This window comes from Salmo trutta, chromosome 21 (genome assembly GCF_901001165.1).
Source record: "Salmo trutta chromosome 21, fSalTru1.1, whole genome shotgun sequence".
In the NCBI taxonomy this organism is placed as follows: Eukaryota; Metazoa; Chordata; class Actinopteri; order Salmoniformes; family Salmonidae; genus Salmo; species Salmo trutta.
In genome coordinates, this window is record NC_042977.1 from 15966957 (window position 1) to 16039045 (window position 72089).

General features: G+C 41.2%; 1 protein-coding gene and 1 long non-coding RNA gene across 2 annotated transcripts in view; both read left to right on the forward strand.

The window, feature by feature from the left end:
- The first annotated feature begins 22953 nt into the window (after positions 1-22953).
- LOC115156803 (uncharacterized) lies at positions 22954-27860 on the forward strand. The gene is made up of 3 exons (XR_003868324.1): positions 22954-23189; positions 25691-25805; positions 25976-27860. It is a non-coding gene; the product is annotated as an uncharacterized LOC115156803 (long non-coding RNA).
- Positions 27861-59493: 31633 nt separating this feature from the next.
- Positions 59494-72089, forward strand: part of dpydb (dihydropyrimidine dehydrogenase b) — a 134337-nt gene continuing 121741 nt past the window's right edge. Inside the window, exon 1 of the mRNA XM_029704503.1 lies at positions 59494-59837. Within this exon, the coding sequence (XP_029560363.1) occupies positions 59808-59837 (30 nt within the window). The 5' untranslated portion in view covers positions 59494-59807. The remainder of the gene's footprint in view (positions 59838-72089) is intronic.

The following is a 72089-nucleotide window of genomic DNA, read 5'->3' on the forward strand; positions in this document are numbered from 1 at the left end:
AAAACAACAATGTACACCACTGACAACCGTTAACATAAAGACAGAAGACCAACAAACATAGAATTTATGTCAAACGTGTTCTGTGTCAATTCTAGTTACTATAGAAACATGCTTCTGTAATTACAACTGGACCCAACGAGGTGAATAATAAACCTGAAGATAAATCGTTACTGTAAGCATGTCGATACTGCTGGGCGTTCGGCACTCAGTGGGCCAATGTGGACCAGACAATAAAAGGAGATTACGTGTTGACCTTTGCTGCTCTGACATTCGTCTATTTTACTTAACTCCAAAGCAGCCACTCGCACGACCTTTGGTTATGCATGCTGTCATTGTGAAGGAAAATGGATAAAGAAATCTTCAAAGGGGGTTGTGGGAGAAGATCATTGGTTAGAAGACACCTAGCCAGTTACACAACTGAATACATTAAACTTAAATCTTTCTTCTGCATTTAACCCAACCCTCCATTGGGGGTTAAATGCCTTGCTCAATGGCAGAACAGCAGATTCTTCCACCTTGCCAGCTCGGGGAATCGAACCAGCAACCTTTCAGTTGCTGGTCCAACACTCGTTAACCGCTAGGCTACCTGCCACCCTATAATCGGGCAGCATCATGTTTCCTAGTAATGGTAGAAGGTTGTGGCTGAACCTTAGATGAATATCACTCAATGGCCTTGCCAGAAATAAGAAAATGTACTATATTGTCAATTTCCTATAAGAACAAAAGGCTTAGTGGTTAATAAAAACATATTTGTGGTCAGGAAATGTACGTCTTTACATTTTATCACTGTCAGATAATGACAATCAAATCTGAACTGCAGTTTATTAAGGTTCGGAGGCTTGAAGTTTTCTAATGTTCTACAGTTCCTTGTGATTGATCCTGGGATCATTTTGATTGGTTCTGAGGTATTGATTGGTTCTGAAGTATTTAGTACTTGGAGCGATGATGACAGGTGGTTGGTCAGTCTTTGGTTCCATGGAGGGAAATGCTCAATAATGTAAATAGTGATGTGCAGTGTTGGCCTTGAATGTTGACATCTCCTGGACATCTTGGTGTGTAGTCTCATTAGGGTGCGCAGCGTGCCGGCCTCTATACCGCCGTCTACTCCTTCTTCGAATTTCGGGGATTTAGGCCTGGTCCGGAAAAATCAATATGTCTTTCGCCTCCGACTCATTGAAGTAAAAGCCCTTGTCCAAATTGAGGTTAGTGAAAGCTGTTCTGATGTCCAGAAGCTCTTTTGGAAACTTTATGCAAAAAAAGTTCAGATCAGTGCCAAAAAATACACAACATTGGTCAGGAACCCGTAAAACCCATAAAGCCCGTAAAGCAGCTGCTTTCCAGTGCAGCGGCATTGTTGTTGCACCACAAACCGATGCTGGCACTAAGACAGCACTCAACAAGCTGTGTAGAGTCATAATCAAACAAGAAAATGCTCATCCAGAGGCAGCGCTCCTAGTGGCCTGTGATTTTAATGCAGGAAAACTGAATTTCTACCAGCATGTCACATGTTGTCACGATTCCCACCGACGGTGGCGCCCCCTCCTGCTCGGGTGGCGCTCGGCGGTCGTCGTCACCGGCCTATTAGCTGCCACCGATTCCCTTTGCTTTTCCCTTTTTTTTTATTTTAGACACCTGTGGTCATTTTGCCATTAGAGGGGCTATTTAGGTTAGCTGGCCCGCTCCTTTTCGTGCGGGATTAATTGTTGTTTCCGACTGTCTTGTTCATGTTCGGCTTGGCATTGTCACACCTTATTTATTCCCCTGTGTTTGGGAACTTTGGTTTTGTTTCTCAAAGTGTTAATAAAAAACAACACTCCCTGTGCTCGTTGCTTCCTGCGCCTCATTCCTAAACCACAACTACCAACGCCGTTGCACATGTGCAGCGAGGAAATCAACTCTAGATCACCTTTACTCCACACATAGAGGCGCATACAAAGCTCTCCATTTGGCAAATCGGACCATAACTCTATCGGACCAAAACTCAAACAGAAAGTACCAGTGACACACTCAATTCGGAAGTTGTCTGATGAAGCGGATGCTAAGCTACAGGACTGTGTCACTAGCACAGACTGGAATATATTCTGAGATTCATTTGATGGCATTGAGGAGTTTGCCACATCAGTCACTGGCTTCATTAATAAAAGCATCGACGACGTCATCCCCACAGTGAACTTATATACATTTCCCAATCAATTATAGGCAACATCTGTACTGAGCTAAAGGCTAGAGCTGCTGCTTTCGAGGGGACATTAATTAGGACGCTTATAAGAATTCCCGCTATGCCCTCAGACGAACCATCAAACAGGCAAAGCGTCAATACAGGTCTAAAATTGAATCCTACTACACAGGCTCTGACGCTCATCGGATGTGTCAGAGCTTGCAGATTATTATGGATTACAAAGGTAAACCCAGCCGAGAGCTGCCCAATGACATTAGCCTACCAGATGAGCTAAAGGCGTTCTATGCTCCCTTCAAGGCAAGCAACACTGAACCATGCATGAGAGCACCAGGTGTTCCGGAGGAAAGTATGATCACACTCTCCGCAGCCGATGTGAGTAAGACATTTAAACAGGTCAACATTCAGGGCCAGCCGCAGGGCCAGACGGATTACCAGAGATTATACTCAGACCATGTGCTGACCAGCTGGCAAGTGTCTTCACTGACTTTTTCAACCTCTCCCTGACCGAGTCTGTAATACCTACATGTTTCAAGCAAACCACCATAATCCCTGTACCCAAGAATGCCAAGGTAACTTGTCTAAATGACTACCACCCAGTAGCACTCACCTCTGTAGCCATGAAATGCTTTGAAAGGCTGGTCATGGCTCACATCAACACCATCATCCCAGAAACTGTGAACCCACTTCAATTCGCATACTGCCCCAACAGATCCACAGATGACGCACTCTCTATTGCACTCCACCCTGCCCTTTCCCAACAGGACAAAAATGAACAACTACGTGAGAATGCTGTTCACTGACTACAGCTCAGCGTTCAAAACCATAGTGCCCTCCAAGCTCATCACTTAGCTAAGAAGTCTGTGATTGAACACCTCATTCTGCAACTGGGTCCTGGACTTCCGGACGGGCTGCCCGCAGGTGGTGAGGGTAGGTAACAACACACCCGCCACACTGACCCTAAACACGGGGGCCCCTCAGGGGTTCATGGTCAGTCCCCTCCTGTACTCCCTGTTCACCCAGGACTCCTGCCACCCAAGTCATTGACTGTTCTCTGCTAACGCACCGCAAGCAGTACCTGAGAACCAAGTCTGGGACCAAAAGTCTCCTGAACCGCTTCTACCCCCAAGCCATGGTGAATAGTTAATCAAATGGCTACCCTGACTATTTACGTTGACCCCCTTTATTATTGTATATTGTTTTGCACTGACACTAGACTCTACCCACACACTCACACATACTACAATGACACTCCTACACACACACATACAGGTAGCCTAGTGGTTAGAGCGTTGGGCAGTAACCTAAAGGTTGCTGTATCGAATCCCCGAGCAAACAAGATAAACATCTGTCGTCCTGCCCCTGAGCAAGGCAGTTAACCCACTGTTCCCCGGGTGCCGAAGATGTGGATATTGATTATGGCAGCCCCCCGCACTTCTCTTATTCAGAGGGTTTGGGTTAAATGCGGAAGACACATTTCAGTTGAATGCATTCAGTTGTACAACTGACTAGGTATCCCTCTTTCTCTTACGTATGCTCACACACACATATCAGAACTCAGGATAAGACCCAGATGCAGACAGCTAGAGTAACAGATGTTTATTGACCCAAACAGGGGGAAGGCCAAAGTCAGGTCAAAGGCAGGCAGAGGTCCGTAATCCAGGGCAGAGTCAATAAGGTACAGAACAGCAGGCAGGCTCGGGATCAGGACAGGCAGAGGTTCGTTAACGGGTCAAAGTCAGGCAGGTACAGAATGACAGGCAGGCTCGGGGTCAGGGCAGGCAGAACGGTCAGAACTGGGGAAACTAGGGAACAGAACTTGAGAAAGCAGGGAGATGGGAAAACACGCTTGTAAGACCTGACAAGACAAGACGAACTGGCAACAGACAAACAGAGAACACAGGTATAAATACACTGGGGATAATGAGGAAGATGGGCGTCCCCTGGAGGGGGTGGAGACAAGCACAAAGACAGGTGAAACAGATCAGGGAGTGACACACACATGCATATTGACGCCACACACACACACACACACTCACACACTTTCACACTCTTCACATATGCTGCTGGTACTCTGTTTATTATACACTGAGTATACAAAACATGTATACTCAGTGTATAACATGTATACTCAGCTGTTTCCCTGACATAGACTGACCAGGTGAATCCAGGTGAAAACTATGATTCTTATTCATATCTTTTGTTATAAGCCACTTCTGTCAGTGTAGCTGAAGTGGAGGAGACAGGTCAAATAATCATTTTTAAGCTTTGAGACAATTGAGACATGGACTGTACGTCCGCCATTCAGAGGGTGAATGGGCAAGACAAAAGACATAAACGCCTTTGGATGGGTAGTAGAATTGCATCGGTTTGTGTCAAGTACTGCAACGCCGCCTGGTTTTTCACGCTTAACAGTTTCCTGTGTGTATCAAGAATGGCCCACCACCCAAAGGACATCCAGCCAACCTGACACAACTGTGGGAAGCATTGGCGTCAACATGGGCCAGCATCCCTGTGGATCACTTTCGACACCTTGTAGAGTCCATGCACCGTTGAATTGAGCCTGTTCTGAGAGCAAAAGGGAGAGGGTGGGGTGGGGGGGTGCAACTTAATATTGGGACGGTGTTCCTAATATTTGGTATACTCTGTGTATATCCTGATTACCAAGTGACTTTTATCCCTACCTACATCTAAATGTTGTATTACCTCAATCACCTCAACTACCTCGTACCCCTGCACATTGACTCGGTACTTGTATTCCTTGTATATAGCCTCGTTATTGTTGTTTTATTGTTTAACTATTTCCTTTTTTATTTAGCAAATATTTTTATTTTATCTCTGCATTGTTGGGAATAGGCTTGTAAGTAAGCTTTTCAAGGTAAAGTGTACACCTGTTGTATTAAGCGCATGTAACCAATAAAATACTAGTCTACTGCCAGTGTCACACCCCTGCTTAGTGAAGAAAAGTTATGAAAGGACATTAATAGTTGATCAGTTTTAGCTTGACATATAGTAATAGTATTACAAATGTAATAATACATGTATATAGCATATAGTCCCTCATCTATGTAATATTACACTTTCTAATCGATATCATAATTACAACAAAACTTGTCTAGTCAATCTATCCCTATTCATTTAGATATGGACAGGAAATACATGTCGCAGGCAAGTGTTTTTACCCTGGAATCAGCATAACAGACAGACAAGTTGAACGAGCAGTCTCCACTCCAATCTATTTGACTTATAACATCCATTTATTAATAATTATATATTGGCCTTGGGTTGAAAAGCTGCCTTGCCTCCATTGGATGCATGGTGTTTGTAGAATATCATGCTTGACAATGAGTAATGGAAGCGGGGAGAGACCTGTAGGAAAATCAAATGAGACCTTGTCCGCTATTGATTTCAATTACACTATACAAGCTGCTGGCATTCTCTTTGATATATTTTAAGATATATTTAACCCTGGTAATCTACATTAAAGATTAAAGAGGCTAAAAAGACCGAACTCTGAGGCAGCATAGCAGTCAATACAACAAAGGCATGAGTAGGTGATAATAGATGCCAACAGTGCCAAGCAAGTACAGCAGTGTACTGTACGTGGAATATTAATGTTATTAGTGTCCCTATGAAGTGTATGAGGTGGGTTGCCCTGCTGTTAGTCTTTTTATTTTGTATTTTATTAGGATCTCCATTAGCTGTTGCTGAAGCAGTAGCTACTCCTCCTGGGGTCCACTGATAACATAAAACATGACATAATACAGAACATCAATAGATAAGAACAGCTCAAGGACAGAACTTCACACGTTTAAAATAATAGCTATAGAACCAAAAAAAGGTCCTACCGACATTCACACACACGTACATTAGTACAGATTGCGGAGAGTCGTTGTGCTGTTTGTTGTTTGAGTAATATGAGATGGAAGAATGTTCATGTGATTATGGCTCTATGTAATACTGTGCATTGCCTTGAATTCATTCTGGATTTGAGGACTGTGAAGAGACCCCTGGTGGGGTATGTCTGTCAGTGCTATATGCTGATTATACAGGCAATTTAGAAGTTTCAAGATAATATTTCTCACAAAAAAAGAATTGATGCAGTCAATCTCTCCTCTACTTTGAGCCAAGAGAAACTGACATGCATACTGTTGACATTTGCCCTTTGTATACATTGAAATACAAGACGTGCTGCTCTGTTCTGGGCCAGCTGCAGCTTTTCTGGGCCCTTCTTTGCAGCACTCGACCATATCATTTACGTCATTTAGCAGACGCTGTCACTGTGCAATAGTCAAGATTAGATAAAAATAGAGGCTGCAGGACTTGTTTGGTCGACTGTGGTGTTAAAAAAGCTGAGCATTTCTTTATCACAGACAGACCTCTCCCCATCTTCACAACAATTGAATCAAAATTCCTTGACCATGACGATTTGCAGTCTAAGGTGACACCAAGAAGTTTAGTCTCCTCAACTTTCTCAACGGCCACATCATTCATTACCAGATTCAGCTGATGTCTAGAACTTACCCAGCAAACCGGGAACATTCCCAAAACATTTGCTAAGAATCCCATTAAGTACCAGCTAGGGTTTTATCTAACATTAGGATAGCATCCAAAAAATATTAAAATAATGTTTTGGATAACAAACTACAGTACATATACATTACCAGTCAAAACTTTGGACATACCTACTCATTCAATGGTTTTTCTTTATTTGTTATTATTTTCTACATTGTAGAATAATTGCGAAGACATCAAGACTCTGAAATAACATATGGAATCATGTAGTAACCAAAAAAGTGTTAAACAAATTACAAGATTTTAGATTCTTCAAAGATGCCACCCTTTGCCTTGATGACAGCTTTGCACACTTTTGGCATTCTGTCAACCAGCTTCACCTGGAATGCTTTTCCAACAGTCTTGAAGGAGTTCCCACATATGCTGAGCACTTGTTGGCTGCTTTTCCTTCACTCTGCAGTCCAACTCATCCCAAACCATCTCAATTGGGTTGAGGTCAGGTGATTGTGGAGGCCAGGTCATCTGATGCAACACTCCATCCCTCTCCTTCTTGGTCAAATAGCCCTTACACAGCCTGGAGGTGTGTTGGGTTGTTTTCCTGTTGAAATACAAATGATAGTCCCACTAAGTGCAAACAAGATGGGATGGCATATCGCTGCAGAATGCTGTGGTAGCCATGCTGGTTAAGTGTGCCTTGACTTCTAAATAAATCCCTGACAGTGTCACCAGCAAAGCACCCCCACACCATCACACCTCTTCCTCCATGCTTCATAGTGGGAACCACACATGTGGAGATCATCTTTTCACCTACTCTGCGTCTCACAAAGACACGGCGGTTGGAACCAAAAATCTCAAATTTGGACTCATCAGACCAAAGGACGGATTTCCCCCGGTCTAATGTCCATTACTTGTGTTTCTTGGCCCAAGCAAGTCTTCTTATTATTGGTGTCCTTTAGTTGTGTTTTTTTGCAGCAATTCAGCCATGAAGGCCTGATTCACGCAGTCTCCTCTGAACAGTTGGTGTTGAGATGTGTCTGTTACTTGAACTCTGTGAAGCATTTATTTGGGCTGCAATTTCTGAGGCTGGTAACACTAATGAACTTATCCTCTGCACCAGAGGTAACTGAGTTTTCCTTTTCTGTGGCGGTCCTCATGAGAGACAGTTTAATCATAGCGCTTGATGGTTTTTGTGACTGCACTTGAAGAAACTTTCAAAGTTCGTATTGACTGACCTTCATGTCTTAAAGTAATGATGGACGGCCATTTCTCTTTTCTTATTTGAACTGTTCTTGCCATAATATGGACTTGGTCTTTTACCAAATAGGGCTATATTCTGTATCCCAACCCTACCTTTTCACAACACAACTAATTGGCTCAAATGCATTAACCTGTTAGGGCTAGGGGGCAGAATTTACACGGCCGGATAAAAACGTACCCGATTTAATCTGGTTACTACTCCTGCCCAGTAACTAGAATATGCATATAATTATTGGCTTTGGATAGAAAACACCCTAAAGTTTCTAAAACTGTTTGAATGGTGTCTGTGAGTATAACAGAACTCATATGACAGGCAAAAACCTGAGAAGATTCCTTACAGGAAGTGGCCTGTCTGACCATTTCTTGCCCTCCTTGATCATCTCTATCCAAAACAGGGGATCTCTGCTGTTACGTGACACTTCCTACGGCTCCCATGGGCTCTCAGAAGGCGGGAAAAAGCTGAATGATGTAATTCCATCCCCAGGCTGAAACACACTAGCGCTTTTGGCAAGTGCTCTATCAGAGGACAATGGGCTTAGGCGCGTGCACGAGTCGACCCCTTTGTTTTATTTTCTTTCGTATTTTATCCTAAACACAGATTCCCGGTCGGAATATTATCGCTTTTTTACGAGAAAAATTGCGTAAAAATTGATTTTAAACAGCGGTTGACATGCTTCGAAGTACGGTAATGGAATATTTAGAAATGTTTTGTCACGAAATGCGTCGTGCTCGTCACCCTTCTTTACCATTCGGATAGTGTCTTGAACGCACGAACAAAACAGAGGATATTTGGATATAACAATGGATTATTTGGGACCAAACCAACATTTGTTATTGAAGTAGAAGTCCTGGGAGTGCATTCTGACGAAGAACACCAAAGGTAATAACTTTTTTCTTATAGTAAATCTGACTTTGGTGAGTGCTAAACTTGCTGGGTGTCTAAATAGCTAGCCCTGTGATGCCGGGCTATCTACTCAGAATATTGCAAAATGTGCTTTCACCGAAAAGCTATTTTAAAATCGGACATATTGAGTGCATAGAGGAGTTCTGTATCTATAATTATTAAAATAATTGTTATGCTTTTTGTAAACGTTTATCGTGAGTAATTTAGTACATTTTTTGTAAATTCACCGGAAGTTTGCGGGGGGTATGCTAGTTCTGAACGTCACATGCTAATGTAAAAAGCTGGGTTTTGATATAAATATGAACTTGATTGAACAAAACATGCATGCATTGTATAACATAATGTCCTAGGTGTGTCATCTGATGAAGATCATCAAAGGTTAGTGCTGCATTTAGCTGTGGTTTGGGTTTTTGTGACATTATATGCTAGCTTGAAAAATGGGTGTCTGATTATTTCTGGCTGGGTACTCTGCTGACATAATCTAATGTTTTGCTTTCGTTGTAAAGCCTTTTTGAAATCGGACAGTGTGGTTAGATTAATGAGAGTCTTGTCTTTAAAATGCTGTAAAATAGTCATATGTTTGAGAAATTGAAGTAATAGCATTTCTAAGGTATTTGAATAACGCGCCACAGGATTCCACTGGCTGTTACGTAGGTGGGACGATTTCGTCCCGCCGACCCTAGAGAGGTTAATAAGGAAAGAAATTCCACAAATTAAATTTTAACAAGGCTCACCTGTTAATTGAAATGCATGTGACTACCTCATGAAGCTGGTTGAGAGAATGCCAAGAGTGTGCAACGCTGTCATCAAGGCAAGGGGTGGTTACTTTGAAGAATCTTTGAATAAACACTTTTTTGGTTACTGCATGATTCCATATGTTTTATTTCATAGTTTTGATGTCTTCACTATTATTCTACAATGTAGAAAATAGTAAAAAATAAAGAAAAAACCTTGAATGAGTAGGTGTGTTCAAACTTTTGACTTGTACTGTATATATGTATTTTGTGTTTTAAATTAAATATCCTTGGAATGTTCTTTTAACATTCACTAAAATGTTATACACAATATCTGTAACAACCATCACAGAATATTCCCCAAAAGTTGTTCTTAGTTTTCCAGATGTTTTCCCAGCAAACCAAAATTGGTTCTGTGAAAGTTCCCACAACATTTGTTAGTTTACGGAAAATGTTCCCATAACACAAAAAACTATCCAGTCGTGCTGATGATTATACAATGCTTGTATAAAACATTTGCCTGTTGTTGCATGAACGTTCCTAGAACACATTCTGTCTGTTCTTTCAAGGTTCCCAGAATTTTTCATTAGGTTCTGGAAACAGTCTGGCAGGAACATTGTGGGGACATCACAAAATATATTTTCCCAAAACCCCAAAACTGTCCAGTTGTGCGCATGATTATACAATGTTTATTTTATGGTGCATTAAACATTCATCTGATTTTACAAGAACGTTCCCAGAACACATTTAATCTGTTCTTTAAAGGTTTCCAGAATGTTTCATTAGGTTCTGGGACATTGTGGGAACATCACAAAAGATGTGTTCCCAAAACACAAAAACTGTCCAGTTGTGAGGATTATTCTACAATGCTTATTTTCAGGTGCAAAAAAAACCATTCACACAGCATATGAATGTCATGTTCTGACCAGTAAGGGGTTATTTGTTATTGTAGTTTGGTCAGGATGTGGCAGGGAGGTATTTGTTTTATGTAGTTCGGGGTGTGTTAGACTATGTGTTTATGTAGAGGGGTGTTTCATTAAATTAGTCTGGGGTTTTTGGTTAGGTTCTATGTTGTATATTTCTATGTCTGATCTAGGGTGTTTAGTTCTATGTTTAGTTAATTGGGATTGGGGGCCTTCAATTGGAGGCAGCTGTTTCTCGATTGCCTCTGATTGAAGGTCCTATAATTAGGGGTGTGTTTGTTATGGGAATTGTGGGAGGTTGTTTTTGCATAGCTGTGTATAGCCTGCATTACTGTTTGTTGTCCGGTCGGTTTTCTTGTTTTGTTTAGTAAGTGTTCTAATAAAGTTATAATGAGCACTCAACCCGCTGCGCCTTGGTCCACTTCCTATGACAACCATTACAATGAAGAGTATGGGACCATTTTATTAACTCCGAAAATTGTCTTCTATGTCCTTAATGACAATATTAGACTGAGAGAAAAAAAAATCACAGTTATCCCCTGGTGGTGCAGAGGGTTAATGATCTGAATGCAGAGCTGAATATTGCAGGTTCAATCCCACATTTTCATTAATCATGTTGACCGTTAACCATGTTGACCATGTTGATTTTTTTTTTCAGGCTCAGATATAATCTGCTATATAAGAGGATGTCTTTATTTCGTTCAGATGTATAAATCCAGGCAGACTTGCAGAAGTTAGACTAACTAAAATATTAAACATTGTGTAAAAATGTACTGTTCAACTTTAAAAAGTGTACGCGATATAGTACCTACTTTGAGCTGCTTGATATGTTCATCATTTTTCATGATCTGAAAAGCAAAATTGACCCTGGTTTAGGAACCAAACATTGCAGGTTCAAATGCCATATGTGCAGATTGTCAACATATGAAGTGTAAAGAATATTGTTGTGTTTGTATGATTAAATGCTGTTCAAATTTCCTATGCATTAAATTAATGCGTCTCTTTAATTTCCATTAAATCTGGAGATAAACACAATGGAGATGTATTCTAATCTGCTTTCTTGTGATTTAAGGAGCAATACATTTGTATGCTGAGAATGTTGTGGTAATATTAGGTCAAACTTAAATACACTGCTCAAAAAAATAAAGGGAACACTAAAATAACACATCTGAATGAATGAAATAATCTTATTAAATACTTTTTTCTTTACATTGTTGAAGGTGCTGACAACAAAATCACACAAAAATAATCAATGGAAATCCAATTTATCAACCCATGGAGGTCTGGATTTGGAGTCACACTCAAAATTAAAGTGGAAAACCACACTACAGGCTGATCCAACTTTGATGTAATGTCCTTAAAACAAGTCAAAATAAGGCTCAGTAGTGTGTGTGTGGCCTCCACGTGCCTGTATGACCTCCCTACAATGCCTGGGCATGCTCCTGATGAGGTGGCAGATGGTCTCCTGAGGGATCTCCTCCCAGACCTGGACTAAAGCATCCGCCAACTCCTGGACAGTCTGTGGTGCAACGTGGCGTTGGTGGATGGAGCGAGACATGATGTCCCAGATGTGCTCAATTGGATTCAGGTCTGGGGAACGGGCGGGCCAGTCCATAGTATCAATACCTTCCTCTTGCAGGAACTGCTGACACACTCCAGCCACATGAGATCTAGCATTGTCTTGCATTAGGAGGAACCCAGGGCCAACCGCACCAGCATATGGTCTCACAAGGGGTCTGAGGATCTCATCTCGGTACATAATGGCAGTCAGGCTACCTCTGGCGAGCACATGGAGGGCTGTGCGGCCCCCCAAAGAAATGCCACCCCACACCATGACTAACCCACTGCCAAACCGGTCATGCTGGAGGATGTTGCAGGCAGCAGAACATTCTCGACGGCGTCTCCAGACTCTGTCACGTCTGTCACATGTGCTCAGTGTGAACCTGCTTTCATCTGTGAAGAGCACAGGGCGCCAGTGGCGAATTTGCCAATCTTGGTCTTCTCTGGCAAATGCCAACCGTCCTGCACGGTGTTGGGCTGTAAGCACAACCCCCACCTGTGGACGTCGGGCCCTCATACCACCCTCATGGAGTCTGTTTCTCACCGTTTGAGCAGACACATGCACATTTGTGGCCTGCTGGAGGTCATTTTGCAGGGCTCTGGCAGTGCTCCTCCTGCTCCTCCTTGCACAAAGGTGGAGGTAGCGGTCCTGCTGCTGGGTTGTTGCCCTCCTACGGCCTCCTCCACGTCTCCTGATGTACTGGCCTGTCTCCTGGTAGCGCCTCCATGCTCTGGACACTACGCTGATAGACATAGCAAACCTTTTTGCCACAGCTCGCATTGATGTGCCATCCTGGATGAGCTGCACTACCTGAGCCACTTGTGTGGGTTGTAGACTCCGTCTCATGGTACCACTAGAGTGAAAGCACCGCCAGCATTCAAAAGTGACCAAAACATCAGCCAGGAAGCATAGGAACTGAGAAGTGGTCTGTGGTCACCACCTGCAGAACCACTCCTCTATTGGGGGTGTCTTGCTAATTGCCTATAATTTCCACCTGTTGTCTATTCCATTTGCACAACAGCATGTGAAATGTATTGTCAATCAGTGTTGCTTCCTAAGTGGACAGTTTGATTTCACAAAGTGTGATTGACTTGGAGTTACATTGTGTTGTTTAAGTGTTCCCTTTATTTTTTTGAGCAGTGTATAACATTTTCACATGTTCTTGACATGTTCTGAGGCCCTCCAAGACAAGGTCAAATATGTATTGCGTGAACATCAATTTAATATTATGCTTAACCTAAAACAAGTATGCTATGAACATCATAAAAACAGACTTATTTGGAAATTGTGGAACATTGCGCCACATTGCGGGAATGTTCTGTGCAACTTACGTGAATGTCACAAGAATATTCTTGCAACATCCCAGACAACACCCATAAATTAATTAAATGTTCTGGGAATCTTTAAATAACTTAAACCAGGGGTTCTGCCAACATTCTTACATCATTATAGGAATGTCCTGTGCAACTTAACTTAAACATTATATGAATGTCATTACAACTGATCATATTTTGTGTTTTGGGAACCTATCTCTTGTAATGTATCCACACTGTTCCCAAAACCTAATCATCACCGATCATCACTGATCCTCCACCAAATTTCACAGTGGGTGCGAGACACTGTGGCTTGTAGGCCTCTCCAGGTCTCGCACCCGCTGTGAAATTTGGTGGAGGATTGGTGATGATCTGGGGGTGCTTCAGCAAGGCTGGAATCGGGCAGATTTGTCTTTGTGAAGGACGCATGAATCAAGCCACGCACAAGGTTGTCCTGGAAGAAAACTTGCTTTCTTCTGCTTTGACAATGTTCCCCAACTCTGAGGATTGGTTTCTCCAGCAGGACAATGCTCCATGCCACACAGCCAGGTCAATCAAGGTGTGGATGGAGGACCACCAGATCAAGACCCTGTCATGGCCAGCCCAATCTCCAGACCTGAACCCCATTGAAAACCTCTGGAATGTGATCAAGGGGAAGATGAATGGTGACAAGTAATCAAACAAAGCCGAGCTGCTTGAATTTTTGCGCCAGGAGTGGCATAAAGTTACCCAACATCAATGTGAAAGACTGGTGGAGAGCATGCCAAGACATATGAAAGCTGGGATTGAAAATCAGGGTTATTCCACCAAATATTGACTTCTGAACTCTTCCTAAGTTAAAACATTAGTAGTGTGTTGTTTGCTGCCAGCTTAACCAGGAAGCCAGCCACACCAATGTGTCGGAGGAAACACTGTACACCTGGCGACCATCTCAGCACGCATGCCTGCCACAGGAGTTGCTAGAGCCCGATAGGACAAGGACATTCCTGCCGGTCAAACCTTCCCCTAACCGGGACGACGCTGGGCCGATTGTGCACCGCCCCATGGGTTTCCTGGTTGCAGCTGGCTGTGGCAGAGTCTGGACTTGAACCAGGCTCTCTAGTGGCACAGCTAGCACTGCCTTAGACCACTGCGCCACTTAGGAGCACCAGTTTTTGTGTTTTGGGAGCATATCTTTTGTGATGTCCCCACAATGTTCTCACGAGACTGTTCCCACAAGTTAATGAAACATTCTGGGAACCTTGAAAGAACAGACTAAATGGGTTCTGGGAATATTCCTATAACATCAGATTAATATTTTATTGCACCCTTAAAGATACATTGTAGAATCATCTGTACAAGTGGACAGTTTTTGTGTTTTCGGGAACATATCTTTTCTGATGTGCCCACAATGTTCTCACCAGACTGTTCCCACAACTTAATGAGTCATTCAGGGAACTTTTAAAGAGCAGATTAAATGTGTTCTAGGAATGTTCTTGCAACATCAGGCGAATGTTTTAAACAAACATTCTATCATCATCATCACAACTGAACAGTTTTTGTGTTATGAGAACATTTGCCACAACCTAATGAATGTTGTGGGAACTTTCACAGAACCAATAGTTTTGCTGGGTAAGGAATCATTTGTACCAAATACAATGCTTTTAGTTTTAAATATGTTCAGGACTAGTTTATTCCTAGCCACCTATTCCAAAACAGACTACAACTAGTGATTTCTAGTGATTTCACTAGCTGTGGTTGCTGATGTGTATAATGTTAAATCTTCAGTGTACATAGATACACAGGCTTTGTTTAATGCTAGTGGTAGATCATTGGTACAAATAGAGAACAGTAAAGGGCCAAAAGAGCTGCCTTGCAGGATACCACACTTTACATGTTTTACATTAGAGAAGCTTCCATTAAAGAAAACCCTCTGTGTTCTATTGGATAGATAGCTCTCAACTCATGATATGGCAGATTATGTAAAGCCGTAACACAAGTTTTTCCAAAAACAGATTATGGTCAATAATATCAAAGGCTGCACTGAAGTCTAACAATACAGCTCCCACAATCTTATTATTATAAATGTATTTCAGCCATTCATCAGTAATTTGTGTCAGTGGTGAGTGTCCTTCTCTATAAGTATGCTGAAAGATTGTTCACAGAGAAATATCATTGCCTCTGGTCAAACACCATTTTTTTCTAAAGTTTGCTAAGAGACGGCAGCAAGCTGATTGGTCGGCTGTTAGAACCAGTAAAGGGCGCTTTACCATTCTTAGGTAGCGGAATGACTTTAGCTGTATCAGTGTGCACAGTGTTTCACTTGCCCTTCTTTCGTTTCACTCACCCCCTTTTCTCTCAATAAGCTCACCAATACAAATGATCAAGTCAGCCTTGATATGGTAAATGAGCCGTTTTATCCTATTTACTCATTACACTGCTCTGTTTATTGCTACTAACAGAGATTTCTCAGCGTTTGGGACTGAGATTGTGAGGAAATTGGATTTGGCGATGGAGAGAAGCCTGTGGGTGTGAATGTTTAATTAGAGATGATAAAACAAAGTGGATCAATCACCACCTGGCACACGATCTGGCTCTGGTGAGGAGACCTATATGGTCCTGCTGAATAGGCAATGCACTGGCACAGTCTGGCAGCCATGGTGGTGTCCTTCTTCGATCCAGGCCATTCATCTTTAGTACAGGTTTAGTAACATTAACATTAATAATAAGGTATCATGAAAATTGCCATGAAAAATATCATGGCAATTTTCATAATACCTTATTATTAATATTCCAAAAGCCAACCTTTGTACCCCAAGTATACCCTTTGTTGAGAACTGCTTAGACAAATCAACATTCAAAAGACCTCCTTCTTTATCATTGTGCTCTCTTTTTCATCTTTGTCTTAACTCTTTCTATTTCTATTTCCCTAATTCGGTCTGTCTGCAAATGTATCTATCCATTTCCCTCTACCTCCCTCCCCTCTCTCCCTTCTTCCCCCCCTCTCCCAACTGTAACAAAAGCTACCACCAGCCGCTACCTCGTCAATAATTTCTATTCAGGTCTAAAATAGGCCTCCTTTTGTTCAAACGTATTGGTAATTTTGCTCAATGACCCTTGCTTTCTCGGGGTTGATAGAGAAGTCAATCTGGAAATTGGAAATAATAGTGTAATGGCGGGTTATGTAGCGGTTTACACGGACAGTCCAAATAAAGCATTATTTGATTTTGGTCCAAGGGAAATCTCTCCAAATGCCAGCGGGTTGAGGGGGCAATATTACGGAGATGTACCCACACTATTGAACTCTAGCCTGGTTGGAGTCCATTCCAACACACTGCCTCTTGGTCATTACGGTTCTTACTGACAAAACGTCTCGCCGAAGCCATTTTAGGTTCACTGGACTAGGCTAAAGGAAATGGAAGACTGAATAGGATGACATATAGACACTAGAATCAGTTCAGGATAATCTGTATTTCTATGGGTTTTCCAATTTATTAATGGCATTATGTGGGATCAAGCTTTTGGGATGTTCTGTTTTATTTAAAAAATCTGTTTGCATGGCTATGTGTCTGTCTGTCTGTCTGTCTGTCTGTCTGTCTGTCTGTCTGTCTGTCTGTCTGTCTGTCTGTCTGTCTGTCTGTCTGTCTGTCTGTCTGTCTGTCTAATTAGAAACCCCTTTTTCTGCTGTACTCTAGCAAACACATTGACTAAAATACCATTACATTGAGGGGACTAGTTTAACAGCCACTTCTTATCTTAAGGCACCGTTGGGTTTCATCCACCATCCACCAATCATCACAACACAAATCTCCAAAACCATACATTTCATTCCTTTATATCATTCAGAATCTGAAACAGCATAATTCGCACATAGCTAAGGAACAACAACCCAAATAAAACACATTTTAAAGACATTTAAAACAGATCTGATAATGACACGGGTGAGGATGTTTAAAAATAACCACAGCTGGGGCCAGGCTGCCTAGGGTCAGAAAGCGACGTGGGCTTGATATAATGAGAATGTGTCAACAGCCCATCAGCTACTGTCTGCTAGCGCACCGCCGCCGTGCTGCTGGGGAGCTCATGCTGAAGTGGACGCCCAATCAAGAGCTCATATGTTTGACATGATTTGGTACACCACCCATTGGCACACACTCTTTCAGCTTGACTAGGCCTGTGTGTGCTGCAATGCAATGCAGATTAACTGCACCTGTTGATTTTAAATTGGGTATGTGGGGAGTGCTATTGTAGTCTTTTATCAATTTCTTTACTTATTGGTAAGGAGGTTTGTTCATGGGATGTTATCTAAGAGAAAAACTTGCTTAAGCCACATTTTAGACATAATACAACACTGACAGATTGATAAAATAAACTCCACACTAAATTAAGAGTATATGATAGTGTTTACAGTGTGTTTGTATGTGTATGCATACATGCGTGTGTGTGTTGTGATAGGAATTAGTAATGACTGTATGTTTTGATCCACAGTGCATGGCCCCATTTACAGTCTTTGAGGTCTGCGTCTTGCCATCTACCAGAGGATTTGATCAGAGGTCTGATTAAAGGCTTGGGTACCTCCCGCATACATGATATTAAACATCAGATCTCTGCTCCACCACAGTGAACGGGGCCAAGATATAATGTAAGGGTTGGCCCATACAAGTTAAGTAAGGCCCAACATATACCGATACAGTGCAACACATGTGACCTAAACCCCCAAGGAAAACCATTCATATGATGAATTACGCTGAAAATAATTTTTCTTTGGTGTATTTCTTTGGTGTATTGGCAAAAAACAGCTAACAGCAAAGAGCTGGAGACTCCTGACGAAAAGAGCTGCGTTATAGATAGAGAACAGCATTGGGGACAGAGGCATTGGCACTTTGTTCGGAGAATTGGTGAATCGTTAATTTGAGAATGTTTCTACTTTTTCCACCTGGTTTCTCTTAGCATGATATCAAACAGAAAATTCTGTTATTTACAAAAAAAAATCACTGTTTGTTTTGTGTGTGTGTGTCGGCACTTGCGTGTGCATGTGTGTGCATGCGTATGGGTGTGTGTGTGTGTGTGTGTGTGTGTTAACGATTCTACTCATGTGTGTTTCATTTGCTCCCTCATGTCGACCACTTCCCATGGCCCTATTAGGCTATACAAAAACAGAGCTGTCCCAGCGGCAGCAGCAACATGCACCTCTCCAAACTAGCTGGTGATTTGCATAAAAGAGAGCATCATTAGCATGTATAGCTGGGTAATGAAAAGGGAAAAGGGGGAGAGATGGGGAAAAAGCTTCCCGTTCCCCTCCAATTCTCTTTAATCTGACAGGATGGGCCGTTTCCAGGACCTCCTCCAACCGACTGTGTCAGCTCAGCTAGAGATAGAGAGGGGGGAGAGAGAGTGAGAAGGGGGGAGGAGAGAGAGGGGGAGAGAGAAAGAGGAGGTTGAGAGAATAGGGGGAGAGAAGAGAGATCCATGTGATATAGTGTTTCTTCTATAGCTCAGCCATATTTCCTGTAATTCTGTCATACATCTTTATATACTAGTAGTACATTAACTATTTTGCTTTAGTCAGCTGGTATTATTTCTGTTATTATGGCAATGCCATAGAGAGACTTCAAACCACTACTAGGTAATCACTGAATATTCTTCATTCATGATGGAGTAGAGATGGCTATACAGTGCTATATACAGTGCATGATAGGATAGAAATATTATGTAACTCTACTGGGGTAAAAACTCTATCGATATTACATTGTAATGAGGACCACATGAAAGACAATGTGATACTTCCCCAATCAATTATATTGTAATGAGGAGGAAGTACCAATCGAATTGACCAATAGGGGTCAGTAGATTTCCACCCATCAGGAAACAAACTAAATTCCTCTTTGTCTTCTCTGAACTCCACCACTCTACATTTGTTTTATTATTTACTATTTACCATGGAAATTGTCAGAGCTGAAACATTGCTTTTGTGCAGCGATCTGCCTCTATCGGATTAAAATAAATGTATTTTTTTGATACATTTTTTTACCAAAAAGTTGAATGATTATTCCATATGAAGTGAAAGCACCGGCCTTTGACATGCATTTGCGCATGTCGACTCCCACCTCCCCTGAGATATGGGTTTAGTAAAGCTTTATTAAATATCTCAATGACGTATTCAAACAATAGCTCTTTTAAGTGTAAAGATGTCATTCTTGAAATATCACTATGGGAGGACATGGAAATATTGCAGCAGAAGAACTGGAGCTATAACAATACAATGCTTTGTAATATGATCAGGTGCCACATTAGTCAAGATAATGTATCTCCTTTGGGCCTCAAGGTGCACCTTTCTGGTGTTTGAATCATTTTTGTTTGCTTTGTGGTGGATATTGCGAGTTCAACTGTGTGTCAGCCGTGAAATGAAGAGTCACTTGCATGTCAAATCAAGACAAATGCAAGACATTATTGCATTTAATATAGAGTCATTGTAAAGGTAAAAGGTTATGTTTCAGACATGTATGCAAATGCTTTGTAGGCTATAGGTATATTTGATACAGGGAGACACTTCTTCGCATTACCACTCTTAAATTAAACAATTAACCTACTACAGCTTTCAATCGTTTCAAACTGGAGTGTTTAAAAATGTCAGCCTTTGAAAGTCACTCTCACCGAATAGAGTTCAAAGTTCTTTTGAAATTACAATGTCTTCACGGCCACCCAACATACAGTGCCTTGCAAAAGTTTTCAGAACCCTTGGATTTCTTCACATTTTATTGTGTTACAACGTGGGATTAAAATTGATTTAACTGTCAGTTTTTGGCAACAGTCTACACAAAATACACTGTAATGTCAAAGAGGAAGAACATTTAGTTAAAAGCAAGAAAAGATGAATAGAAATGAAATAACTAGAGTATAGTCGTTGCATAAGTATTCTGCTCCCTGAGCTAATACATGTTAGAAACACCTTTGGCATCGATTACAGCTGTGAGTCTTCTTGGACAAGTCTATAAGAGCTTTGCACACTTGGTTTGTGCAATATTTGTCCATTATTCTTTTAAATATTCTTCAAGCTCTGTCAAGATGTTGGGGTTCACGGCAAGACAGCCATTTTCAAGTCTTGCCGTAGATTTTCAAGCAGATTTAAGTCAAAACTGTAACTGCCACTCAGGAACTTTCACTGACTTCTTGGTAAGCAACTCCAGTGAAGCTTTGGCCTTGTGCTGTAGGTAAGTGTCCTGCTGAAAGGTGAATTCCTCTCTCAGTGTCTGGTGTAAAGCAGACTGACGAAGGTTTTCATCTAGGATTTTGCCTGCCCTTAGCTCCATAACGTTTTGTTTATGCTGAAAAAATCCACAGTATTTGCCGATGACAAGCATACCCATACCATGATGCAGCCACCACCATGCTTGAAAATAAGGAGGCACTTACTCAGTGATGTGTTGTGTTGGATTTGCCCCAAACATAAGAATTTGCATTTAGGTAATTTTTTGGGAGGTATTACATTAGTACCTTTTTGCATACAAGATGTGTGTACACTTTGTATACTTAGTTTTCTACCCTCACAGACATTGAACTCTGTAGCTGTTTTACAATCACCAGTGGCCTCATGGTGACATCCCTGAGCAGGTTCCTTCCTGTCCTGCAGCTCAGTTCAGAAGGAGGATTGTATCTTTAATGTGTCTGGGTGGTTTAATATATAATCCACAGCATAATTATTAACTTGACCATGCTTAAAGAGATATTCAATGTCTAATTTGTTATTGTTAGGCAACTTACAGATGTTGTAAGAATGGGGGACAGAGGAAGGGTTAGTCATTCAAAAATCATGTCAACCCCTATTATTTCACACAGAGTGAGTAACTTATTATATGATTTGTTAAGACAAATTTTACTCCTGAACTAATTTAGTCTTGCCTAAACAAAGGGGCTGAATAAATTAAATCACGTTTTCACCTAGTAATTATTTGTACCCTTTAAACCCCCTTGAGTCTATTGGTGCAACGATTAGTCAATAAAGTAAAATAAAAATCCCCATCCAAAATCTGTCAGTTTAGTCTAGAGATATCTTTTCTTTTTTGTTGTTGAGATATCTTTTTTTTTTCAATCCCCGCATCCGCCTATGGCGGCATTCCACATCTGCGGTGGAAGGTGGCCGAGCTACAGCGGTGTTTGTCAGACCATGAGACATCCCAGAAATCGTTCTTCTCAAGAAACATCTGTAGTGTCTGAACGGTTTGGCCTATGGAAAGGTGAGATTCTCCCAAAGACTATGGTGTTCTCCATTTTGCTCTACGTCTACCACAAGTGTCACGAAACTTGTCTCATGGTAACCAGTACCGGTTAAAAAAATGAATGGAAGTATGGAGGTAGTTTTGTGTGTACCCTAAAAAAGGGGTTAAATGTATAAAACATTTATATATATATATATATATATATATATTTCCTGAGCTTTCTTATATATCCTACATATAGGACAGACACTTAAAAACCTTATTCCATAGGATTCATTTTTTTTACTGTCTTTTTGGCCATTTATGAATGTGTTATTCAATGTATTTCTATGGGCTATAGTAGTAAAGTTAAAATTCTATATTTTATGAAATCATATGTTTTTTTGAGACCTAAAGGGGTCCTAAAATTCCAAATCAAATAGCTGAATGGTCCATGGAATGACCATTCAACAGCTTAGACTTTTAAGAATTAAAATATCCCTTAACGCTGAGGTAAATTTTCCACTTGTCTTTAATGAGTTTCTCTCTATGTGATGATGGATATATTCAACATCATAGACACTTACAACATTTAACTGCAAAGATGGGTTACTCTCAGTTGCTGGTTAATGCTATTTTACATCTAGCTATTTGAATAACGTTTCTTGTATAGCAGCTAGCTGGGTTGTGTATTAGCCCTGGTCTCCAGAGAGCATTGGTCTCCCTGATGGGATGTCACCAATGCGAGACTGCAAGGCGGATCTCCCTCAATTAATCCACCATTAGATGCCACCGATTCACGACTCACTGCTTTTGGTAACTGTGTTGCTGCTCAAATCTAATTACTCTCTTCTCCACTCCTCCTCCCTCCCTCCCTCCCTCCCTCCCTCCCTCCCTCGCTCTCTCTCTCTCGCTCTCTTCTACTCAGAACAAATGACGGTCCTCTGCTCCTAGAAGCCCTGTGGTTGGACGTTTTATTGCTCCCTTTCTCTTTCTCTCCTCCTCTCTCTCTCCCTCTCTTTCTCCTCCTCTATCGCTGTCTCTCCCTCAGTCTCTCAGTCCCTCTTTATCCTTCCATGAGTTTGTTTGCCTTGGCGAGTGCAACAACTGGCTCCAATCCGTGACTTTCCTATCTTCTTGTTTTTATTTGTATTTTTTTCCCCCTTTAATGAGTGAGCTGTGCCTACATTCTCCACCACCTGCGTACACTGGAAGAGTGCATCTCCGGGACTAGAAAGACTGGCTGGCTGGCTGGCTGGTTGGCTGGTTGCCTTACTGACTGTTTGACTGACAGACTCGGTGGGTCTTGGGTGCTTTGGGGCTGTGGCGTCCAGCATAGAGGCTGAAGATATACGGGGGGGGGGGGGGTGTAACGCCTGTTTCACTGCACCGGCGGCAGCAGTAGGAGCACATACTTCCCTGTGCTCTTTCCTCTGTGCTCCCTGCTCTCACTAGCATAGTAACCCACATGAATCAAGCATGGAACGGGGCCACACGGCGCCGTCGGCAGCAACTGCAGCCTTAACGATCCCAGTCTTCTCCTCGCAGGCGAGGCGGCGTCAGATGACTGACTCTCCGGCTTTGTGCACAGTGGAAGGGAAGCTCTCTCTCAGGAGGAACAGGAATTTACGGGTAAGCCTACGACAGCGGATGAGGGATTCATGCAGGTTCACCACAACTTTCCCTTTCAATTCTATGATCATTTCTTTTGAGGGGGATTTTTTTTTCTTTATTATTATTATTATTGTTTTACATTTTGTGTCAGAGTGAAGCATGATGAGTGTGCAATCTTGTCATTGTCAGTGTCCGGTTCAGTGGATTGCTATGGATTTGTAAAGTGTGTGGTTAACCGTTAACATATTCATGGGATTCTCCATTCTGCAATTAAATGACAATCATTGCTTGACGGTGAGGTGACCTGTCAAGGAGCTACTGTCATGGTGTGTGTGTGTGTGTGTGTGTGTGTGTGTGTGTGTGTGTGTGTGTGTGTGTGTGTGTGTGTGTGTGTGTGTGTGTGTGTGTGTGTGTGTGTGTGTGTGTGTGTGTGTGTAAAAGAGAGGCGGAAATTACCGACCAAAGACAGATCTGGAGAAAGACAACTCTCCTTTCTCCCCTCTCTCTATCATTATTCCTCAATTTTACAGATTTTTGTGGCACCTCTTTTTTAGTTTGTATCGCTCTGTTCTAGTATCACTCCCTAGCTGTCATTAGGCTCTTGTAGGAGGGTTGCATTTAAGCTTTCAAGGCTTCAAAAGTCTTATTTTGCTACCACTGAAAATATTCAAATAATATCATAGAGTAGTCCCTGAATCGTAACCCAGGTTGTCTGTTGTATGGGCGTTCTGCCTTCTCTCTGTCCCTGCCATACTCTGGTGTAGCTGTAGATGGCTGCTACAGTACTGTAGCGGAGCTGTAGCGGAGCTGTCCACAGAGGTGGTGCTGAAATCTGCTCCTCTGTTTACGCTCTCTGTCTGCTTTCTCTCAGTGTTGTCTCAGTAGAAGGGCTGTGGTAGGAAGTGATCAGTCCTAGTATGAACACCGCACTAGAGAAAGACAAGTCAGAGAGCAGTAAGGGCTCTGTTAGTAATATAACTTCTCTAGTATCAGGCGTATTATGTGAATCAGTGTTGGGACTGAGTTGGTAGAACACACGTCCCTTATAGGTTCGCTTTTGGGTTGTTTGAACAAGATGACCAAAAAGAGTTGTTTGAATAAGCTGACCTGTATGTCAGTTTGATGGGACAGCTGTCGGTATCTCAGGTTTTTATTGGTGTTTCTGTGTATGGTGGTTCCTATTTGCAGTGCTTCTGTGCTCAATGGAGCATATGACTGTGTTTGAGTTTAAATGTAAAGTATAGCTGTTACTGCTCTCAGGGGTGCAATGTTGCTGACGTTAAAGGTGTTCTTGTTGTCAACTGCAGGTAGAAGACCCTAACGTTCGTGTTTCATTGATACAGTAGAATTACCGGATTACGAAATGGCAAAGAGCTTTAAACTTTTTTCATTTTAAAGCTGCATATTTCTTTCCACGTTAAATCATTTTGGAGGGATTTTAGAGTGTGTGTGTGTGTGTGTGTGTGTGTGTGTGTGTGTGTGTGTGTGTGTGTGTGTGTGTGTGTGTGTGTGTGTGTGCGCGTGTGTGTGTGTGTGTGTGTGTGTGTGTGTGTATGAACTGGTCAAATGTCCTGTTGACATGGTAATACATGTCCACGTGCGGGTAGTGTTCATTTGGTGTTTTAGTCTGTTCAATTCCTTCACACAACCACGTCTTGTGTTTTAGTTTCACACAAAATGGTAGGCGGGGCACGTACAGTATTATCTCAGCAAATGCTTTAAAGTATTACAATTTATCAAGTAGAAATTTGTAATAATCATAAATGTTCAAATGGCCCTCTCTCTTTTTTTTGGACAGAAACAAGAGATGCATAATTGTACATATCCACTCAACAGTAATGATACTGTTCAACAACAGAACAAAAAAAAAGATATCCAAAAACACATGCTGTGCACTGTCAAATCATAGGAGCAGACATAGCCTGAGTGAATTCCATTCACACATTCACACGGTACATTCACACGGTAAATTGTGAAACACGCTCACACACACACACACATGCCTCCCCTCTGTCATTTGGCCACAGAAAGCCTCGGCCCCCCTCAGAAAATGAGAGCTCTAATAACAGTCATTGTTCCTGTTTCTGACAGCCTTCATTGCAGGGCCGTCCCTTTTTTTCCTCCTTTTTTTCCCAAACCATCTGTAATTTGCCTCCTGCTGCTAATGGATTTCTCCTCTATGCCTGTCTTTTGTGCAATATGCGTGTGTGTGCGTTCATGTGTGTGTGTGTGTGTGTTCGTGTGTGTGTGTGTGTGTGTGTGTGTGTGTGTGTGTGTGTGTGTGTGTGTGTGGTGTGTGTGTGTGTGTGTGTGTGTGTGTGTACTTGATTGTAGTGGGGCTAGAGCACAGTTGACTATTAATGAAGCTGGCAATCGTGATGCTAAAGGCGGGGTTGAAAGGCCATGGTTTCCATAGCAAGCCCTCGAAACATTTGCCACTCATTTATCCAGTTGTGTTTATTTACTTATTTGTTTATGCATGTTTGTTTATCTAACTGGCATTTTTCTTTTTGTTCCAGGGCTCTCATTTTGCTTGGATTTGCGTCAGTAAAAGCTGATTGCCCAGTGCCACAGAGGAGTGCAATCGAATGAAAGGAATTCCAAGGAGAAGAAAGGTCTGATTGGTGCCTGCAGGTAAGAGCTCCACTAATGAGACATCAACTTCCTAGTTCCTCCCTCTGTACACGCACACGCACACACGTACACGTGAATATACACATAGAAACACACCCGCCCAGGCACACTCACCCCTCCCATCACAGCACCGGTTCACAAATGCACAGTGTCTTCATTTCTGTTTGCAGAACACATCTGACATGGAGGGCCCCACCTGCCCCATCCTCGGGCAGCAGGCCATCTTCAATCAATCACTCAACTCATAGAGAACATGACATCACTCAGGCTCACACTACTATTGAGGACCTCTTGAGTTTCCCTGCTGCTGTCCCCAATGCCCTCTCTTCTCTTCCTCCCCCTCCTTCTCTGTGACTCTCTTCGGTGACGGGTATTCTTGGGTGGATAATACGGATCACGTTGTTATTGCTTAAGAATACGCGTAGTTGAGGAGAGTCCTCTCGACACTGACTTGGAGGAGCTAAAGGAGCTAACGTCCCGCTGCATGAGCCAAAGTAGAGCCAGGATGACTTCCTGGTTTCCATATCCAGGACCATTTATCAAGTAACTAGACAGATTAACAAAGCCTAATTACTTTACTGGGCTTTCAGCTATGCTTTCCAGCCCCTATAGACACTAGCAGCAAAGAGAGAAAGTGAGAGAGAGAGAGAGAGATATTAAACTCTTAGTTACCTCTCCCAGGATGTTTTTTCGCAGTAGGCTATATCGTATTATTGTGAACTGTAATATGATTTGATTAACCATTCTGACGAATGTTGTGTCTTCTGTGTATCGACTCCACCAGTGTTTATTTATTATTTAGCATTTTGTACAATTTGTTCATTTTGGCTTCCGGATGAAACAGGCTATTATGTTCGTTTTCACTTCAGGGAGTTGTGTCTTGTACTACAGGCTTGGTTGGTGCAGTAATGGACATTTGTATTGGTCTTAAAAATACAAAAGGCCTCCTACGCAACATTTAGCTTGCATACAAATAGATTTTGTGGTAACACGGTTTCTGGCCTCAGGACTTCTGCCCAGAGATGGCCACATTGATACCTCATTGAGAGTGAAAGAGTAGACTGGGAGAATATGTTAGGAGAATGAAAAACTATGAAGGAGTAACTGAATTTGAACCCAAAATATGTATATTATACCTCAGTCCTGTGTATCAATACTAAAGGGAATTCCGTGACAGAGAGCTGGTTGTTAGTGATCACAGAGGAAATATCAATACTCAGAGAAACTGCCCTGGCGCATTTAATTTATTCCACAATCTTGCGCCATACAGGCCGTCCCTCTGAAGATAAATTCTGCAAGCCCAGTAACATCATTCCCTGACTTAATGTGTTTGCGACAAAGGGACATTCTCATCCAAAATGATTTGCACATCAAGAAGAGTCATTACGTTTTAATGGTGTCGGGAAATGACCCTCTCTTAGCTTACGCTGGTGGAAATCAATGAGGCCTGCATTACAGTGTTATTGTGACGGTCATTTTCTGCTGAATCATGCTGTTTAATTTCTTGCCCTTCGACAAATCATCTGCCGACTCTTATCAATTTGGCCAGAGAGCTTACGTTTGATTGCATTAGATGAGATCAAATAAAATAAATAAAATAATTGAAGGTCCTCTAAAAATGCTACCATGACATCTCTTGATGTCTAATGTTGCTATCAATCTCAAGCTTATCTAAGACTGAAAGGAGAAGGCAAATGTCTGCTCTAGCCTCTACTGAATCTATTTGTACTGTCATAATTGGATCCTACCAGTAGGGGAGCCCTGTAGCTCACAGTCAGACAATGAACTCAATGAACTGTTTTAAAAGGAGAATGACTTTATCAGCGCTACCTATGATTTTACACTGTTAGCAAAGCTGTGTGTTTGGCATTACAAATGGGCATGCTTTTGACAATCTGTTAATTCAGTTTATGACATTTTGAACATCATTTTCTCATCAGACATTTTTGTTAATTGACTGTATCTATTTTTATGGCATGTTGAAAACCCAGACAATCTGTAAAATCGTGTGGTCCGAAAACAATATGACAAACAATAAACAAACAATTTGAAATATGTGACAGCTTATGTGATTTTATCATGTCAATCATGTCCATCATTTTTTTTTAAATCTCTGTAATACAAAAACAAATTAGAGGATATTCATTCAATCTCAATTGCGATGCCTTTGGAGTGTTATGGCTAAATCTGATCCCAGGACACTTCGATGTTTACTCTTCAATTATTCCCCTGTGATTGTCTGACTGGCTGCTCTCTCTCCTCCAGGAGAATAATGTCGTCTCCACACATAAGCTCCCCTTAATCGATAGACAATTCCTCTCGATTAGCAAGGCACCATTTCCTCCGCAGTGGCCAGACAAAGATAAAGACTTTGGCAGTTTTTTTGAGGGGTGTTTAAACTGTTAGTCATAGAACCAGAACCCTAATTTGGTAACTAAGATGTGTTGCAATTTTAAAAGAGTTAGTTATGCCTGGCTAGATTTAACAATGCATTGCAAATGGAGGACTTCAGAGACTTTCTAAGCAAAGGCTAACACGCTTTAGTAATGACACACTGTAATGCACCACGTCTAAATCATACACCAGATAGATCATCCACTCCTTCAACATGTAGAGTCAGAGCAATCTACTGAACAAAAATATAAATGCAACATGCAACAATTTCTACTTTTTTCCTGAGTTACAGTTCATATAAGGAAATAAATAAATTGAAATAAATTCATTAGGCCCAAATCTATGGATTTCACATGACTGGGCAGGGGTGCAGCCATGGGTGGGCCTTGGAGGGCATAGGCCCACACACTCTTCAGCATGCTGTTTAATCAGATTCTTGATGTGCCACACCTGTCAGGTGGACGAATTATCTTGGCAAAGGAGAAAAGCTCACTAACAGAGATTTAAAAAAAATGTGTTGCCATAATCTTTGAGAAATACACTTTTTGTTGGTATGGAACATTTCTGGACTGTTTTATTTCAGCTCATAAAACATGTTGCGTTTATATTTTTGGTCAGTGTAGTTCAGCAGCAATCTGTAGCCAATGGGCACAGACGTCAGTTCAACATCTATTTCTGATTTACATTTGGTTGAGTTGTCAACTAACGTGCATTCAACATGAAATCAACCCCCCAAAAAATCACCATGACATTGAATTTAGGTTCAAAGTTGGGTTGAAAAACGACAACAGTTGCTTAGGTTGATGACTTCATGCAAATCCAATCCGTTTTCCACGTTGATTCAACGTCATCACATAGCATTTTTTAAAAACGAAATGGAAACAACGTTGATTCAACCAGTTCTTCAACCAGTTCTTCAGACCCATGTTAAATACAGAAAGACAGAAAGCAGATAGGGAATGAACACACACTTGTGAGTATTCAAACCATCCAATTATCGCAAGTCTGTATGTAGTACACTGTGATGTGGCTGAAGGTAATGGTTTGAAAAGTTATTTACCCCCGTCCCCGTCCCGTCCCCAAAATAAACAGATGTTTATTTTCTTCCAGGACCTGGGCTTAATGTTCTGTTTGTCTTTTTGTCCTTATCTACCTCCGTAATCAAGGGTGTGTTAACCTTACCTGATATTCTAGAATTCTAATGCTATGTTTCCTACCATCTTTATGATTATAGAGCAGGCAGAACATTGGAACACAAGTTGTAGTACAATATGTACACTGCCTTCAGAAAGTATTCATACCCCTTGTCTTATTCCACATTTTGTTGTTACAGCCTCAATTGAAAATGGATTAAATATTTATTTTTTTCACCCATCTACACAAAATACCCCAAAATGACAAAGTGAAAACATGTTTCAACAAATGTTTGCACATTTAAAAAAAAAAAAACATAAATATCTCATTTACATAAGTATTCACACCCCTGAGTCAATACATGTTCCTATCACCTTTGGCAGCGATTACAGCTGTGGGTCTTTCTGGGTAAGTCTCTAAGAGCTTTGCAGACCTGGATTCTTTAAAAAAAACTCTTCAAGCTCCATCAAGTTGGTCGTTGATCATTGCTAGACCACCATTTTCAAGCCGATTTAAGTCGAAACTGTAACTAGTCCACTCAAGAACATTCATTGTTGTCTTGGTAAGCAACTACAATGTATATGTGGCTTTGTATGTTAGGTTGTTGTCCTGCTGAAAGGTGCATTTGTCTCCTAATGTCTGTTGGTAAGCAGACTGAACCAGATTTTCCTATATGATTTTGTCTGTACTTAGCCCTATTCCATTTATTTTTATCCTAAAAAAACTCCCCAGTCTGTGCCGATGAGAAGCATACCCATAACATGATTCAGCCAACACCATCCTTGAAAATATGAAGAGTGGTACTCAGTGATGTGTTATGTTGGATTTGCCCCAAACATAACGCTTTGTACTCAGGACATAAAGAAAATGTCTTTGCACATTTTTTGCAGTTTTACTTTAGTGGCTTATTGCGAACAGGATGCATATTTTTGGAATATTTGTATTCTGTACAGGCCTCCGTCTTTTCATTCTGTCATTTAGGTAAGTATTGCTCCCGAGTGGCACAGCGGTCTAAGGCACTGCTTCTCAGTGTTAGAGGCATCACTACAGACCCTGGTTTGATCCCGGGCTGTAGTACAACCGGCCGTGATCGGGAGTCCCATAGGAAGGCGCACAATTGATCCAGCGCCGTCCGGGTTAGGGAAGGGATTGGCCGGGGTAGGCCGTCATTGTAAAATAAGAATTTGTTCGTAACTGACTTGCCTGGTTAAATAAAGGTTCAATACAAAAATATATACATTATTTTAGAGTAACTACAATGTTGTTCCATCCTCAGTTTTATCCTACCAAAGCCATTAAACTCCGTAACTGTTTAAAAGTCACCATTGTCCTCATGGTGAAATCCCTAGGAAGGAAGGACGCCTCTATCTTTGTAATGACTGGGTGTATTGATATACCATCCAAAGTGTAATTAATAACTTCACCGTGCTCAAAGGGATATTCAATGTGTGCCTTTTTTCATTGTACCCATCTACCAATAGGTGCCCTTCTTTGAGAGGCATTGGAAAACCTTCATGGTCTTTATGGTTGAATCTGTGTTTGAAATTCACTGCTCAACTGAGGGACCTTACAGATCATTTTATGTGTGGGGTACAGAGATGAGGTAGTCATTCAAAAATCATGTTAAACACTATGATTGCACACAGAATGAGTACATGCAATTTATTATGTGACTTGTTGTGCAATTTTTTTACTCCTGAACTTAGTCAGGCTTGCCATAACAAAGGGGTTGAATACTTATTGACTCAAGACATTTGAGCCATTCATTTTTTATGAATTTGTAAAAATGTGTGAAAACATAATTCCAATTTGACATTATGGGTTATTGTGTTTAGGTGAGGAGGCTGGAGATGTATCTTGTGTATCAAGAATTGTCCACCTCCCAAAGGACATCCAGCAAACTTGACACAACTGTGGGAAGCATTTGAGTCAATATGGGCCAGCACCAATGTCCCCTCTAAGCTGCACGCGTCGAGCAGCTCCCCAGGACAGCCAAGCAGAGCGTAGAAGAAAAATCTGCCTGAGATTAAACTTCACTCAACTTTCTAGAGTTTTCCCCTGTTAGTTAACACTATCAACATTTCCCTCCACTGTGGCAATTGTGATTGAGTCAACACAATACTAGCCACTTTCAGTGCAACATTCCGAAACTAAATGAACTATGCAATAGCTTTTTGTTGTAGGCAGAACGCATCAGAGTAGGATTCTATTGCCCACGACTCATGCCCATACTCCACACAGACCAGTGCGGCATAGGCAATCAGAGCTGCAGTTGCCCTATATGCAAATAGACCATTGCCGTATATGGATCTGTGCCATTTACATTGAACTGGACTGTGTTTACACCTGTGCTCGTGAGTAGATGTGCTTGTTTTGAGATCAAAGCTGCATGTAGCCACGTGTGCACATTTTGTTCATATCCTTTGGTAGTTAGTGAGTTATTAGCCCGGTTATAGATCATTTGTAGTCAGCAATAGGGTAGTAATTGCTTCCTACAAGAGCACAAAAGGTGTACATTTCTACACATATTTGAAAAGCTAGTCAGTTAAAGAGCTTTTTTTTATCTTAAAGGGGCATCGTTGTATTTTGAGACAGGCTTGAATAAGCTGAGTAGCCAATAAGCAGCTAAGTAGCATAATTTGTCTGATTCTCTGTAATAATAGTATGGGAATAATAATGCATTTAATTTTGTGAAGTGGTTTCTTGCATCAAACAACACAACATTTTCAGTCACCTCCTTGTCTGAAGGACAAGTGGATGAACAGGTTAATGTCAAGCCCTACATGTTTTTTCAAAAGTCTCATGGATGGTAGGGCTACATTAAACACAACACATTGGCTGCTACTGTAGGCTGAATGATAGAACAACTACAGTATTTCCATGTTAAAACAAGAACACATTTCACTGCACTTATCTGGTGTATTTGACAATATATTTTTTATATGGCCAAGTTGTAACTGCACATACATTCTCAATGAAGTAAATATTAAATCAAAACAATACTTTTTCAAGCATCTTAATATAGGAAAGAAGAGCCAATTCAAGAATGCAACAGAATATTTATTTTCTGTTTGCTTTTAAGAAGCTTTAAACTGGCAGCAGTGAGGTTCAAATAGTTCAACCTACAGAATAAACTAACAGACCACTTCAACTACAATAACATTCTCAGTAACGGTTACTGATCATTTTGTTTCTTCTTTAGTTGAAGTCGCTCTGGATAATTATGTCTGCTGAATGACCAAAATGTAAATGTTAACACAAACATTTGAAAAGCATGCTGGGTATTATTCTAATGAGCTTCACCCCAAACAAGTACAAATTTGGTCTGTTGGGCCCAAATTCAAATCTGAACTAATCATAGATGTCTAGGCTATGTCTTACAAGTTTGAACATCACTGTATGGTACGGCACATTTTAGAACAGTAGAGCACAGTAGAGTACAGAACTCAACTAGCTTCATGAGGTAGTCACCTGGAATGCATTTCAATTAACAAGTGTGCCTTGTTAAAAGTTAATTTGTGGAATTTCTTTCCTTCTTAATGCGTTTGAGTCAATCACTTGTGTTGTGACAAGGAAGGGTTGGTATACAGAAGATAGACGTATTTGGTAAAAGACCAAGTCGATATTATGGCAAGAACAGCTCAAATAAGCAAAGAGAAAACGACAGTCCATCATTACTTTAAGACATGAAGGTCAGTCAATGCGGAACATTTCAAGAACTTTTAATGTTTCTTCAGGTGCAGTCGCAAAAACCATCAAGCGCTATGATGAAACTGGCTCTCATGAGGACCGCCACAGGACAGGAAAAGCAAGAGTTTCCTCTGCTGCAAAGGATAACTTCATTAGAGTTACCAGCCTCAGAAATTGCAGCCCAAATAAATGCTTCACAGAGTTCAGTAACAGACACTTCTCAACAGAGACTGCGTAAATCAGGCCTTCGTGGTTGAATTACTGCAAAGAAACCACTACTAAAGGACACCAATAAGAAAAAGTGACTTGCTTGGGCCAAGAAACATGAGCAATGGACATTAGACCGGTAGAAATCTGTCCTTTAGTCTGATGAGTCCAAATTTGAGATTTTTGGTTCCAACCGCCGTGTCTTTGTGAGACGCAGAGTAGATGAATGGTTGATCTCCGCATGTGTGGTTCCCACCATGAAGCATGAAGGAGGATGTGTGATGGTGTGGGGCTTCTTTGCTGGTGACACTGTCAGGGATTTATTTAGAATTCAAGTCACACTTAACCAGCATGGCTACCACAATATTCTGCAGCGATACACCATCCCATCAGGTTTGTGCTTAGTGGGACTATCATTTGTTGTTCAACAGGACAATGACCCAATACACCTCCAGGCTGTGTAAGGGCTATTTGACCAAGAAAGAGAGTGATGAAGTGCTGCATCAGATGACCTAGCCTATACACAATCTTCCGACCTCAACCCAATTGAGATGATGTGGGATGAGTCGGACCGCAGAGCAAAGGAAAAGCAGCCAACAAGTGCTCAGCATATGTGGGAACTCCTTCAAGACTGTTGGGAAAGCATTCCAGGTGAAGCTGGTTGAGAGAATGCTAAGAGTGTGCAAATCTGTCATCAAGGCAAAGGGTGGCTACTTTGAAGAATCTCAAATATACAATATAGTTGGATTTGTTTAAAACTTTTTTGGTTATGATTCCATATGTGTTATTTCATAGTTTTGATGTTTTCACTATTATTCTACAATGTATAAAATAGTAAAAAATAAAGAAAAAACCTTGAATGAGTAAGTCTGTCCGAACTTTTGACTGGTACAGTAGATGTCTATGATTCGTTCAGATTTGGTCTGGACTGGACAAATCTGAACTAATTATAGACGTCTTTGTCTGAACCAAGTCAAGGCATGTCCGGACTGGATCAAATCTGAACCAAACATACATGTATTTGGATGTTTAAATCAAGGCTCGTTTGGACTGCACACAAAAAAAGACCATCAAAAGATGTCCGGTCCTGAGAAGACTGAATAAAGATGTCCAAAAGACATCACCTTCTGTAAATGCATCGTTGGAATAGTTCCTTTATTCTGCTTCATGTTCCATTGATGCTTTTTTTTTAAAATCTCTTAATACCAAAAATGATTTGCGATGTAATCCAATGTAAAGAGCTGAAAAATAAATAGTACACAATAAGGAACTCAATGGTCATGTCCACCACACTAATGCCACAGCAGAATTGCAAACTGAGGTTCACATCTGACCAAGTGTAATAGGGGACCAGAGTTCTTTGGCATGCTGTCATCTCTCTCTCTCTCTCTCTCTCTCTCTCTCTCTCTCTCTCTCTCTCTTTGTGCGTAAGCCTGGAACATAATCATCTCCTGGAGGCTGCACACAGACCCTTGTTTACTCCATCATCTGGTCTCCTCTCTCCTTCTCTTTCCTCTCTCTCTCTCTCTCTCTCCGTATCTTTAATTATTCTGTGATAATTAGTCCATCAGGGAATTTTCATCTGCATTGATAAACACACACACACACACACACACACACACACACACACACACACACACACACACACACACACACACACACACACACACACACCACTAAAACGATACCCAGTAGTGCTCTCTAAAAAGGTGCAATTAAAAACGTTTTTGCTGCCGGTGTGCATCTACTGAATAAGAATGTGTTTGTGTGTGTTTAACTAAGTCGGGGCCACTGGTCTGTTGGAATGAGAGCTCTGAGAGAAATGGGGTGCTGTGGAGTCTTCTTACTGTCAAAACTCTTCCTGTTCTGAGAATCCAAAGCTTTGTGACACATTCACAGACACCTTCAGCTTGCTTTATGCTTTTCGGCTTGGCGTTATTGGAGGCATTTTACAGAGGTGTTGCGTTTTGCTACACACTTCAACCTGAATATTTCCAGCCCTGTTGGTTCTATGCTCCTCAGCAGTATATGTACAAATATCCTGTGTTTCTTTTCTCAGATGGATGTAAAAGGGATATTTGATAGTCAATGTATGTATTGTGTATTACTTTCCCACAATACATCAATATTTTAGCATCTTCTTCGGAAATAACTTGTATATCTTTGCGTCCTGCCTGCATGGCCAGCAGATATTTCGTCTATATACAACACGCTGCACCTCGTTGCCTTCTGATGGGAAGCGTGAAAATAAACAGACAGAGTGATGCTCTCCCAGAGTTCTTTGTTTTTCTTTTGAAAAAAGTTGACATGCTCGCTGGAATTCTAAATCAACAGTTGCCAGATTTGTTTGCGCTGAACTGACACATTGACACACATAGCAGTGAATCCTTCTGTTTAACAAATGGCTTGGCAAGCCAGGGCCGTCTCCAAGATCAAAGAAAGAGTGCCTTCTTCTGCTTTCACCAGTTTCTTTCACAGCATCACAATAACACTTCTGCACTCTGTGACTGAGAGCTTTTGGATAGCGTTTGGTTGGCAGAACAAATTGTTTTATTTAAAGTGCAAGTATTGGCTTGGTCATGGTTTTGGAAATGATTGTCTTTGCTAATCCTACAGCAGGTCTTTTATGTAAAACATGCTCCTGCCAGGACCTACAGAGAACATCTAGTGTGTAATGTATTGTGCACATTTCACACTGGCTTCCAGTATTAGTGTTGATTAGGGCTGTCAACCGATACAATTATTTTATTGAGTTAAATCGCAGGATTTACTGTGATTAATCTCAAATTCTGAATTTTCTCAAATTAAACTGCAATTTAAGATCTTTCATACAAAAAAAACATTATAAGAATATTGTCTTCTTGATTTTGTCAAAAGTAACAGTTTTCTCAAATAGGTGAATTGAGAAAGCACGCTTTCTTCAACCTCAATGAATACTTGTTTTTGCATTGCATTCGCTGTATAGATTATGTAGTTGGGATGTTTTCAGTGTATTTCGAATGCTTTCAGACAATGCGATTAATTACAATAAAAAATACGAATGCACTAAAATGATAAAAAGTGAACTTGAGTTAACTGATTAACTCTGACCAGCTCTAGTGTAGATTGAACCAATGCCATAGGAGAATTTAATGCAATGCTCCTCACAGCTGTTGCCTCTAGGTCACATGTCACTACCGTAATTTCCGGACTATTAAGCGTACCTGAATATAAGCCGCACCCACTGAATTTACTTTTTTTTTTGAACATAAATAAGCAGCACATGTCTATAAGCCGCAGGTGCCTACCGGTACATTGAAACAAATGAACTTTACACAGGCTTTAACGAAACACGGCTTGTAACAAAAATAAATAGGCTTTAACGAAACGCGGCTTGTAACAAAAATAAATAGGCTTTAACGAAACACGGCTTGTAACAAAAATAAATAGGCTTTAACGAAATACGGCTTGTAACAAAAAATAAAAAATTAGCAGTAAGCTTTAGTTGTCTTTTTGCACTGAGTCAATTCCTCACGCTGCTGTTTCCAACGTCTTATCATCGACTCATTAAGACCAAGCTCCCGTGCAGCAGCTCCATTTCCTTTTCCAACAGCCAGATCAATCGCCTTCAACTTGAAAGCTGCATCATATGCATTTCTCCGTGTCTTTGCCATGATGAGGGTGACAAAATGACTACCGTAATCAGAATGATGGGAAGTTTAATCTAAACAGTAAACAAAAAAGTTGTTTGACCTTAACCCGTTTGGCAATTTCATTGGTCTAATGAAAGCTTCATGCTGCCAAAAAACTGAGCACATCACAGAATGTTTTTTTAAATTTTTTTTAATTGAAAGCGGGAAAAATCCATATATTAGCCGCGTCATTGTTTAAGCCGCCAGGTTCAAAGCTGGGAAAAAAGTTCCGGCTTATAGTCCGGAATTTATGGTAATTTCATTAAGTGACAGGCACTAAATCCTTGAGTTCCTATAGAAAACAAAACAAAACGATGCAATGTGAAATGGACCGGAGGGCTTTACTAACAGCTTGATGGTTGTCGACCCAACTCCCTCTCTGTGACTCCTCCATGTCTCTTCGGCTTGGATGGTGCTCCTGCAGATTCAGATTGTGTCTATGTCACACCTTGCCATCTGTCACCTGCGGGGTCAATGTGTCCCCTATGCCACCCTGTGCCATGCTGGCTGGTATCATTGTAAGGTCAGGGAGGGTTCATCTACAATGCCTCTGATGGCACTGTTGATGCAACTTTCTCCATACTTCTGATGACCTTACAAAGGCTTTTGTCGCTGATCATCCGCCTGGGGAGAACAGTGATCCAACCGAATGACAAAATTGGCAAGATAGTGGAACGCCAGAGGGCCCTGGGTCTCCCGGTTCCTGGCAGGAGTTCAGAAGGGTGGTGGCCAGTCTTTCAGTACAGACTAACACCTTGGTACAGTTGAAGTCGGAAGTTTACATACACCTTAGCCAAATACATTTAAACTCAGTTTTTCACAAATCCTGACATTTAATCCTAGTAAAAATTCCCTGTCTTAGGTCAGTTAGGATCGCCACTTTATTTTAAGAATGTGAAATGTCAGATTAATAGTAAAGAGAGTGATTTATTTCAGCTTTTATTTCTTTCATCACATTCCCAGTGGGTCAGAAGTTTACAAACACTCAATTAATATTTGGTAGCATTGCCTTTAAATTGTTTAACTTGGGTCAAACATTTCGGGTAGCCTTCCACAAGCTTCCCACAATAAGTTGGGTGAATTTTGGCCCATTCCTCCTGACAGAGCTGGTGTAACTGAGTCAGGTTGGTAGGCCTCCTTGCTCGAACACGCTTTTTCAGTTCTGCCCACAGATTTTCTCCAGGTTTGATGTCAGGGCTTTGTGATGGCCACTCCAATACCTTGACATTGTTCTCCTTAAGCCATTTTGCCACAACTTTGGAAGTATGCTTGGGGTCATTGTCCATTTGGAAGACCCATTTGCGACCAAGCTTTAACTTCCTGACGGATGTCTTGAGATGTTGCTTCAATATTTCCACATATTTTTCCTCCCTCATGATGCCATCTATTTTGTGAAGGGCACCAGTCCCTCCTGCAGCAAAGCACCCCCACAACATGATATTGCCAACCACGTGCTTCACGGTTGGGATGGTGTTCTTCGGCTTGCAAACATCCCCCTTTTTCCTCTAAACATAACAACGGTCATTATGGCCAAATAGTTATATTATTGTTTCATCAGACCAGAGGACATTTCTCCAAAAAGTACAATCTTTGTCCCCATGTGCAGTTGCAGACCATAGTCTGGCATTTTTATGGTGGTTTTGGAGCAGTGGCTCTTCCTTTCTGAGCAGCCTTTCAAGTTATGTCGATATAGGACTCGTTTTACTGTGGATATAGATACTTTTGTACCCATTTTCTCCAGCATCTTCACAAGGTCCTTTGCTGTTGTTCTGGGATTGATTTGCACTTTTCAGCACCAAAGTACGTTCATCTCTAGGAGACAGAACGTGTCTCCTTCCTGAGCGGTATGATGGCTGCGTGGTCCCATGGTGTTTATACTTGCGTACTATTGTTTGTACAGATGAACACGGTACGTTCAGGCGTTTGGAAATTGCTCCCAAAGATGAACCAGACTTGTGGAGGTCTACATTTGAGGTCTTGGCTGATTTCTTTTGATTTTCCCATGATGTCAAGCAAAGAGGCACTGAGTTTGAAGGTAGGTCTTGGAATACATCCACAGGTACACCTCCAATTGTCTCTAATGATGTAAATTAGACTATCAGAAGCTTCTAAAGCCATCATTTTCTGGAATTTTCCAAGCTGTTTAAAGGCACAGTCAACTTAGTGTATGTAAACTTCTGACCCACTGGAATTGTGATACAGTGAATTATAAGTGAAATAATCTGTCTGTAAACAATTGTTGGAAAAATCACTTGTGTCATGCACAAAGTAAATGTCCCAACCGACTTGCCAAAACTATAGTTTGTTAACAAGACATTTTTGGAGTGGTTGAAAATGAGTTTCAATGACTCCAACCTAAGCGTATGTAAACTTCTGACTTCAACTGTATGTCACGCTGTTGTGACTTCTATACACTCTACCTCCTGAGGCGATGGACACCCGACTCTGAATGGTGTAGCTTCATACCAGATCCAGGGACAAGGAACACGACTGAGAACACCTTGTCACATAGGCTTAAAGCCAAACAGGGTCAACCTCTCGAATATAGAGTAGGAACCTGGGCTGCTCTTCTCCAAGCAGAGGAAACAACTCCTATGAGAAGTGACAGGAGTCAGACATTGACCGTTGCAAAGCTACAGGCAACCTAGTGGTCAGCTAAAATGGGGGCCCATCAATCCGGTTTAGAGGTGAAAGCTGTCCAGCACCTAGTTCTATTCCCTTCTTTGAGTCTATAAAGCACTTCAACCAGCGACCCAAACAGCCCCGAGCAGATTCAAAGGTGTAGCGGTGTAGCTGGCTGTCCCCCTTTCCTCCAAAGTAATCCTCTCCTTCCCCCGGTCGGCCACAGCGGTAGAGGCAAGCAGGCAGAGAGTGTTTAATCCATATGCTTTCTGACAGTGCTCCTACAAGGAATAAAAGGTAAAAGAGAGAATCCCTGCGGAGTCAATATGGCCCAAAGCTGTGTTTATACCAGTCAGATAATGAACAGACCTGTCTGGACTGGGATATATTGATGGATATACAGGACAACAGGTTGAGCTGCAAAATGTGGCCTTTGTATTTAATTTCAGTGTCTCAACAGTCATGTTGATGCCTTTCGTTGTGAATGAAATACCAGAGTATATGTATGGTTCATGGCAAGGTAAGTGGTTTGTCTAAAAGCTATTCCACTCCAACATAGGGCCATAGATATCTTATTGAAAATAAGTTTCTGACTTCATTGTGTTATGCATGTCACGTATTTAAAATGTATGTACTGTGTGTACATGTATTTTAAAACTGGCAAATAAAATGAATGAATCAATCTGGGAAAAGATTTGATGTTCACAATAATGTGGCTAACTTTATGGACAGAAAAGCAGAAACGCGTGTAAAAAAAAGTCATACAATCAATCAATCAATCAATTAATCAATCAAAAGGCTGCCTTAAGCCAGTGCTCTTTCCCCAAAAACGACAGACTATTTTGGATCAAGTTCAAGAGGTGTGGAGAGCTCAAACTGGACCTCTGAGATCTAAAGCAAGCTTTGAGGGACTTAACTCTTCAAGAAAAACATTTATCCTGTTTCGTTTTGGGGGGGATTTGCTATGGTATGAAGTTGCTTAGAGGTGGCTAAGTAAACTGTTCAGGTGCTCCGACATTCTCCGACATTCTTCGCCTTTTAAAGCCTTTCATTGTGAGTGAACCACCAGAGTATATGTACAGTGCGTTTGGAAGATTTTCAGATCCCTTGACTTTTTTAACATTTTGCTGCATTACAGCCATATTCTGAAATGTATTAAATAAAAACATTTCCTCATCAATCTACACACTACCCCATAATTACAAGTAGAAAACATGTTTTAAGAAATTGTTGCAAATTTATAAGAAATCATTTTTAAAAAATACCTTAAGTATTCAGACTCTTTGCTACCAGATTCGAAATTGAGCTCAGGTGCATCCTGTTTCCAATGATCATCCTTGATATGTTTCTACAACTTGATTGGAGTCCACCTGTGGTAAATTAAATTGATTGGACATGGCGATGGGAGAACCTTCCAGAAGGACAACCATCTCGGCAGCACAACACCAATCAGGCCTTTATGGTAAAGTGGCCAGACAGAAGCCACTCCTCAGTAAAAGGCACATGACAGCCCACTTGGAGTTTACCAAAAGGCAACTAAAGGACTCTCAGACCATGAGCAACAAGATTCTCTGGTCTGATGAAACCAAGATTGAACTCTTTGGCCTGAATGCCAAGCATCCCGTCTGGAGGAAACCTGACACCATCCCTACGGGGAAGCATGGCGGTGGCAGCATCATGCTCTGGGGAGGTTTTTCAGTGGCAGTGACTGGGAGACTAGTCAGGATCAAGGGAAAGATGAATGGAGAAAAGTACAGAGTGATCCTTGATGAAAACCTGCTACAGAGAGCTCAAGACCTCAGACTAGGATGAAGGTTCACCTTGCAACAGGACAACGACCTTAAGCACACAGCCAAGACAATGCAGGAGTGCCTTCAGGACAAGTCTCTGGATGTCCTTGAGTGGCCCAGCCAGAGCCCGGACTTGGACACAATCAAACATTTCTGGAGAGACCTGAAAATAGCTGTGCAGCAACGATCCCTGTCCAACCTGACAGAGCTTGACAGGATCTGCAGAGAAGAATGGGAGAAACTCCCCAAATACAGGTGTGCCAAGCTTGTAGCATCATACCCAAGAGACTTGAGGCTGTAATCTCTGCCAAAGGTGCTTCAACAAAGTACTGAGTGAAGCGATTGAATACTTATGTAAATGTGATATTTCATTATTCATTTTTTGCACACATTTCTAAAAACCAGTTTTTGCTATGTCATTATGGGATATTGTGTGTAGATACTGTAAATGAGGGAAAAAAATACAATTTAATCTATTTTAGAATAAGGCTGTAACGTAACAAAATGTGGAAAAAGTCAAGGGGTCTGAATAATTTCAGAATGCACTGAATACTATCTTAAAATGTAGCTAGCTAGACTCTCTTACCTGTATACATAGATGAAAGCTTCTCCATCTGTCACTGATGCATGCCATGGTTGCCCATAGTTTGAAGATGTAATCCAGAGACAGGTGTTTTGTACAACAGCCTTCTGTGTGTTCTCTTTGACTCCCTCCGCCTATTTACAATCAAATGCCAGAATTTTCTCCTTAGCTATCATACTCTGCTTCCACTCGGCATTCCACTGATTTCAAAACTCAGTCAACTTCTTCCGTGACAACAGCACTGTTGGTCACCGTTTCAGAAGACTACAATGTTAGGTTCAATTATTAATTTTCAGAGTCAGAGAGACTCAGCATGGCACAATCGTCCTCCAGAAAGTGGAGAGCATTAGCAACAGTTTTCCAGTTCTTCATATCTTTAAAAATCTGAAATTAGAAAGGAATACCTACACATACTGAGCAGCTCATTAAAGACAGAAGCACAGACAGACCAATGAGAAGTTAAGTTGTAAAAATCTTTTGCAGAAGTATGCTACATGGTAGACGAATCTGAACTCTTCTCTCAGTATGTCTAGCCCATCCATTATCTCAGCCAATCATGGCTAGCGGGAAGGTTCCTGTCTTTTGGCTTTTGGCTAAACCAACTAGGCTAAACCATGCTCAGTTGGTAGAGCATAGTGTTTGCAACGCCAGGGTTGTGGGTTCAATTCCCACAGGGGACCAGTACGGGAATAAAAATAAAATATGAAATGTATTCACTACTGTAAGTCGCTCTGGATAAGAGCATCTGCTAAATTACTAAAAATGTAAATGTAAAAATGTAAACCAAATAGGTATTTGTATTTACAGATGGCATACATGTTTGTTATTAAGGCACATGAAGGTTCACATGTTCCAGAAGGCATTTCTGCCCAAAAACTTATTTTGATTAAAAAAATGTTAAATGTTTATGTTCAAATGCCTCTTCTGTGAAGAAGTGAAGTGCTACATATGCCTAGTTTCCTGAAACGAGTCACATGTGTTTTTAAACTGGCAAATAAAATCAATCAATCAATCTGGGACACAAGTTTTGATGTTCACAATAAGGTGGCTAACTTTATGTACAAAAAGCAGAAAAACGTGCAAAAAAGTTATACAATCAATCAATAGGCTGCCTTAAGCCAGTGCTCTTTCCCCCCAAAAAACAGACTATTTTGGAAGTTGAAGAGGTGTGGAGAACTCAAACTGGACCTCTGAGATCTAAAGCAAGCTTTGAGGGACTTAACTCTTCAGGAAAAATGTGTATCCTGTTTATTTATTTTTTTATTTTTTTTGGGGGGGGGGGGCTATGTTCTGTAGTTGCTTAGAGGTGGCTTGGTTAACTGATTAGGTGCTCCGACATTCTCCACCTTTTAAAGCCATTGGTTTAGTGTGTTGTAGGTGTACATCAAAGGGATATACAAAAGAGAATAACGAAGAACGAGGTATGTTAAAGCCCTGCAATGCAGTCAAAAATGGGATTTTACTGTGTTATTTACACACCATGAGGTTGGAATAATACTGTGAAACTGTGAAAATTATAATAATGATCTTTTAGTGTAAAAACTGTTTGAAAAGACCGCATTAAATTTCAGCCAGTTTTGGTGGGATGGAGTTTTGGCCTGCCCGTTGACATCACCAGGTGGTTAAATAGTTAATAGACCAATAAGAAAGAGTTAAAAAGAAAGAGTCTCTGCCAATAACAGCTCATTTTCAGTTTTCCCCTCCCCACTCAGACCACTCGCAGTAAAATTCTTGCTTGAGAAATTGCTCTTTACTATGAAGCCATTTTTGTTTATTTTTGACCATCTGAATTTAAAACAATCGCAGTAGTGTACTTCATTGTTAGACAGAAATGATTTGACATAGGGATAAAAACAGCTGCATTGGAACTTTAAGTTACATGATTGCAGTGCCTTACAATGTTATTTCATCATGGGTTTAGGCTTCCTTGAATCTTGTTAGTGTTGGAGGTCGGTCTGCGGCTACAAAGACAGAGATGCCAGACGGCATTTTAAACCAACAGTTAGAAGGCCGGAACGTACAGGCAGAATTTCAAGCATAACATACAGCAGGTGTAGGCAACCCTGTTCCTGGAGTGCCGCAGGTACTGCAGGATTTTGTTACAACGACGCTCCACACCTGACCAATTGAGCTAATTGATCAGTTCAGAGAATGCCTAAATTCAACACAGCTGAGCTTCCAGGTCGGTAAAATCAAAAACAGGAAGTGTCTGCATCACTCCAGGTCCAGGGTTGCCTACCCCTGACATACAGTATGTTCATTTTCAAGCCTTAATCCAACCGGGATGAATGTGGGACGAGTTTCTATTGCCATAAAGACACAAGACATCACATACAGTAAATCTCCTGCCAATCTCCTGTCAATGCAAGCCGCAAACCCACAATTCAAGAGCCCCCCAAAAATGGCATTAAATCTGATTTATTTTTAAAGCAAGTACTAAAAAGAAAATGTCATCCCATATTTCCTTTCCCCTCTTGGCTATGGGAGTTGACATATGGATTGTATGAAGGTATTGACGATTTTTATCAAGACGTTACCATGAAAAACAGTAAGCCAAGCAGGTGGAAGCGTTTGATGACATTTTAGGCTGTCACAAGAAGCACCAGTTAACAGTACAGCTACAACTGTTTTCTTTTTTACACTCACTGTTTGTTTGTCCCTATGCATAGTCACTTCTCCCCCACCTACATGTACAGATTACCCCAACTAGCCTGTACCCCCGCACACTGACTCCGTTCCGGTGCCCCCTGTATATAGCCTCGTTATTGTTATTCTTATTGTGTTACTTTTATTATTACTTTTTATTTTTGCCTACTTGGTAAATATTTTCTTCTTCTTGAACTGCACTGTTGGTTATGGGCTTGTAAGTAAGCCCGGTAAAGTCTACACTTGTTGTGTTCGGCGCGTATGACAAGTAAAATTAGCTTTGATTTGATTTGCTTCCATTCCACAGAAGCTGAAGCCTTGCTTTGCTGTGGGTTACACAATTAGGAATGATCTTTTTTGTCAACTGTCTAGCCATAATGACAATTTTAACGTTGAACTGTAGATGAAAATAATAAATTCTGTGCCATTTTATTTAGGTAACAATAATGCCAAAGCCTGCCGTATTATCTTCCAACGAAGACACTTCTTTATAAGTACCTAAATGTCCTGTTATCTACTCTACTTAGTTTTTGCTGATGCGCACGTGTGTCGATTACATCATTTATAACAACTGATATCAATGATGTATAGACGATGTAATGTGTTATAGATGACTCCAAATGAAAGACTCTACTATGTTTACCTATGACTGCATTTAGTATCTCAGAACTCTAGCGTTTAGTATCTCAGAACTCTATTTGAGTGGCCCGAACTATTGAATCATTGTGGAATGACACTTCTATACGTTCTTCGAATTAACTTCAACTCTATCTCCATCGGAACCCTTTTTCTCTGGGGATCAAAGCGTGGTGGGAGGTGTGTCATGGGTTGCTGCACCACACTAACTCCTTAACTGCCAATTAGTCATGGTGAATAGTGGCAAAACTCTATGGAGGATGTATATAGTACAGTACAGTGTAACCCAATGCAAATAATCAACACAGTCGCATGGGAGGACGGTAAATGTCCTTCAAATGATATAGGGCTGCAAAGGGATTATGACTACTGAAGAGCGTTGCCTAAAAATAGACATTTCTGCCCACGCACGATAATTAGAATTTCTAATTACTAGCATTTGCATGACACCTGTGCCATTGTTTTCTATTGAGATTTACTTTTTATGAATGTTATGAATGTTAACTATGGAAGTTTCCCTGTGTATTTGTTCAATAATAATCCGGTCCTACACTGTAAAAATAGAAAGATTCCAAACACCATGATTGTGTAATAAAAAACTGAAAAGTAAGTGCACCTAACCTGAGCTCTGTTTTTTGAACCCAATGTAATTGTTATGATACACAAGAAGTTTTGTAATGCTTTATTTAGACAGATTAGAAACAAGGGGAGACAGGGAAGGAGTGAAAGACAGGCGGAAGCAGGAATTGAACCCCATCTTCTGGGGCAGTCAGATGGTACATTTCATTGGAGTTTGACACCCTCAACCACACAGCCACACTGTAAAAAGTCATTTTTGGTGAATTGAAATTTACAACAAAAACAAAAAGAAAGATAAAAAGATATGCAGAAGTCAATACAAATGAATGCAAGTCACTTCAATAATTTGTTGATTTCATTTTACCAAAAGATTTAAGAATAAAACCAACTTAATATGAATTTAACTATCTTTTATGACGATAACCAAAGATAGAGAACATTTTGTGATTGAACCCATTGGAAGTCTGGTTTTAATTTCCTTGCACTTCTTATCTTGCCACGTGGCTCTGTTTTCAGAGGACTGAGGGTAATCCCATTTTTTTTAACTTAATGATTATTTTACAAAATGTTGTATCCATGTTTGAAGAAAAAAATTTAGCATCTATATTAGTATTAAGCAGCTTGTTGTGCCATGAGGTGTAATGGATCATGATGAATGATATCAAAACCGGCAGGCTAAATTACGTTCAATGATGAGACAACTCATTCCCACATTTGCAACTTTTTATGATAGAGGGCAAATACAGTATCCTGCAATTCTTACTGTAAAACCTCTAGACACTGCCTGCCAAAATGGGTTAAACTGGCAAATGATCAGATACATAAACCAATGTTAACCATTAAATACTCCTAAAGAAGTGATCTAATTCTGCACTAGACAGGATTTGAAACACTATAATGGTGTTTAGACGCTATAAACAGAGGAAACAACACCAAAAGAGAAGGTGTCTAAATCTGCACTGAACAAGACTCGAAACACCAAAATAGTGTTTTCAATCTTTTCCGGTAGTGCTCCCAGTCCCTGGCAAGGTGTTACAACACAGCATGTAATGTATCAAAACTTCTCAGGATGATGTGTTCCAATACTCCAGCAAAGTTAGGGTTTCGTCTCCTTCAAGTTGGTGGCAGCTCAGTTGCCACTAGTTTTGGTGTTACAAAGCACTTCCTTTGAATAGTGCAGAGTACCCCCAACAGCAGACATTTTAGTTGTAGACCTGATGCTCCCCCGGAATCAAGTGCACTCTCTGATCAGTGTGGCGCCTTAAGCTTTTGAGCTGTCAGCAGGAAGAACTTAGCTACAACAACAGTTACATTTTCCAAACATGAATATTAATGTGGAGAAAAACTATTAGCCTAAGGTTTGCCTTATTAGAATAAGATCTTAGGAGAGTGTTTTAATGGAATGAGAGTGTTAAAACAATACCCTGTCGCTGCAACAAATGTTTTATGATATTCAAATTAGTTTCTAAGGAATAAATACGTATTGAAGCACTGTAGGGCAATGTATGTTTTTTTTTAAATGATTATTATTTCATTGTTATTGTTCTTAGACACTAGTTGACGTTATTCTTGTTTCTTTTGGGGGGACACCCCTGACAACGAGATGGTGCATCTCAAGAGATCCCATCTTGCAAAAGTCCCAATAAATCAATAAATGCTGCCCGTTATTGATTGTTATGCCAAGAACGTGTGTGGAAAGACAATAGTGGAGCATTTCTCTACAAGACATGAGCCACAACAGCTACTACACAGGAGTGAACACGCACACATGCGCGCACGCACACACCCATGCACGCACACACGCGTACACACACGCGCACTCACGTACCCATGCACGCACACACGCGTACACACACGCACACGCACGTACCCATGCACGCACACACGCGTACACACACACGCACACATACATGCTCTCACAAACACACACAGCCCCCCCCCTTCCACACACACAGTAATACTAACACACCTGCTAGGAGAGGGAGTACAATGCACACCAGTGTACCGCATTACTAAAACCAACCTGCACAATTACGCAGGTGTTTGAACGTCAAGCTCTGTGAGAACATTTCACCTGCTGTGTGCTGGGATGAAACAGGCTCTGAATGTAGCCACAGAAGTGGAAACAAGGAAGGAGAGGAGGCCCTAATGGAAAACTGCATGAACTTCACATGTGAACACGTGAAGCTTTCCAAAAACACATATTTTCATGTGATCACATGATCTTATGTGAAGTTAATGTGATAACATGTCACAACATGTAAAGCAACAAACCTCTGGGCACGAACTGGTTGAATCAACGTTGTTTGTTTGTCAACGTTCTGCGATGTGGAATCTACACTGAGTGTTCGAAACATTAGGAACACCTTCCTAATATTGAGTTGCACCCTCTTTTGCCCCCAGAACAGCCTCAATTCATCCAGGCATGGACTCTACAAGGTGTCGAAAGTGTTCCACAGGGATGCTGGCCTAATTTGATTCCAATGCTTCTCACAATTGTTACCTGCAGATCACAAATAAAAGTTAAATAATGGAATTAAGCCAGTGGCTCAGACGGAACTAATCAAAAAAGCAGTAGATACATTTCCTTTAAATGTTGATATTTGGTTGTGTTGTTAACCAAACACAATTCAATATTACATTTGTATATTACAGTAAATAGCCTAAAGTTAAGAATATCTTAATGTAACATTGAATCTTAAGATGAGTACTGTAACACATCAATGGCCACATTTTGAGGGGTCTGTTACTATACATTTCTTCCTATGTAATCATATAAAGCATGCATGTTTAAGATAGCATGCATAGATCAACGCAGGTCTGTGGAGATCTTCACAATTTCTATAATAGTCTGTGCAGAATCTCAAACTTTGAAATGCAATACAGGTCATTTGGTTCTGCAATTGAAATAAAATAAAACAAATTGTATTTGTCACATGCTTCGTAAACAACAGGTGTAGACTAACAGTAAAATGCTGATTTACATTCAACCTTTGCTTCTTAACAATGCAGAGAGAATATCAAATTAATTTAAAAGTGAAATACAAAGTAATAAATACACAAATTAGATTAGAAGACCAGTGATAAAACATTAATCTGTTGTATAAATAAACAAAATATCTGATATTGTATTCCCCTTTGAACTTTGCTTTTAAATGGTTGAAAGCACCGTGATAGACATTTGGGTGACAACTAAACGAGAAATCAGACATTGTTTTTTCATTGGAATTTGGTTGTACTTTTAGATGGTTGAAAGCACAGTGATGAAACACTGGAAATTCAACTAACTTTCTGCAGTCTTTTTGAGTAGGTGAATATAGGTTGTAATCTAATTTATCAACACTTAAACCTAATATTACCCAATTATCCACGTTGAAATGATGTGGTGTTCCCAGTGGGCTTTAATAACATGAAACTACACATGGTGAAACATGTGATCACGTGAAGTGTTCCAAAAACATGTTTTCACATGATTTCACATGTGAAATTTCATGTGAAATCATGTTTTTGGTTTAAGGGGGAAAAAGAGACCAACTTGCAGGTGAAACTCTTTACCTATCCTCAGATACACACTGAGTCTGTCTTTAAAATGAAACTTTTTTTAATTATGTGATATGATGCTGGTGATGTAATATATGAAGAGTTTATTTCTAAACGCTACATCTGCAACAAAAAATGATTGCTTATGGGTACCGTCATGTGTGTGTAAAATATTACTGTTCTCAGATTTTTTTATCTTTACATTTTAGGGGGACAGTTTATTAGGTACACCCATCTAGCACCGGGTTGGACCCCCCCTGTAGCCCACCTGGTTAGCCAAAAAATTCAGATTGCTGTGGCATTCAACCTTTGCTCAATTGGTTTCAAGGGACCTAATCTGTGCCAGGAAAACATTCCCCACTACATTAGACCACTGCCACCAGCCTGTACCGTTGACACCAGGCAGGATGGAGCTATGGACTGCTTATGCCAAATCCTGACTTTGCCATCAGCATGACACAACAGGAACCAGGATTCGTCAGACCAGGCAATGTTTTTTCCACTCCTCAACTGTTCAGTGTTGGTGATTGTGTACACACTGGAGCCGGTGTGGTTGTCTGCTGCAATAGCCCATCCGTGACAAGGACAGACGAGTTGTGCGTTCTGAGATGTCGTTCTGCACATCACTGTTGTACTGCGCCGTTATTTGCCTGTTTGTGGTCCCCCTGTTAGCACGATTCTTGCCATTCTCTTTCGAACTCTTTCATCAATGAGCTATTTTCACCCACAGGACTGCCGCTGACTGGATGTTTTTTGCTCGTCGCCCCCATCTCGGTAAACCCTAGACACTGTCGTGTGTGAAAAGCCCAGGAGGCTGACCATTACTGAGATACTGGTACCAGTGCGCCTGGCACCGACAATCATACCACGCTCAAAGTTGCTTACGTCAATCGTTTTACCTATTCTAATGTTCAACCGAATAGTAACTGAATGCCTCGATGCCTGTCTGCCTGCTTTATTTAGCAAGCCACGGCCACGTGATTTACTGTCTGTAGGAGCGAATCTTTTTCGTGAATGGGGTGGTATACCTAATAATATTTTTAGCTGGAATGGAAGGTTCGTATCCTGTATATTTGTTAGTATTTTTGCCTCTGTCCTCTATATTTGACTGTCACACGTCTCACCTACTGTAGCTATCTTAAGATGAATGCACTTACTGCAAGTCGCTCTAGTTAAGATCTACTAAATGTGTAAAATGGCAAATGTACATGTTTTACATACAGATCTCATATTATTGATTTAGAATTTTGTCAAACTTAAAAAATATATATTTATGTCACAAATGTATCATTTGTACAGTTCTTTATTAAACATGTCATTATATGTCACATTTGGCTGTGTAAAAGAGAGCAGTATTATTTATTTATCTGAGAGTGAGGCGGATATATAGCATTTTCCAAAACAGAAAATTAACCATCCTGTAATAGATTTTAAACAAATACATGTTTGTCATTGAAGAACTCCATGCCATGATTAGATAGTGAAAAAACCCACCACTCTTTCAGAATTTCTCTTTCATAACTAATAACAGCTAATTTACCAACATTTCTGAAAATGGATATCAATGATAATGAAACTCTTCATTCATATCTGATTATTGGTACCCTATGTTGATGGTTTTTGTTTTGAGTGAATAAACATGCTGTACATGAATACAAAATACTGACTTGTCAGAGAAGTCTTTTGGATGCACCAGCTACATTTGCATACAGTGCCTTCAGAAAGTATTCATACCCCTTGACTTATTCCACATTTTATTTATTTACAGCCTGAGTTCAAAATGGATTAAATAAATAAAACAGCTCACCCCATCTACACAAAATACCCCATAATGACAAGGTGAAAACGTGTTTTTAGACATTTTTGCAAACATATTTGTATTCACACCCCTCAAGTCAATACTTTGTAGAAGCACGTTTTGCGGTGATTACAGCTGTGAGTCTTTTTGTTTAGAACTCGGTAGTGGGTGTTGCAACTGAGAACAGACAATTTTTACACGGTACTCGCTTCAGCACTCGGCGGTCCTGTTCTGTGAGCTTGTGTGGCCTACCACTTCACGGCTGAGCCGTTGTTGATCCTAGACGTTTCCACTTCACAATAACAGCCCTTACAGTTGACCGGGGCAGCTCTAGCAAAGCAGAAATTTGACAAACTGACTTGTTGGAAAGGTGGCACCCTATGACGGTGCCACGTTAAAAATCACTGAGGTCTTCAGTAAGGGAATTATATGGCCAATGTTTGTCTATGGAGATTGCATGGCTGTGTGCTCGATTTTATATACCTGTCAGCAACAGGTGCGGCTGAAATAGCCGAATCAATGAAGGGAATATACTTTTGTATATACAGTGCCGTCGGAGAGTATTCAGACCCCTTGACTTTTTCCACAATTTGTTACGTTACAGGCTTATTCTAAAATTGATTAAAATGTTAGTTCTTTTCTCATCAATCTACACACAATATCCCATAACGACGAAGCAAAAACAGGTTTTTAGAAATGTTGGCAAATTTATTTTATTTATTTTCAGCAAGTTTTCATCAAGGATCTCTCTGTACTTCGCTCTGTTCATCTTTGCCTCGATCCTGACTAGTCTCCCAGTCCCTGCCGCTGAAAAACATCCCCACAGCATGATGCTGCCACCACCGTAGGGGTGGTGCCAGATTTCCTCCAGACGTGACGCTTGGCATTCAGACCAAAGAGTTCAATCTTGGTTTCATCAGACCAGATAATCTTGTTTCTCATGGTCAGAGTCCTTCAGGTGCCTTTAGGCAAACTCCAAACGGGCCACGTCCATCTGGCCACTCTAGCATAAAGGCCTGATTGGTGGAGTGCTGCAGAGATGGTTGTCCTTCTGGAAGGTTCTCCCATCTCCACAGAGGATCTCTAGAGCTCTGTCAGAGTGACCATTGGGTTCTTGGTCACCTCCCTGACCAAGGTTCTTCTCCCAATTGCTCAGTTTGGCCGGGAGGCCAGCTCTGGGAAGGGTCTTGGCCTTCCCTGTAGCTCAGTTGGTAGAGCATGGTGTTTGCAACGCCAGGGTTGTGGGTTCGATTCCCACGGGGGGCCAGCACAGAAAAAAAAAAAATGTATGAAATTGTATGAAATGTATGTATTCACTACTGTAAGTTGCTCTGGATAAGAGCATCTGCTAAATGACTTAAATGTATATGGTGGTTCCAAACTTCTTCCATTTAAGAATGATGGAGGCCACTGTGTTCTTGGGGACCTTCAATGCTGCAGACATTTTGTGGTACCCTTTCCCAGATCTGTGCCTCAACACAATCCTGTCTCAGAGCTCTATGGACAATTCCTTCAACCTCGTGGCTTGGTTTTTGCTTCGACATGTACTCTCAACTGTTGGACCTTATATAGACAGGTGTGAGCCTTTCCAAATCATGTCCAATCAGTATAATTTACCACAGGTGGACTCCAATCAAATTGAAGAAACATCTCAAGGATGGTCAATGGAAACAGGATGCACCTGTTTCAATTTCGAGTCTCATAGCAAAGGGTCTGAATACTCATGTAAATAAAATTTCTAAAAACCTGTTTTCGCTCTGTCATTATGGGGTATTGTGTGTAGATTGCTGAATAATATATATATATTTTTTAATAAGGCTGTAACGTAACAAAATGTGGAAAAAAGTCAAAGGATCTGAAAACATTCGGAAGGCACTGTATGTATACTGTATCTGATTTGTTAAGCACATTTTTACTCCTGAACTTATTTAGGCTTGACATAACAAAGGGGTTGACCGTTGAATACTTATTGACTCAAGACATTTCAGATTTTAATTTTTATTAATAAAAAAAAATGTCTACAAACAAAATTCCACTAGATCAGTGACACAATCTCAAATGAATAATTGTTTAATTCAGGATGTAAAACATCAAAATGTGGAAAAAGTAAAGGTGTGTGAATACTTTCTGAAGGCACTGTGTAGTATATGAGCCAGTGTTTCTCGCCTACTACGCAGGTTTGCGTTTCTTGTAATGAATCTTGTTCTGAAGACAGCTCTGCAGTGGTCACTAGCTGGCACAGCTGAAAAGTCATAAACTCAGATGTTAAACCTAACCTTAAGCTTAACCTTAACCACACTGCTAACCATAATGCCTAACCCTAACTTTAAATTAAGACCAAAAATAAAAAATATATGTATTGACTGTAGACAATTTCGACTTTGCAACAAACCCATCTAGTGGAAATTTCTCAGTTCTGCCTACAGGACAAGACTCACCCCAATAAACGTCAACCTTCGTCTACTGTTCTGTTAGGAAAAGGGAATATTGGTCAAACCTTGGGAATATTGACCACAATCATCACTCATAACGACTGCCATCCTTCTGATGAATAAAGAGTATGCAATAACTATAATATGCTTATTATATTACAATAACTTTAAGATAAGAGTATACTTGCCTGATCTCTTGTGCATTATTTGTCTCTTTTAGCTCAGCACCATCACAGCTCCTTATCTCTTCTGTCCACAACCAGGTGTCAGCCACTCAGCGGATTCACAACACAACGTGAACAGTCCCCCACTGGAGATCCCTGGCATTCGCTGGAAAAAGACAGATGGCGAAGAACAACCTCAGAATGTGATATGAGCAATGTGTAAGAAAAGAAGAGCACAGTCCTGCATAGTGGATACAATATTTAAAATCAATACATTTTGTCTTTGTTTTGACGTTCTCTCTCTCTCTCTCTCGTTCTCTCGCTCTCTCTCGTAATTTAATCATGTGTATTTAAGGGATGGATGCATTAGGGTTTACACCAGCCGACAGTGTGCCAACCAGAGCCAGGAGTTGTAAATCAACTCACTTTGAATGACATCTCCCCCAGACAGAATTCCTGCTGAATCATCACATCCATGTTTGTCAGGCCTAGGATAGTGGACCGGATTGGTTGAGCATGCATATCAATCAATCAACTCCTGACCCAGGCTTTGACCTTGAGCTGGCTGGTGTACAATATGAATATACTGTTTGTAAGCACATCTATTAAAACCTTCTGGAGGGGACAATTTCACACCACACTGACCAATGGGATTGTCTGAGTCAGCTGCTAACAGGAAGTAAAAACGTACAACTAATGGCATGAGGTAAGTGTGTGTGTGTGTGTGTGTGTGTGTGTGTGTGTGTGTGTGTGTGTGTGTGTGTGTGTGTGTGTGTGTGTGTGTGTGTGTGTGTGTGTGTGTGTGTGTGTGTTCAAGAGCCAGTGTACAGTAACACACCACAACGACCCACTTGCACTGTCCTGATATGCAGTTCATACCTCTGTCATCAAATTCAATTCTATTCACCATTCCACACACTTGCAATGCTCAGAGACTTCTTTTATGTGTGGATATTATTTTAGGTTCTTGGTAGTTATCAAAACATATGAGGGAGTCCTCTTAAAGATGATCAATTGGGCATGGTTATTTTATACTTTAGACTTTTTAACTCTTTTGTTACATTCACTGCACTAACAGGGATTGAATTACATTCTGTCAATGTGTAGATTGTTTGTGTGTTGTTCTAAATGTTTAATGTCCTGCTACAGCCCTGAAATTAATAAAGTTGTATTTTATTGAATTGTATTGTCTGATAGGCTACATATGTACACAATCGTCTTGTTCTTCCAGTGTTTCCCTACTGTATAATATAGAGCAGACCTATGTAACTGCTGGCACCTGAATGTTTGCCTTTCAGAGATACCTTCATCATTCAAACAATGTCCAGGGGATTCATTTATAAACTGCGCACAAAACATAACTTAAAATGTGTATACACCAGTTTGTACGCAAAAGTTGTCATTTATACAATGAGAATGTGCTCACCTCCCCGCAAACGTTACACCGCGCGTATGCACATCTGCTAGTGGTTGAAATATTGTATTGCAAGCTGGCAAGTAAGTATTTTGATGAAAATGTTTTTCGTGAAAAACAAAAAACACAAAAACACAAAAACACATCAACAAGAATGTAGCCATTTTCCATTACTGCGAAGATATGGGTTTTGTTTTTAGAATCTAAAAAAAATTGAAGTAGTGATCTTTTTCCTAATTATTTTATTTTCATAACCATTGCAGAATAAAGTATTCACCTTTTCTGGCCGTGATGGGTTGCTATTCCGGAAGGAGCCATACAGCAAATGACCATCCGCAACTCTAATTTAATTGGACCTAGTTGCCTAGGAAATAGATACAGTTGAAGTCAGAAGTTTACATACATCTTAGCCAAGTACATTTCAACTCAGTTGTTCTGTCACGACTTCCGCCGAAGTTGGTGCCTCTCCTTGTTTGGGCAGCGTTCGGCGGTCATCGTCACCGGCTTTCTAGCTACCACCGATCCACATTTCTTTTTCCACTTGTTATGTCTTGATTGTTCACACCTGGTTCCCATCTCGTTATGATTGTTTTCCCTATTTATAACACTCTGGTTCTCATTATGTTTTGTGCGTGATTCTTTGCTTGTCATCGTGTTAGTTGGTTTGTGTCAGGATTGTTTATCCCTGCGTGGATTTTGACTTATGAGTTTCTTCGAGGGTAAAGTACGTTATTTTACTCAGTTCTGTGTCCTGCGCTTGACTCTATCCTCACCTCCACATAACTGACACTGACATGTTCACAAATCCTGACATTTAATCCAAGTAAACATTCCCTGTCTTAGGTCAGTTAGGATCACCACTTTATTTTAAGAATGTGAAATGTCATAATAATAGTAGAGAGAATTATTTTTTTCAGCTTTTATTTCTTTCATTCCATTCCCAGTGGGTCAGAAGTTTACATACACTCAATTAGTATTTGGTAGCATTGCCTTTAAATTGTTTAACATGGGTCAAACGTTTCGGGTAGGCTTCCACAAGCTTCCCACAATAAGTTGGGTGAATTATGGCCCATTCCTCCTGACAGAGCTGGTGTAACTGAGTCAGGTATGTAGGCCTCCTTGCTCGCACACGCTTTTTCAGTTCTGCCCACAAATTTTCTATAGGCTTGAGGTCAGGGATTTGTGATGGCCACTCCAATACCTTGACTTTATGGTCCTTAAGCCATTTTGCCACAACTTTGGAAGTATGCTTGGGGTCATTGTCCATTTGGAAGACCCATTTGCAACCAAGCTTTAAACTTCCTGACTGATGTCTTGAGATGTTGCTTCAATATATCCACATAATTTCCCTCCTCATGAGGCCATCTATTTTGTGAAGTGCACCAGTCCCTCCTGCAGCAAAGCACCCCCACAACATGATGCTGCCACCCCCATGCTTCACGGTTGGGATGGTGTTTTTCAGCTTGCAAGTCTCCCCCTTTTTCCTCCAAACATAACAATGGTCATTATGGCCAAACAGTTCTGTTTTTGTTTCATCAGACCAGAGGACATTTCTCCAAAAAGTACAACCTTTGTCCCCATGTGCAGTTGCAAACCGTAGTCTGGCTTTTTTTATGGCAGTTTTGGAGCAGTGGCATCTTTCTTGCTGAGCGGCCTTTCAGGATATGTCGATATAGGATTAGTTTTACTTTGGTTATAGATACTTTTGTACCTGTTAAAAATGTTAAAAACCGATTAAATATGTCAAAGCTACCGTGCATAGCCATATAATGTAATGACGTAATGACACCATGTAAAATGTTGCACTACACATGGAACACAGCATTCCTAACCTAGTCCACAATGTCTGCTTTGTGGATCAAACAGTCAACAAGTCGAGCAGTCATTTGAGCAGTCACTCAAAGGCGAAATCCATTAAAGCCAACATAATGTAATTCATTGCCCTTGACAATCAACCGTTCTCTGTCGTGGGTGATGTTGGCTTTTGCCGACTGGTCGAGCACCGGTACACACTACCAAGTGCGCTATTTTTCAGATGTTCCCCTACCAGAGTTACACAGTAATAGCGTCACTGCTATTAGCTTCATGACATACATACTATGGAATGCCGTTTGGGTCTTTGCGTGTCAAAAAAGATACAGTAGCACTGTCAAAGCTGTACAAAAAAAGTCTGCAAACAAGCAAACACCGGCAATGAATGATGTGATTACAATACCGCATTGGTAATAAAGCATAATTTGTTCGACCGCAACTTCTGGGGTAGCTAGCTTTAGCTTGGTACATAGCTAGCACCAATACAACCAGCATGAAAACAATGACCAGTAGAAACTGCAGTCAGTTTCATTATTCTTAGCAACGATTTAGGAATCCTTGTGAGTAAGTATTAGCTAGGTTGCCACTTGTTGTTCGCCTATCGAAATTGAACTTCAGTTCATGAAAATAAATAGCTAGTCAGCTACTTTTTGCCCAAAGCTAACGTTATAAGCAGCCAGCTAGCTTCATCTGGCTAGTGAGGCTTGACCGGACCGGGTTATGTGTTGTGAAGCTAGCCACAATAAGGATTAGGCACAATATTGGAACGTGTGGTTTGCCTTCAAAATAAAAGTATGTTATTGACAGTGATGGAAATGAATACAAATAGTCGAATTGTGCCATACTTTTATTGTGAAGGTTAACCGCAAAGTCCACTAATTGTGGCTAATCCTTATTGTGGCTAGCTTCACATAGATGGTCCGACCACCATTTATCAAATAAGAACTGATTTATGAATTAGGGTTATTTTAGATGTCGTTTTGGGTGAAGAACATTGTTTGCATCCATGAGCTAGCTAACTTTTTTTATGACCAGCACTGTAGATGCGCGAGACAACTTTACCAGCATTATAGCATACTTTTCGATGAATCGTTGCGACATATGAAATACGATTGATAGTATAATCAATGTGTATTAACTACGTAAAAAATTGATGAACGCGTTAAATTATTATGTGACGTGCAGTCATATTCAGGTCCTGATTGGTCAACAAGCTTATTTAACACGTCAAATAGTGTTATTTGATGCATCAAATAGGATTCTTTTTGACATGCAAAGACCCAAACAGCGTTCCATAAAAGTCCTGGTTGAGAATGTAATGACTAAACAAATGAACAATGAAACAGCACAGCAAGTAAGTGAAAGGTTTTGATTATGTTTTACTGGTAATGGGGACATTACAACAAAATAACTTTTTGGTCAGTGTGGTGTGTGTGTGTGTAACCTTTATTTAACTAGGCAAGTCGGTCATTGTTGAATTCAAACGTTCTGCTAACATGTCCAAAACGTTTGCCATTGCTTTCTCTTTCAGAAACTGACACAGTCCGTTCCCAGATACAACATTACTGCTAAAGAGTAAAACATCCTAAAAACACAGTAAATAGACCGATAGTTTACGTGAAATAGTTGACTGTATGGGTAGGCTACATGTGGTGTGCTATAGGAACATGACGTCATTGCGTATGTCATCTTAGAGCGTATACCAAGGCAGAACATAGAAACCAGGTAATCTATTGATACACTACATATTGAACAACAATTCGTCGTTTGCATGCCATGGCCTAATGCCAATAGTTCCAAATAATACCGCAAATAAAGCCAAGGGCGTTATTGTCAACATAAAAGGTAAATGCAGGGTGTTTATCTCGTTCACCCACGCACTGTTTAATGATAGGTCTTATAACCGGAAACACGCGTATGGTATGGCGTGTGCCAAGTTTATCATTCCTAATATTTTTGTATGTGCACAGACTTTTCAGAAATGGTGCACGCAGAAATGTAGTGTGACATTTACACTATAAACGAGCATAACGTTTATAAATGAGGCCCCTGGACAGTGTGTCTCCTCCAATATCTTTGTTTGCAGCTGAAAGACAAATCACAGCTCTTTTATTGCACATGGCCAGGGTTGCACAATTGTCCTTGAAAACCGTGGTGGTGAAAGGCAGCAACCAACAGTAGCCTACCAACTGGGAACAGACGTTAGTTCAACGTCTAGTTTTGATAAACATTTGGTTGAGTTGTCAACTAATGAAAATTCACCACGTCACCATGTCATTGGATTTAGGGAAACAGTTGGGTGAAAAAAGAGACAAAATTCCCTTACTTTAGGTTTTCCACCTTGTTTGAACGTCATCAAGTTTGTGCCCAGTGAGTGCACATGTGACCCTGGACAAAGCATCCATTTGTATTAGTTTGTATATGTAAGTGTGCCAATGTGTGTGTGTTTTGCCCAGTGGGGGGGGGGGGGGCGGAGGGGGGACGCGTGCTGACAGTTCAACATGATGCAGAACAGTTATCCATGCTATGTGCCCCCTCCTCACCTTATAATGGACTCATAACAGACTTTAACCTTTCAAACTCCCTTATCAGTGTGACGACTTGTCTGGCTTCACCATTTCGAACGAACAAAATTATTATTGGTCCAAAAAAACACAGCAATGTTTATGGACAACATATGTGCAGCTGTGTTTAACTGGATGCACATTTTAAAATAAATATTTGATGTTTCAGACGGCGCATTCGAACTGAGAACGGAATAGTCTGGCTCTTTGGAAGACTTTTTTTCTTCCCGGAATAGGCTACTACAGAGCACGAGAGAAGTTTTGGACACACAAACCAAACGGTTTATTTGAGTTTTACCTGACAGCTAAATTACCAAAAGAGAAACATGCTGAGTAAAGACCTTCCGGACATTGAGGTACATGATTTTATAGTTGTTAATCTGTTTTATCCACTTGCAGTCTCAATTTGTGACCCCTGGTTTTGGGAGTGAGGTGTCTTTTTGCTTAACTTTTTTTTTTGCGCAGTGTTTAGCCTACCTGCTTGAGCCATGTTGTAAATACATCTGGGTTGGCAAACTGCTAAATTAGATGGATTGGAGCAGCGAGCAGGTATTTACAAATTAGCCTACTCTTCAGGTTTGACAATTTATGGAGGTATTTTTCTTTGGGATTTTTTATTACTTGTTATTTTAGGCTACATGGAGAAAGAGAACTTACCTTAAAACAGTATGTCGTGGGTAGTGTTATTATAAGCAACGTGTTAGATAAAATGACACCACAAGACCATTTCTTCAGTCTAAGAGAGCACATGCAAATTTTGCACGGAAGTTTGCCGACTACTTTCAGTCTTTTCCTTATGTGATAGACCCACATACTTGTTCAGGTAACGCAATGTAAAAATAAATGAATAAACCAGCTACAATGCAACAGCTTCTCCTCAGCTAGCTCGAGAATTCATTCTTCCTTCTCATACCAGCCAATCATTCTGTAGCTACCACTGAAGTTTCAGCACCATGGACTGAGCATGTGCAGCCAGTTACATGATTGCATTATGCCTATCTATTTTGATTAAGAAAAAAAATATTTACAAACCAATAACCGTTGCTTTAACAATTGTCCTTAACATTGTAATAATAGTCTATGGGGATTCCACTACTTCAATAGCCTACACATTTATTTATTTTTTTATCAACACATGCTTAGGCCACTTTTACTAAAGGCAAAACAGCTTATGTAGACTGAACCAACAAAAAACAGGAATAAGGATATTTTGTATCTGCCATTTGACAAGAAGGCCTAGTATAATCAATGCTTGTAAATTAGTATGACTCACCTTGCAAATACTGTAATCAATGATATGACATAAGCCTACAATAACCTAAAAAAAATATGAGCTTTATACAATAATATCTGGTATTACTGAATGCATCATTGTATTAAACCAACCCAAGACATGCCGGTGGATGGGCATGCATAATATCCTTTGACAATACCTACACCTCTGCCTAGGTGACATGTAGACTTCCTTTTATTGAAGACATTTGAATGGAGAGTGTGCCGGGGTAAGTGACGGCCTCCATTAGCATTTCTATTAATGGCTGTTATGACAACACTCATGTGACCTTGGCTCGTGTCAGGGTGTGCTTAAGACGTGGTCTAAATGACTCCTGTCAGCTGTCGAAAATACCTCACTAAATGTCATAATAACGGCCGTCTGCGGGGCAATTAAACCGGCCATTCATCTTGTGCTGCGCTGGAGACGTCTCGTTTTAATATCCTGCCTTTGTGAGAAAGCTAAACGTGCACCTTTGTGTGTGCTCACGGATTCATTAAAAATGTCTAGGATGGCCATCAGTGTTCGTTAGAAATGAGATTAATGTGTCCGCTTACAGAAAGGTCTATACACTTTATGTCTGGCCCTGAACCCAGACAGGCCAGCCTCCAGAACAGGACTATCAAGTCAAGTGCAGGGACAGGATATTGGCAACATAGGCACCAACCATTTAAATGATGACAAGGAAACGTGTGTCTCGCAGACATCCGCCTCACTGTCAACATCTAGGACTATAACGAGTTTCTCTCCTATCAAGGCTGTAAGTCTAAGCATGAAACCACTTAGAATAATCCTACAAGTGTTGGAGGTACTGCATGTTTTATACCCCAGCTGAGTGATCATCTTTGTGATGTATACCACACTTTTAATGTAGGCCTACTGAGGCATAAGCTTTATGTTCCACAACATCCTTCTACCGCCGTACAGCGTATTGTATGCCACTCATTGATAATGTACCGCAATGATGACACTATACCCATAACGTGTTGTATATTTAACCCAAGGATATGTAACCCAGTCATTTAACCATTTGAGTAAAGCGTAGCATAGGGCTATAGGGGGATCTATCACATATATCACGCATTTAAAACATTCACTTACACATTTGTCAAAGACCATAAGTCCAAAAGAGAGAATATTAGTCCAGGTTCAGGTGATGCAGGCGGGATGCACAGGCGTTTCATCATAGTGTGCTTGGAGATAAGAGGTCATGAACCGATAGCCTAGCTAATCTTTATCTTATCTCTTCAACAATAACCAAGAGGACATTTGGATTTCCTGGAATGTTCTGTTTCAGGTGTATTGTGGCATTGTGATCGTCATAAAGTGTCTGCTGGCCTGTTTGTAGAGGTCTGAACATGATTTGACACTATAAAGACCCCCAAAACGGTCTGCTTACCTTGTTAGTAGGGACGTTCTGACAAGGTCAAAATAGCTTTCTAACAGTCTCTCATTTGACAGATGTTCCCAGCTAGGGATGATACCATGACGTGGATGTAACGTTTTCTCTTTGAACGTTCCGATAACACATTCTAGAAATGCGCCCAAACAGCTGTTGCAGGAACGTTCACTGTTTGCTGGGAAGTTTTACAGTGATTCTGTCAATGATTCTCCTCTTATCCCTTTTAAACGTGATTCTTCATGGTGATTACCTGACACATACACTTATTTCTCTTAATCTCGCTATACCTATTGCAGAACTTTTAACCTATTGGAATCAGTGACTCTATATTGTGTGCAGCGCCAAAGAACCACTGACATGTAAATAGATGGCCTAGCAAATGTAGCTCCTGGGTAAGTTCACTTTGATTGCTCGGTTAATCAATCAGCAAGTCACAGATCATTCCAGGACTTGCCAACATGAGACTGCCCCCCCCCCCCGGCCCACCCATCTTCTTATCTCTCTCTCTCTCTCTCCGCCCAACAATGAGCTAAATCACACATCGTCCATCTTCTGGTGCCCCCTTTTCCTTTAGTTAAATAATTCCCCTGAACACAGGCGACAGCCCTCCTCCTCCTCCCGGTATAGTGTGTTTAAGTACACGCTGGCCCAGCTTGTGAGGTCAGGAACGTGTGGTGATCTGAACTTCTGCCCCGCAACGCTTCCCACCCTCAACTCAGCCCTCCTCCTCGTGCAAGATAAGGTCCCCTTGGCTGGGACAGTTATCCAATCACAACCATGTTCTTTTTCTTGCAATTTGAGAGAGTATATTTGGATTTCTGTTTACAATAATAGAGCCACTATATTTTATTATGTGCAACTGGAGAGAACAAATTTAATATTGATTCAAGCATGCTTTCTCCCCCTAGGCGAGAAATGCTATGTTGCTTTAGCCTATAAACTGGTTTCAATCGAATTTGGCCTTGGACCATGTCCTTAAGTTGTGTTAGATTTAATTTTCCCATTCTAGTTAAATACAGCGATATTCAGGGATGAACCCAAGCAGGACAGCCTACACTCTCCATAACCTGTATCACTGCATCAGATGTTGGAACTGAATTAATATTGCTGAATGCCCCCAGTGCAGTGCAGTAGGATACTGTTGCTTTATCTCACCCATGGCGGATCAATATGTGGAAATTCATCTATCGATTTCCAGGTGAAGACACAGGGCAATAAGACAGTGAATTGCCAGCTGATGTTTAACTATCCAGCTCCGGGGAGGGAATATGTTAGTTTTATGAAAGACTACAATCTCTAAGGGAGTGGCTGGGGTCTCTTGTACTGAACTCTGGGCATTCTGAGACCTTAGTCAAGTTTGTTTGAAGTATGATGCTATTCAAAATAGCATTCGTGGAAATTGGAGGGAGACTGACAGAGCTCTTTGTTTGCACTGTGTTATTCTTCATACCCCCCTCAGTTTCATGATGTTGAACCTAAAAGTAAGATAAAGTTACCATACTGCAATAGCCTATTACTAGGACCATTGGTGTCCTACTAAAATTATCTCTGACTGTATGTAGGCTAAATCTATGAGTGAACAATGACTTATATATACACTAAATGACTTAGTGTTGAACAGTGCAGTGTTCAACACACACACCCCTACTCAGGGTTTTTCTTCATTTTGCTATTTTGTAGAATAATAGTGAAGACATCAAAACTATGAAATAGCACAAATGGAATCATGTAACAACCAAAACAGTGTTAAACAACTCAAAATATGTTTTATTTTTGAGATTCTTCAAAGTAGCCACCCATTGCCTTGATGACAACTTTGCACACTCTTGGCATTCTCTCAACCAGCTTCATGAGGTAGTCACATGGAATGCATTTCAATTAACAGGTGTGCCTTATTAAAAGCTAATTTGTGGAATTTCTTTCCTCCTTGATGTGTTTGAGCCAGTCAGTTGTGTTGTGAGAAGGTAGGGGTGGAAAACAGAAGATAGCCCTATTTGGTAAAATACCAAGTCCATATTATAGCAAGAACAGCTCAAATAAGCAAAGAGAAACGACAGTCCATCATTACTTTAAGACATGAAGGTCAGTCAATAAGGAAAATGTCAAGAACTTTGAAAGTTCCTTCAAGTGCAGTCACAAAAACCATGAAGTGCTATGATGAAACTGGCTCTCATGAGGACCGTCACAGGAAAGGAAGACCCAGAGTTACCTCTGCTGCAGAGGATAAGTTCATTAGAGTTACCAGCCTCAGAAATTACAGCCCAAATAAATACTTTACAGAGTTCAAGTAACAGACACAACTCAACATCAACTGTTCAGAGGAGTCTGCGTGAATCAGGCCTTCATGGTCGAATTGCTGCAATGAAACCACTACTAAAGGGCCAATAATAAGAGGAGACTTTCTTGGGCTAAGATCCACAAGCAATGGACATTAGACCGGTGGAAATCTGTCCTTTGGTCTGATGGGTCCAAATTTGAGATTTTTGTTTCCATCCGCCATGTCTTCGTGAGACGCAGAGTAGGTGATTGGATGATTTCCACGTGTGGTTCCCACTGTGGAGCATGGAGGAGGAGGTGTGAGGGTGTGGGGGTGCTTTGCTGGAGACACTGTCAATGATTTATTTAGAATTCAAGGCACACTTAACCAGCATGGCAACCACAACATTCTGCACCAACACGCCATCCCATTTGGTTTGCACTTAGTGAGACTATCATTTCTCTTTCAATATGACTATGACCCACGGGCTATGTGACCAAGAAGGAGAGTGGAGGAGTGCTGCTTCAGATGACCTGGCCTCCACAATCACCCAACCACAACCCAATTGAGATGGTTTGGGATGAGTTGGACCGCAGAGTGAATGAAAAGCAGCCAACAAATGCTCAGCATATGTGGGAACTCCTTCAAGACTGTTCAAGACTCATGAAGCTGGTTGAGAGAATGCCAAGAGTGTGCAAAGCTGTCATCAAGACAAAGGGTGGCTACTTTGAAGAATCTAAAATAGAAAATATTTTGATTTGTTTAACACTTTTTTGTTTACTAATTGATTCCATATGTGTTGTTTCGTAGTTTTGATGTCTTCACTATTATTCTACAATGTAAAAAAATTAAATAAGAAAAACCCTTAAATAAGTAGGTGTGTCCAAACTTTTGACTGTTACTATATATACTCACCACCTGGATTCGGTCTTATGTAGCAAAATATTTTACATTGGATAAAAATAGAGACTCAGAGCTACAAAATGGTATATCACACACAGCATTTTTGAGGAACAATGGAAAAGTAATTCTGCTTTGAAAGTTGATACAGTTGTCAACTCACCTTTGAGAAAAGGGCATTTGAATATTTTGGTACCTACTGGAGAGCTCTCCTTTGTCTACACCCATTCAGCATTGTTCACACCCTCTTAAGCCAGCCACACCCATCTCTTTAAGCATTCACATGAGGTCATGTGCTAAACAGTGAGTAATGAAGTAAAGATTAAGACTAAAAGGGGAAGTAGCCTACTATAAGGAAAAAGTCCAGGTAAACAGAAAGTGTTCAGATAAAAATATTTTATAAATATTAGATGACACTTACCCAGACACACTTGTCTAAAAATTGATGGGTCATGTGAAAGAAATGCTATAACCCCCAGCCACATCCAGTGGTGGAAAAAGTACTAAATTGTCATACTTGAGTAAAAGTATAAATCATTTCAAAATCCTTAAATTAAACCAGACGGCACAATTATTTTCTCTTTTTTATTATTGACTGATAGCCAGGGGCACACTCCAATACTCAGACATAATTTACAAACTAAGCATTTGTGTGTAGTGAGTCCGCCAGATCAGATGCAGTAGGGTTGTTCTCTTGACAAGTGTGTGAATTGGACAATTTTCCTGTCAACATGTAACGAGTACTTTTGGGTGTCAGGGAAATTGTAGGGAGTAAAAAGTATATTATTTTCTTTCGGAATGTAGTGAAGTAAAAGTAAAAGTTGCCAAAACTATCAATAGTAATGTACAGATCCCCCCCCCCCCCAAAAAAAAATAAAATATGTTTTAAGTAGTACTGTCACGGTTGTCGTCTGGAATGGAGGACCAAAACGCAGCAGGAATGTGGATGCTCATCTTGATTTATTTTAAAATAAAGTTAAAACCAAAATAACAAACAACGAAGAACTAACGATCAACACAACAGTCTTGTCATGCTTACACACGCAAAACAAGAAACAATCTCCCACAAACACTAACCCAAACAATTACCCATATATAGGACTCTCAATCAGAGGCAACGAGAAAGCAACTGCCTCCAATTGAGAGTCCAACCCCCCATTAACCTACACATAGAAATACACCAACCCAGAAAGAACATAGAAGTACAAAACATAGAACATAAACCAAAACCCGGAAAAAATAAATCAAACGCCCTACTAAATAAACCACCACCCCGAACCACATAAAACAAATACACTCTGCCACGTCCTGACCAAACTACAATAACAAATTACCCTTATACTGGTCAGGACGTGACAAGTACTTTAAAGTATTTTTACTTAAGTACTTTTGACCACTGCCCAAATGCCTTCTCACCAGTACATTAGCATACTTCATATACTGTTACACACGCACTTATCACATAGTATTCATACATAAGTTAAGGCCATGCAACCTGAGTTGAAACCTGAGTGCGGTGCACATGTACAGTACATAAACAGATCCATGCGCCATATATTTATGTGGATGCACCATATATTTATGTGGTGGACACTTGATATTGTTGTGGTATGTCACAAAATCATGTTACGACCACACATATCAATATTCATTGTATATTTATAAGTCTTGCTAAGAGGATGGGTCTCTACAGAAGGTTTAAACGGTACAGCCAAATTACTTTGTTACTTTGTCAAAATAAAATATACAGTATGTACAAGAACAATATCAATAACGATATCAGTGATAGACGATGTAGTTACTGTATATGCATAAAATCAGGGGCAAAGTGGCTGAGCAGCAGGATAACAAAAATAAATTGTAGCAGCAACTTATGTGTTAGGAGAGAGTCATTTGAATAGAGGCACTGCAGATTAGAGGTTGACCGATTAATCGGAATGACCGATTAATTAGGGCCGATTTCAGGTTTTCATAACTATCGGTAATCGGCATTTTTGGACACCGATTGTGGCCGATTACATTGCATTCCACGAGGGGACTGCGTGGCTGGCTGACTACCTGTTATGCGAATGCAGCAAGGATCCAAGGTAAGTTGCTAGCTGGCATTAAACTTATCTTATAAAAAACAATCAATCTTAACATAATCACTAGCATGGTTGATGATATTACTAGGTTAACTAGCTTGTCATGCGTTGCATATAATCGATGCGGTGCCTGTTAATTTCTCATCGAATCATAGCCTACTTCGCCAAACGGGCGAAGCACTGTCATTGCGCCAATGTGTACCTAACCATAAACATCAATGCCTTTCTTTAAAATCAATACACAAGTATATATTTTTAAACCTGCATATTTAGTTAATATTGCCTGCTAAAATGAATTTCTTTTAACTAGGGAAATTGTGTCACTTCTCTTGCGTTCCGTCAAGCAGTCAAAGTATATGCAGCAGTTTGGGCCGCCTGGCTCGTTGCGAACTGTGTGAAGACCATTTATTCCTAACAAAGACCGTAATTAATTTGCCAGAATTGTACATAATTATGACATAACATTGAAGGTTGTGCAATATTTAGACTTAGGGATGCCACCCGTTAGATAAAATAGGGAACTGTTCCGTATTTCACTGAAAGAATAAACGTTTTGTTTTCTAAATGATATTTTCCAGATTTGACCATATTAATGACCTAAGGCTCATATTTCTGTGTGTTATTATGTTATAATTAAGTCTATGATTTGATATTTGATAGAGCAGTTTGACTGAGCGGTGGCAGCAGCAGGCTCGTTGTCACATGGGTCGAAATGAGTAGACCAAGGCGCAGCGTGTAAGTGCTCATATTTCTTTTAATGACGACACTTAAACAAAAATAACAAAACGACAGCCAACAGTTCCGTCAGGTACTGTACATGAACAAAACGGAAAACAACTACCCACAAAACCCAAAGGAAAAACAGGCTGCCTAAGTATGGCTTCCAATCAGAGACAACGATAGACACCTGCCTCTGATTGGAAACCATACCCGGCCAAAACATAGAAAACAAAACATAGAAATGGAGATCTAGCAAAAGCCCACATATAAACAGAAAACCCAAAACAACCACCTGTCACGCCCTGACCACTCGACTATGGAAAATGACCTCTTGCAAGGGTCATGACGTGACAGTACCCCCCCCCCCCAAAGGTGCAGACCCCGACTGCACCCAAACAAAAACCAACAAAAACAACCCCAAACACAAAGGGAGGGAAGGGAGGGTGACAAACGTCTATGGCGGCTCATGTGCTACACCCAGACCCTTCCTCTCCCTCCGGTCCTCCAGCAATGGAGGTGGCTCCGGCTCAGGGCGTAACCCCCGTTCCGCCCGCAGATCCCTCCGCTTCTGTAACACCGGCCTGTGGATCATTATCAGAGGAATCGGACTGTAGATCATTACCGGAAGCTCTGTGCTGTAGACCACCGCTGGAGGTTCTGACCTACAGGCCGCCGCTGGAGGCTCCGGGTTGCAGGCCGCCGCTGGAGGCTCCGGGCTGCGGACCGCCGCTGGAGGCTCCGGGCTGCGGACCGCCGCTGGAGGCTCCGGGCTGCGGACCGCCGCTGGAGGCTCCGGGCTGCGGACCGCCGCTGGAGGCTCCGGGCTGCGGACCGCCGCTGGAGGCTCCGGGCTGCGGACCGCCGCTGGAGGCTCCGGGCTGAGGAGCGTCGCTGGAGGCTCTGGGCTGAGGAGCGTCGCTGGAGGAAGAGTGCGAGGAGCAGGCACAGGACGTACTGGGCCATGGTGGCACACTGGAGGGAGAGTGCGCGGAGCAGGCACAGGGTACACTGGGCCTTGGAGGCGCACTGGAGGTCTGGCACTTAGGGCTGGCACAACCCGTCCTGGCTCGATGTTGACCCAAGCCCGGCAAGGGCGGGGAGCTGGAATAGGCCACACTGGGTTGAGCTGGCGAACTGGGGTTACCGTACGTAGAGCTGGCGCAGGATAACCTGGGCTGAGGAGACGCACCGGAGACCAAGAACGCTGAGCCGGCGCACTCCTTCCTGGCTGAATGCCAACTCTAGCATGGCAGCAGTAAGGAGCTTGCACCGAGCGCACCGGGCTGTGAGTGCGCATGGGCAACACCGTGCGCACCACCGCATCACACGGTGCTTCTACAGTCACTCGCTCCCCATGGTAAGCACGGGAGTTGTCTCAGGTCTTAACCTCGCCTTCGCCAATCTACCCGTGTGCCCCCCCCAGATTTCTTTTTTTGCCGCTGCCTCTTGGCCTCCAGTTGCTTGCCTAGCCGTTCCTCCCAGTATCGCCATTCCGCCCTCACTGCCTCTATCTCCTCCGGCGGGCGGCGATATTCTCCCGGCCTTGTCCACGGTCCTGCCCCATCTAGGATCTCCTCCCAGGTCCACTCCTCTGAGCCATACTGCTTGTTCCCGCTCATCCTCCTGGAGAATGCACGCTGCTTGGTCAGTTGGTGGTGGGTAGTTCTGTCACATGGGTCGAAATGAGTAGACCAAGGCGCACCGTGTAAAGTGCTCATATTTCTTTTAATGACGACACTTAAACAAAAGTAACAAAACGACAGCCAACAGTTCCGTCAGGTACATGAACAAAACGGAAAACAACTACCCACAAAACCCAAAGGAAAAACAGGCTGTCTAAGTATGGCTTCCAATCAGAGACAACGATAGACACCTGCCTCTGATTGGAAACCATACCCGGCCAAAACATAGAAAACAAAACATAGAAATAGAAATCCAGCAAAAGCCCACATATAAACAGAAAACCCAAAACCCCCCCAAAACAACCACCTGTCACGCACTGACCACTCTACTATGGAAAATTACCTCTTCCAAGGGTCAGGACGTGACACTTGTAAGCATTCATTCAAACAGCACTTTCGTGCATTTGCCAGCAGCTCTTCGCTGTGCTTCAAGTATTGAGCTGTTTATGACTTCAAGCCTTTCAACTCCCGAGATTAGGCTGGTGTAACCGATGTGAAATGGCTAGCTAGTTGGCGGGGTGCGCGCTAATAGCGTTTCAATCGGTGACGTCACTCTCTCTCAGACCTTGAAGTAGTTGTTCCCCTTGCTCTGCAAGGGCTGCGGCTTTTGTGGAGCGATGGGTAACGATGCTTCGAGGGTGGCTGTTGTCGATGTGTTCCTGGTTTGAGCCCAGGTAGGGGCGAGGAGAGTGATGGAAGCTATACCCGTTACACTGGCAATACTAAACTGCCTATAAGAACATCCAATAGTCAAAGGTCTATGAAATACAAATGATATAGAGCGAAATAGTCCTATAACACTCCAACACTTCGTTTTTGCATTATTTAAACCAGATTGAACATGTTTCATTATTTATTTGAGGCTAAATTGATTTTATTGATGTATTATATTAAGTTAAAATAAGTGTTCATTCAGTATTGTTGTAATTGTCATTATTACACATAAATAAATACATTTAAAAAATGGGCTGATTAATTGGTATCAGCTTTTTTTGGTCCTCCAATAATCGGTATCAGTATCGGCATTGAAAAATCATAATCGGTCGACCTCTACTGCAGATAGTGCTGATGACTGGTCCGTCCGAACCACGAATGAACAAGGGAATCTATATTCGGAGAGCCTGTTTCTGTCCTGCCCTTGACTTCGTTGCAAAACTCCCCGATCTTCTCAAAAATATATATTTGTCTAGCTGTGTCAGGTTCAGGTGGTGCTTGTACAGGCAGACCGTCTATGGGAGGAAGGATATCAGCGTTGCACAGCAGCTGAGACCTGGTCCCGACACTCCGAAATCTCCTTGGCGACAATAACACCAGGCTCCAAAGCTGTAAAACAGGGAATAACAACAACAAAAAATCTGATCAATTCACCTCACAAGTTTAGATAAGATGAATAACCTCATACAATGCAATGAAAATGATTTTCACCTGAAGTGCTGGTACTGCTTGATCTGTGTCAGCGGCCTGAAGTACGGAGTGTTGTTGCCAGCCATAGCTTTCCACCAGCACCGTACCATCCTCCAGTCCAACCAGCTGTGGGATGTTGACCCCTGTCACAGTGCTGTCCTTCACAACACCAGAAATCTCAGACAAAGTGTTCACTCTGGTCTTTCTGAAGCGCTGCTTGATGAGGCCGAAGCACCAGTCGGTGGCAAACTTGGTGTGGCCTGTGATCAGGAAGGGAACGTTCAGACTGTGGTGGAGTTGTGCATGGTCCGCCAGGCACAATACCAGAGCACAAACTTGTTATTATTTTGCCCACTGCAGTTATCGCAATTCAGGTCCACACGTGTTTTCCCAACTTCGTAGTTGGTGAAGAAATGGTGCATGTACTGTAGTTGATGACTGCGCTGCTGCTTTTGATTGCATGGGCCAGCTCTCTTTTTGATGGGAGACATTAGGCCATTCTCCTTGTATGACTCGTGGAGGAGAGTCATGCTTGTTCTACTGATGCTGAAAGACAAGTTCCAGATACATATATTTTAGCATTATTATACAATAGATGCAAAATGGCATTCTGAGATAATGTTAATGTTACTGTTCCCACTACAATAACAAAAAATACTTAAATACATGTCATTTTGTCCATGAAACATTTAATTGAAATACTGTAGAATTCCATTCATTCCTATGGAGGACTGCTCCTATTGAGGAGTGGCAATATGGCTGACTGGTGGCTCCAAGCCTCTCAATGGCCGAAACATAGCATCAGCAATCCAGAGTTTAAATACCACTGCTAAAAGGCTGACATCGCTTCCTAATTTCTGCAGTGTGTGGTTGTGATTTTACTGAC